Raw genomic sequence first — 72,089 nt, forward strand, 5'->3', positions numbered from 1 at the left:
CCCTCTGAACATACTTATCTGATCTTTATTATTTAAGTCCATCAAACAGAACTGTTAAGGCCAAGCAAAACTAAATCCTCCAAAAACCTGTTTGCCTGGCCTTTATAGTCACTTTCTTCCAGACATCCTCCAGCCTGGTCATCCAGCCTTTTCTTTCAGAAAAAATAAACAAGAATGAGCTTCGCTGATGAAAATTCAACAAACTTGTGTTAAAAAAGTTTGTTTGTTTGTTTTTTTCCTAACAAGAAATTTGTGCATTGTTGCCTGCTGCTGCATTTCTGTGGTGCACTGAAGCAATATAGATTGTTTGTCTTTAAAGCTGGGGAAAAGAGTTGGGTAGCCGGGGAGTGGAAGGAAGTTCAAGGGGAAGACTGATCAATGAGAGCTCCAGCAGTGGGTGGGCCCACGCAATTTTTTCAATCCGAAACTTCACAATAACTGAATGGGATCAACTCATGATATGACGTAGGCTCATATCATCCTAAAGAAAAAAGCTAACCACATGTCATGGGAAAGCCCAGGCACAAGCCCAGGCAGAGATAGTTACCAAGGTTTATAAAGTGGTATTTGGGTAGGTAATCACAGCTTTCCAGAGATGTGCTTGCTTACCTGTCTTCTACATGGGAAGGCCCCTCAGACATTAGGCAGCTGTCGTGGTTTAACCCCAGCCCGCAGCTAAGCACCACCCAGCCGCTCGCTCACTCCCCCCCGGTGGGATGGGGGAAAGAATCGGAAGGGTAAAAGGGAGAACACTCATGGTTTGAGCTAAGAACAATTTAATAATTGAAGTAAAATAAAATAGAACAGTTAAATAGGGAAAGCAAAAGCTGTGCACGCAAGCAAAGCAAAGCAAGGAACTCATTCACTGCTTCCCATGGGCAGGCAGGTGTTCAGCCATCCCCAGGAAAGCAGGGCTCCATCACGCCTATCGGTTACTTGGGAAGACAAACGCCATCACTCCGAATGTCCCCCTCTTCCTTCTTCTTCCCCCAGCTTATACACTGAGCATGACGTCATATGGTACGGAATAACCCTTCGGCCAGTCTGGGTCAGCCCCCCCCGGCTGTGCTCCCTCCCAGTCCCCCGGGCACCCGGCAGAGCATGGGAAGCTGAAAAGTCCTTGACCAGTGTAAGCACTACTTAGCAACTATTTAGCAACAGCTTAGCACTACTTAGCAAGAAACAAAACGTCAGTGTATCACCATTATTCTCATCCTAAACCCAAAACACAGCACTATTACAGCTACGAAGAAGAAAATTAACTCTATCCCAGCTGAAACCAGGACAGCAGCAAAAAGAAACTCAGTCTTATATGACAGTCCCTTGACCTCCGTAGGGGTCTGAAGAACAAAAACATGCTGGTGCTATGCCCATCTGTCCCACTCCTGTATGGTGAATGCATCTGTCCTTGGAGGAGAGGTACCTTGAAATGCTTCTCAAGTATGCTGCTTGTCTGCAAGGCTCTCATGCTACAGCTGTGTCTGGGGCAGCCTCACTTCTCAGAGTAGGAGCATGTCTCCCACTTGGCCTCAAAACAGTTGCCAATGTCTTCTGCCTTCTTGTGCACATAGGTTGAAGCATTTGCAGTAGACTGTGCTAATGCAGCTCTCAATATAATCTTTTATAGAATCGTTTAGGTTGGAAAAGACCCTTAAGATCATCAAGTCCAACTGTTAACCTAGTGCTGCCAAGTCCACCACTAAACCATGTCCTCAAGCACCACGTCTACCTGTCTCTTAAATACCTCCAGGGATGAGGACTCAACCACTTCCCTGGGCAGCCTGTTCCAATGCCTGACAACACTTTCAGTCAAGAAATTTTTCCTCATATCCAACCTAAACTTCCCCTGGCGCAGCTTGAGGCCTTTTCTTCTTGTCCTATCCCTTGTTACTTGGCAGAAGGGACTGACCCCCACCTCGCTACAACCTCCTTTCAGGCAGCTGTAGAGAGTGATAAGGTCTCCGCTCAGCCTCCTCTTCTCCAGGCTAAACAACCCCAGCTCCCTCAGCCGCTCCTCAGAAGACTTGTTCTCTAGACCCTTCACCAGCTTCATTGCCCTTCTCTGGACACGCTCCAGCACCTCGATGTCCTTCTTGTAGTGAGGGGCCCAAAACTGAACACAGTGCTCGAGGTGTGGCCTCACCAGCACCAAGTACAGGGGCACTATCACCTCCCTGGTCCTGCTCGCCACACTAGTCCTGATACAAGCCAGGATGCCATTGGCCCTCTTGGCCACCTGAGCACACTGCTGGCTCATGTTCAGCTGACTGAGTATATTTATATATTACATATTCCCACTGTAAGATGCAATAAGAAGCTGCACTTTTAGGGAACTTCCAGTGACCCCTTTCTGAACTGAGTCTTCTTACCAAAGAGGAGAGAAAACCAGGATCTCCTCTTGGGACCACCTGGTCCCAGTGGATAAAAGGCTGGACGAGCCCGGCATGCTCCTTCCTGAGGATTATCACCTCTTTCAGAAAGTGCTTAAAGCGTATGGGGGATGGAGGTACCGGAGCCTGTCATTTGGGTAATCCAAATAGAAGGGAAGATTTTGGGAATGATCTAAAAGCTGTTGAGGACTGATATCCACAGCTGTTTATGGTGGCAGCAGGAAAACACCTACTACTACCTCCTTTCTTTAGAGACAGAAACTGTTTTACTGGCTTCCAGTGAAGACTTCCTTGGATTTCCCATGGAGAACAGCAAGCAGGGCCTGAACATGTTTCTCTACAGGAGAGGAGACATTGGTATACATTCACTCCAGAGTGTTCAAGACAAGGAAAAGGCATGATCTACCTGAAACATGTAACGTAGGCCAGTGTAACTCTGGAGGACCAACCTGGCAACACAGCAAAGTTGAAAAGGCAGCTAGTCAAACATCCGACAGAAATTGATGGTGCTGCCTTTTATCAAAATTAAATACAAATTCCTGAACTTGCTGTTTCTACTTACCTAAAGGCATGAACATGTATAAATCCATTGAGTTTACTCTTGAAACATATCACCGCTTTTCCGCGTGTGGTGACTTGGGCATCAGGCACCCCCTGGCCACACCTGGGCCGTCTGCTGCCTGAACTGTACACCAGAATGACTCAGCACGAATTGTGGCCAGAATGGAAAACACTGACCAAAGCCAATCATCTCCATGATCAATCAATCAATCAGTTAGGTTAACAGGTTGGACTCGATGATCTCAGAGGTCCTTTCCAACCTTAACGATTCTATGATTCTATGATTCTATGATCTTGAGATCCTATAAATAGCAACCTTGCGAGCTCTCCGGGACCACAGCAGGCTGTGTGACTCAGTATCTCCCCCTGAGCTGGGACACCTCTCAGGGTAAATTTCACAAGGATTGAAAGGTCTCAAGGATCAGGACTCAAAGGCCCGATTTTTGTGAGGTTCATCGACCATCCGTTGATGAAGGCTGGCACATAAAAGTGAGTAATTAATGAAACTCATGAAAAGGGAAATTTTAATCACAGGTTAACCTCTGTATGTGTGTGTGTGCAATTCGATTCATAACTGTTTGCCTATCTGTGTGTGTGTGTGTGTGTGTGTGTGTGTAATTTGATTTAGAGCTGTTTGTTGGTCTGTCTCTGTGTGTGTGATTTGATTTGATTTGATTTAAACCCCATCTGTGTGTGCAACCCTGCTGTAAGTTTCGGGTGACCCTTGCCATTCTCGAATCTTTAAGTCGCTGTTTTGATTGTAACAAATTCCATTGAATCGCTCTGTTAAATTGGCTCATGCTTAAGTGCTGTTAAGAATTATACAACCTGATTTTGTGATTTATCTCAAAAATATTAATAAATCCTAAATTGCTGCTGAACTAAAGCCATGTAAAAAATCATATTGCCAACACTATGTTTTGAAAGTTCAGCCTTGAGAAAGGAATTTCTATTCATCTGCCTTTTATTCAGTGCTTATGTTGCTATAAGAACATGTAATGCATCTTTAGGATAGATTCTACGTTTGATGTAGAGAACATGACTGTATACCTGCCAGTAATTTTGCTTATTAGTTGAGATAGTAAAGGACTGTGAGAATACTGTCTCTCTATATACATTTTAGCATATGTGCCAAGCATTCTGGCAATGTATGACATTTGGTTAACAGGATGCAAAACAGATGATAGATGGGTAAACACAGTTCAGCATGGAATAATTGGCTAGTTAATCTATGTTTAAATTGTTGGGCTGCTTTTCCTTTATACCTGATCTGACTAAATGCTCTTTGCATGAGAAAAATGTCCTGCTACTGATTTGTACTATTTTGATGGCAGTGCCTCCCTAATTATCTTCAGTGATAATATGTGTCCAGGAAAGCACTGGAATTTTATTAGTTTGTTCCCATGAGATACAAGTAAATCATAGCTTTGCTATGTGACCTTGCCTCCCACCTTGTTTTTCTTTTATCAAGGCAGGATGGTTTACACTGTGCTTTGAGAGAACTCAGTTAAGGATGAATTGTGTTAGTTGGCTTTTGATGAACTGCTTATATTCTAGCAAAAGCAGAGCTATTCACTCATTAGAAATCACAGCCAAGACCATGGCTATCTCTAGCACTACAGGAGACATGAGCTCAGAAAAACAGGCCACCTCTGACCCAGAGCGGTCCCACCGGACCCTCGGAGCCCTGTCTTTCCCCAGCAGATCATCAAATCTTATGTGTAGGGCTTTTGCATGTGACTAAGAGCCACAAGTACACTCAAGAGAGTGCAAAAATGACACTGGTTTGGGGAAATTAGTTCAAATGGTGCCTATACATTTGGGATCTCCAAGGTCCTGGGTAGCAAGCGCACAGGCTTAAGGTACAAATTCCCAGTGAGACACACAAATCACAACAGTCAAATTCAGAATCTTATTTGACAGAAAATAAAATACAGGAACATGAATGTACAGTTTGCTACAGGGCTCCTTAAAAATCGTTGCTGGTAAAATAGGATTTCTACTACAAACAAAGCAGCATACCTTTAGTCAGTTCTTTGTCAATTTAGCAACTTGCAATTCCATCAAACAGGGGCTACATCCTCAGGAATTCCTCTGACAAAGGGGTCCACCAGAAGCTGCGAGGTTACTCAGTTTCAATCTAAAGAAACTTACAGCAAAGGACAAGTGACTGAAGACAGAAGTCTCTGAGTGTTAGGAAGAGAGAAAGAAAGTGAGAGAGAACGAGAGCGGGCCAGCTTCACTTTCTCATATGAATAAAGCGAGAAGAATTTATACCTGTCCTTAAGTTTGTGGTGAGTGGAGTCAGGGTCCCTGGTGTGGGATTCAGACCTGCCTCCTCTCCCTCTTTCCTTCTGCTGTTTACATTGATTCTTATGGAGTCTTTTCAGATTTACATGTGTTAACAGACGAGGCTCTTCACTTGGAAGCGGTGTTTGGGGCAGCACTGGCAGGGAATCAGGGTTGCTGAGAGTCCTGGGCTGAGTCAGGGAGTGGTAGATGGCAGCTTCTCCTGGGAACAGAAGGGAGACACCAGAGAGCCATTACCTTGGAAAGGCCACCCAGGGCAGGGGCATCAGCAGCTAGCAGCTCTTGCAGCAGCTAACAGCTCTTCCTAGCTCGCTCCAGGCACTTGTCCCCGAAGGAGACTGTGGTACCGTGCCTGGAAGGGGAACTGCACCATGATGCGTCCCCAGCCCATGCCCATCACAGGTGCTGGGATCCCTCAGCTGCCACAGCAGAGGGTTCAATTGATTCAGAAGCACTTGAGCCTGACTGCCCATCCAGCCCATTTACTTTTCTTTATTGCCAAAGACTCCTGCCCGCTCACCCTCAGGTGTGGCTGGGCAACCCTTCCTGCTCAACCCTTGCTGCTTTGGATCTGACTTCATGGCTGTGAGTCAGTGGATTGCCCAGGAGCAAGCTGGAGCTCTGCGTTACACAGCAATTGCTTTCATCCAGGGGTTTTGTGGGAGAGTTCATTTCCCCTCCAGTAATGTGCCTCTCCAGAATAGTGTTGTCAGGATTTTCATAATTTCTCAGTTCTTTATTTATCGATAAACATTTATTGCCTGACCTGCAGGTGATAAATTCACTTACTTTTTATTCTGCATTACCTGGCTTGGCCCTAGAGAGATGCCTGTACTACTGTCAAGGGGCAGAAAGATTCACACAGCCAGTAAGATCTACAGAAATATATACTTCTGAAAAATATTCTCACAGTTTTTCACTCATGTAACTAATAAGCAAAACTACTGGCAGTTGTGAAGTCATGTTCCCTACACTACCAAATGAAGGACCTAGCCCAAAGATACACTATATATTCTTACAGCAAAATAAACCTAAAATAAAAGGTGATGATGAGTCGTTAAGATTGGCTCAGCCCTATCATGCGACTTTACCTTCTGGCTGTGGTTTCACAAGGAAATGAGTTGACGGCACAGGAGTAGGTCTCACTCCTCCAGACATCACGGTGCCTCCTGTCTATGCGGTACCAACCTCACCGCTGCACTGCTGCTTCTAGTTTCAGTGGGAGCTGATGAAAATAGCTATCTAACTTATGTTTGGCATGTTGTTTTTGTTGGTGTAAATACTCCCTTCTGTATTAAACCGATTTCCTACAGTGGATTTTAAAGTGGAAACTGCAATGTGCACGGGGACAATCAGTATACAGGGCTCCTGATGGTATGGAGCTGAGACACAGCTGAACCACAGCTGAAATGCACATCAAGGGGACAGGACTCACTGCAAAAGAAATGTGCCCCACAAGAAAGACAGTTTCCTACAGTGTCTAGAAAATTAGAGTAACGATGATGTTCAAGGGAGAGTGAGCTCAGAATTTATGCTGCTGCTTAGAAATTAATAGATTTATGAGAATGACGATACTTTCCTGGTAAAAATATTGTGGAAGTGAGACTCCTTGGATTTGTTTTTGATTCAACAGGAGTCAGGTTGAGATTCAACTGGGCTGCTGAGCCAGCAGGTCTGCAGAAGCAGTTGTTTCCAGCTGTTGACAAACAGCTGTGAGAGGAAGCTTTTTGGCTTGGACATCCAAGGTCCATCATGCTTTAGATGTGGACCACATCAGTTAGGTTTGTACTCATGAGGCTGTATTCCAGAGGGCCACAGATGGTAAAAAACACTTTCTGCTGCTTCAGCTGTGGCCAGGAAGGTTACATGCAAAAGCCAGTCTATACTGGAAATTTTATAGTATAAATCCAGTATAGCTATAGAGCTATTTATTGATTGAGTAACCAATGATAAAGGGTCGTGTGAACTGTATGGTTTAGTTGATATTATATACGAGTGTTTACGATGGCTCTAAACAGTTTAATTTAACATGAAACTCCTGTATTGCTTAGTGCCTGGGGCAAAAGTTGTATAACTTTATCTAACCTCATGTTTAGAGGAGAGAGGAGTCACTATGGATTCCAGGAGGTCCCTTTCAGACCATCATTAACATATGTTCATGTGACTCCAGAGCAAGGCATCTCTCATGCAAACTTCTTGTGTGGCAAGAGACATAAAACACCCTGCCATATCCTCCCCACACACCTCCGCTTGCTCATCTACTCAGAACTTTGTGCCTAGATCATTTGCAACTGCTGTAATTTGTTCAAGCTCTGTGGTTAAAGTAGGTGCTTTGTGGTTATGTTTGCCTGTCACAATCACCATAAGATTAGTCAAATGATATAAAAGAACTCATCATAAATGTGCTATATGACGTAATGTATGCGTAGATAAGCGATCATTTTAAAACCCCACAGAAGTACAGGAAATTTGCAGAAGCAACAGTACTCCCTATACAAAAGCAGGAAGCCAGTTGTACTGGTGAGAAAGCATTCTGTATTGCAGGCAGGCTTTAATCCAATAATCCTGAAAATCCTCCAAGCAAGCACTGAATACCTATGCTCAGAAAAAAATGAAGATACTTCAATGCTCCAAGGCTTGATTAATCAGATAAGCCACAGCCTTAATGAGTCAAAAAGGAATAAAGATTCATCTTCAGTACCACAAGAACCATGGTCATCACCATGACATTTGCTTCACTTATGCAGGGTTCCTGCAAACTACAGCGAGGGGAAATAACTATTTAATTGTCTTTGTTGATATCATTAACCAACTTGATTGAAACTCTCTTCTAGAAAAGGATAGCAGAGAGGTTTATGCACTTCTGTACCTGACAGAATACGTGATTTCCAGAGAAGGCACTTTCAGTGTTGTAAAACCCAATCATACTTCACAGAAGAATTAGTTCAACTGATTTGTAAATAACAGGTTATAAAACACACTTTCATCCCCAAGCTGATGGAAATGCAGAGAAATCAAATCAAACCATTACAAAACCCTGAAGGAAAACGGTAACTGCAACATTTAAATTACCACAAATCCCAAAGGCCAAGCCTCTACAAATGCTTCAGCCAAGCTTAGCCTATTTGAATCAATGACTAAGTGGCAAATGTACCCTTCAGAGCTGGGGTACTCCAGACAACCTCAGACTCTTCTCGAGAGAGGCCAATTTGCAAGTAAACTAGGCTACAAGATGACCGATGTAAGACAGCATGCTGTTTACCATTTAAGTAAAAATCAAGTATGTTAAAGAGGGTTTGTATGCAGCAAAGGAGCAGATCTATATGTTACCTCTGAACCTAGCCCTGCACAGGCAAGGCATCACCACCCTAGCTTAGGGATGAAGTATTTCCATCAGACTATATTGTGACTGGGATGTTTCCATGTGAAAATTATGGAAACCCAAGAGAGGAGCTGAACAACTGGTGACTGGAACTGTTGTAGCTGTTAGTCACTGGCTTGGTTTTGCTCTTGTTTTGTCACAAAACATTCTGTAAGCTTTTAAGTTCTCTGCAATGTTGTGAACAACACACATGTTCTTCGCAGGGGTAAGCCAAGAAAATTGTAGGCCTACTTTTAGGGCATTTCATAAGCTTCAACAGGAACAGGAAGACCCATCTCATTAACACATGGCTCAGAGGCTGGTAATTCTGGGTTTTTCAATCATGGGGCAGTTTACATGGCACCAGGCCTGCTGGAGACAGATGGGGTTCACCTCTCTCAAAGGGGGAAAAGGATTCTGGCTCAGGAGCTAGCAGGCCTCATTGAGACAGCTTTAAACGAGATGCGAAGGGGGAAGGGGATAAAACCAGGCTTGCTAGGGATGAGCCTAGAGGTGGCATGCCTGTGTTGGAGAAGAGATCAGTAGCCCAACTGAAGTGCATTTACACCAATGCACGCAGCATGGGCAATAAACAGGAGGAGCTGGAAGCCAGTGCGCGGCAGGAGAACTAGGATGTGGTTGCCATCATGGAAACATGGTGGGATGACTCACAGAACTGGAGAGCTGCAATGGATGGCTACAAGCTCTTTAGAAGGGATAGGCAAGGAAGGAGAGGTGGTGGCGTAGCCTTGTACGTCAGAGAATGTTTTGACGGTCTAGAGCTCAATGAAGGTAATGATAAGGTTGAGTGCTTACGGGTAAAGATCAGAGGGAAGGCTAATAAGGCAGATATCGTGGTGGGAGTCTGTTACAGACCACCCAACCAGGAGGAGGAAACAGACGAAGTATTCTACAAGCGGTTGGCTGAAGTCTCCCAATCCTTGTTCTTGTGGGAGACTTCAACTTACCAGATCTCTGCTGGAAATACAACACAGCAGAGAGGACACAGTCTCGGAGGTTCCTGGAGTGTGTGGGAGATGAGAACTTCCTGATGCAGCTGGTAAGCGAGCCGACCCGGGGAGGTGCCCCGCTGGACCAGAGAGCGCCTGGTGGGTGATGTGGGAGCTGGGGTTGTTTAGTCTGGAGAAGAGGAGGCTGAAGGGAGACCTTATCACTCTCTACAACTACCTGAAAGGAGGTCGTAGTGAGGGAGGGGTCAGGCTCTTCTGCCAAGTAACAAGCGATAGGAAATGGCCTAGGGAAATGGCCTCAAGCCGTGCCAGGGGAAGTTTAGGTTGGATATTAGGAAAAAACTTCTTCACTGAAAGGATAGTCAGGCACTGGCACAGGCTGCCCAGGGAAGTGGTTGAGTCTCCATCCCTGGAGGTATTTAAAAGACAGGTAGACATGGTGCTTGAGGACATGGTTTAGTGGTGGACTTGGCAGCGCTAGGTTAATGGTTGGACTCAATGATCTTAAGGGTCTTTTCCAACCTTAATGATTCTATGATTCTAACTCTTAAGACACTACATGATCCTAGGTTGATAGCTCCACAGATACTGAATTTGCTTTAGCAAGCTTTATGTCAGTATATTAGCCTATACTGAAAGCATTCTTACTAAGAAGATACAGAAGAACTGGAAAGCATAACAGACAAAACACATCAGAAGCAAAGAGCTTTCCTACAGTGAGTCCAGCTAGAACTTGTTTAACAACAGAACAGACAAATAAAACTAGCAATTTAACTTATATATGTTATGTTAGTGATTGATAACATACAAAAAGAATGCAACTGGAAATCCTAATCTGCAAATGAACTCCAAACTTTTGTTTGGAACTTATGCGGACTTTGTGTCATAAATACTCAGGTTGTTCTGAATGGAGAGTGGAAATGTGCTTGGGCAAGTAGAAACCTGAGAAGAAACAGAAGAACAAGGACTAAAATAATGGCATATATTGTTACCTAAGGTCGGCAGTTCACCTGGATCACAGCACAACCTACACATGGTTTCACTCAATAACCAGATAGCAAGAAAATGAAACCATAAGATAAGATGACAGAAGATAAAGGAACTGCCCTGGAGCCAGAAGATAACTAGATAGGGAAAACAAAAGCAGAGCATTGACTCAGCAGTGTTGCCTAAGACTCACCTGGTGTGAAACTAGATAGGGAGGCAAAAGATCACAGTAACTGTTGACTCTTAAAGGCTATATAAGGGCTATCCAAAAGTAGTTTGTTCTCAGCAATGAAGAGGATCTTAGGACATGTAGAGAGGACTCAGTACTGGCATGTCTTGTCCTACATGTCATGCACAAGTTGTCCTGGCAAGATTACTTGAACACACACATACTGATACTTCTGTTGGTGACAATATGAGTAAACAGAGTCAGCTGATTACAAAGTTTAATAAAAATTGCTTTCCCTATCTGTATGGTCTTGTAGTGAGTTTTGTTTCATTAACCGCTGCATTGGTTGGCAGAGAATCCAAGGTGGGAAAGCAAAAGAAAATCTTTCCACGATTGCCTCTTCATTGTAAAAGGAAGTGGTTGGATCCATTCATTGGAAAAGAAAAAAGGTAGAAATGACACACAGTGACTGATAGTTTAGATAGAGGAAAAAAAAGCCAATTTCTATATAGTGGTTGTGTCTGTTGATGCAGAGATTTGTAATAGAAGCATTAAGGTTGGTAAACACACATATCTGTCTGAAAGCACCAGCAGAAACAGTAACAGAAAGGTTAAAAGAATGATGAGTGTTGGTGGCATAGAGACCAGATTGTTACCAAGATCCCAGAACACCAGTGAGCATACTGGGAAAATGAAGGACAGAACTGACGATTTGAAGAGAAGAATGGCAGGAAGATAAAGAACAGTATTTGATCCATAAAATATCTGGAGAGGGAGACACAAAGAGGAGTAAATCAGCACAGTTAGTTCAGGAAGGTTGGACAGGCTGAAAAGACAAAAGATTACAATCACTGTCAACTCCAGAAATGCCTTGAAGAGTGAAAGGCACATTCAAAAACCATTTCATTTTACCCTGTCAAGAGAGATATGATGACCACTCTCCAGCTGGTATCCCTCACCCTCCTTGTCATACGCAAGTAATCTTGGCCAGACCACAGACTCTCTTAGTGGTCTGGCCAAGATGACTTAAATATGACAGGTACTCTCAGTGTTTGTGAGTTTGATGGTGTAAAGGCATGAGTGTGAGTGAAATCAGTATTGTTTAAAACAAAAAGCACCTTCCCTTTCTCATTTTGCTACATGAGCAGCAACATAGACTGAAGGGTGGCTTATTGGATAAGGAAAATGAGAGCTCTGGGCAGACCAGCTCTATGTGCTGGCTGATAATAAACAGGTTTAGAAATAAAGAAAATAGAAGCTACGTGGTGGAGCACCCATCCATTCTCCTGAAGATAGTTCAAGAGCAGGGGCCTAGTCATTGGACTGATAAAATGAGACCAGACAGTTCAGCCCTACCTGACACTGAGAAGAGTTTTGATAGATATCATATTTTATACAAAATAAGTGAAAAGAAGCAAATAGCATCTGCTTTATGCCATCCAAAAGGGTATCCCCTCTCAGAGGAAAAGAACATGTACTTACTCTCAGAGATGGAATAGTCAAATAGGAAATACAACAACATAATAATTACACTCTGCAGGTACCAAACCAGGGAATAAAAGATGAAGTTATAGACCTGCAGTTATAGACCTGCATTTAACTGGTATTGCGCAGATAACTGAGTTGCAAGAGTATCAGAAGCAGGTGGCAAGTCTGCAAGTTTTGATTTAAAAGTTGACCATAGAAACCTGAGATGATAGTACTACAACAGATAAAGCACAATGAATTTTTGCTAAATGAATTATATTCTTGTGTCTGAGTAAAGCAAGACATAAGCTCTAAGGAAGCTGATACCTTACGCCAGTTTCACCCAGACCAAATGAGTCATTAGTCAGGTGCTGGACTTTCTGTAGGGAAGGGCAGTTTCACAATAAATGCTTCTTCTCTTTCTTTTCCCTCTTCAGGGATTACCTTCTTTTATGTTAGTGCGTTATCACATATGCATTAACTCCTTTTGGTACCTCACTGCATGAATATTCTTCTCTGTCAAGACAGTGCCATCCTACTTTCATGCTAGTTTCATATGTAAGTTTTCACATCGATAGCAGTTTCTTCTAAAAAGCTAATGACTATTTTGTATGAGGAGGTGTCGGTTCTTTTTGGTTCCCAAAAAATAGTTATTTTATTAATGTCCCAGAAAAGCTGATAGCAAGTTATAAAATCTTACATCCCTTCTGCTGCTGGGAACCCTGAGATGGCGCAGCATCAGATGGACCTCTGGTGATGGCACAGCATCGGATGGACCTCTGGTGATGGCACGGCACGCTGTGCAGATCTCATCCATGGTGAGGCTGGCCAGCTCTGTGCTCACCTGCAATCTTACAGAGCTTTGCTCACAATACAGATTCATCAGCCCTGATAGCGATCAGGTTTGGGATGCGGACTTAGCTTTGAAAAGTCCCTTGGCAATACACCCTAATATCCTTATCACATTAATAAACTTACAGTTCCTAGGATCAATATATGCAGTTGGTGATCAAAGGCACACAGTATTTCAAGTGGACAGAACAATATACTACCCATGTGCTTATGATTAAACACATTGATTAATTACACAATGATTAAATACACATCTGTTAGGGTTGAGCAACAGTCACATGGTATTCATGACACAGGGGCAAACACCTGGATTAGATATTATGTGGATCACTAACTCCTCTCACAACAGTCTTACAGGCTGCCCACTGCAAATGACATACATAGAAATCCTATACATCAGCAAAAGATTCTCTACAACCTTAACTGTAAGCTTAAAAAGTTAATGGGGCACATGGGAGACTGGAGAGGGCACCTATCACAAGCCTATGCTAAGGCACAGGCCTGTGCAGGCAAAGGCAAGGCTTTAGCAGAGTTAGAGCTACAGGAGATACAAAGCAAGAAACGTCAACAAGAACTAGCAGGGTGTTAGAACTCATCAAACAGAGCAAATTCAAAATTAATTGAAGTAAAGCCCGGTTAGTGCAGAGGGATGTCAGATGATTGGAAATACCATTGTTACATTAAGAACGTCAAACAGCAAAAACGAAACAAACCAAAACCAAAACTAAACACTTTTTGCTTGAAATGGCAGCCCCTGTAGGGGATTGCTAGGAATGGTACTGGGAGAACTGCACCACCAGTTTGCACCTGCAGACTTTTAAATATACAGAAATAGCACATCTGCTAACACGGTTGCTAAAGAAGGAAACAGAGTGGGAATGGAGCCCAAGGCAGGAAGAGGCTGTAAGACAATTAAAATTGGTAACTTTTCAAGCTGCAAGGCTAAAAATGCCAGATTCAACACATCGTTCTTAGCTACCATGCCAACAGCACAGGCACTATTCTTGCCATGAGAAACATCAGAAAGGCAAGCTGGTCCCAGCTATAAATCCAAAAAAACAATCAGCACTGAATCAGATGATACAGTCCATGTTTGGAAATGTCTGGACAAAACAAATACTCCAGGTATATATGGGCAAAGATCCTAAAATCCCCTTTAAGGCACAGCTTATCGGGATCATTGGCAGGAAATAGAGTTTTTTAGACTTGTATCGCCTGAACCAGCAAGTACTCCTGAAATCTCAGCTCTCAGCCCATTGTTGCATCCGTGTTACAACAGGCTTCAAGTGGAAGTAATCAGAGGCAACACAAGCATCAGAGGTATATTTGCCCTTAATAAGACAAAACTGAAATATATAGCACTGCAGAATGGCAGGGATTGATTCTGCACACCTGATTCTGAGGCAATGGTGCCTGCACCACTTGTAGTTATTATTATATTGGAATTATAACCATTAGCCAGCTAGTGGTGTGTGGTTTTGTTTTTGTCATTGCAGTCATAGGTGCACATCTAAAGATGCTTCCAGTTCTGATATGTTAAACGCATCCTCAACAGATTCTACACATAGCCAAGTTACATGTCCCTTATGCAATGTCTGAATCACAGGTTTTTGGTTTGCTTCAATATTGGGCTGCAACATGTACCATTTGTGTGGACTGAAGAAATACACTTTACTAGCACAAACAATTTATTGTTTGCATAACTAAAATCTTAACAGCAAAGCATTGTTATCCATCTGGTGACAATGGTACCAACATTAATAGTCCATTTCATACAATTATTACAGAAAAAAACCACATTAATTAGCAGTTAAAACAGTTGTACAGAACCTTCCTAGTATCTGCCCCTGTTCTCTGGTGTTAGTCTTGCCCTTCCACCACCCCTCTGGCCCCGAAGGGTGACAGTGACAACTCTTACTTGAAAAGGAGAGTTATGGTGATTCGTTGGTGTCCCTTGTTCCTCACTGGGAGGAATCTGATGGTGATGGTGGGGACTTCCTCCTCACTCTAGGCTCTGTGCTTGGATTGACTTTTATATATTTTGTAACATGCACCACATCTTCCTCTTTTTTTATTGCTTCACAATTCCTCATTATAACAAAATTCACTATTTGTGGTTTAGTTTATATTATGTTGGATACTTGCTCTTTGTTCTCTTTGTTACCCTTAAAACTGGTTTTATCCAGCTCCCAAGGCTGCATTCCTTTAGTGACCAGTAATTGACCACCGGTGATTTGTTTATAACCCTGAGGCCTCTGGTATCATCTGGTGCCTGTACCTTCAAGGCATCTGCTATCATCCTGCACTTGTACTCCTCTGCACTTCTAGGTCACAGACAGTTCCCTCCACACAGAATAATGACCTATTTTCACTAACTATAGTTACAGAAATACATCAAAACTACTATAACAGTATAGCACACAATTGCACAAAGCTAACTAAAGTTAAAACAAGTTAGGTAGGTAATATTACAGATAATCTGATTGTTAGGCGACTGCTATTACAGCTAAACAAGCTAAGGCAAAGCCCCAGGCACGCCAAGACAAGCCCAGACAAAGCAACTGTTGACAAATCCCAGCCTTGAAGCAGCACAAAACTCAATCACAGCCTCTGGCCTCGGTACCAGCAATGGCAACACCCCTTCACCTGGCCTACAAGGCTACACGATACACAAGATATAGTTTGCTGACAGCATTTCCATTTGTGACTCCATGAGTTTTACATCTATCAAGATATAATTCCTTGGTAGCATAGCTCATGTTTTCTCTGATGTAGCTTAACATACTTTAACATATGGTATCTTGACAGTGTTATCTGGGCGAAGAGCCCTAATAGTCTCAGCATATTCCAATATGGTCCTCTTCTAGGGTTAATGACTAGATACTTTCCTGTTCTAGCAACCTCCAAAATTCGCTTTATACATTAATGGTAAAATAATACATGCATACAACACTTCTGTCAACTTCTTGCCCTTAATATCTATCTAATTATGGCATATTACTGGTATGAGTTTAAATCTGATTCTCTTCAGGTTATGATACCATGCCCTTAGTAATGAAGGGCCAAAACATGAAGGCCCAAACACTGTAAAAGAATACCCTATGGGTAGAAGGCTTTGAAGCATGAATGCATCATTTCAGCTCAAGCAAAATTTGGTTCACTGTTGGAAGTTCTATGTTAAGTGGAAGACGGTGCATTGGATATGCGGCCCTGAACATCCATGGGGACAAACTTCTGGGCAGGTAATCCCAGCATGCAGGCCTGCAAGTGATTCTAGAGATCATGAGGTGATAAAAGGATGGGGGGTTTGAGATTCAGATTATTGTCTGCAGGGAATACGATTCTGGATATTTGCTTGAGCCAAAAGGTGGTGGAAGTCAGGAAATGAGAAGATTATTTCAAATAAGGATCCATGTAAAGACATTGATAAATGGGTGAGTCAGTCTGGGAACCATTTGTGGATCAGACATGTGAAAGCTCATCAGAGGAACAGGATTAGGAAACTGAATGAAAGAATGGTAGATATGCCTGTTAGAGAAATTGCCAGCCTGAGGCATGTGATACAATCAGTAACAGCAAATATCAGTGCCCAACAGAAACATGAAGATCAAGAAAACAGGAAAGGGAAAGGAAGTCAGAGGAATAAATAAACATATATTACACGATAACTGGCAATATAGCCCACACGTGCAACTCCACAAGTCACTGACTCAGCTGGAGGTCTTTGCTTCAAGGGTTTAGTGACCACGACTAGCCTCCAAGGTCTGAAGATGAAGCACAGGTTACAAGTGCATGAAAACCAAACTGTTACAGAGGCATTACGGAAGATAGTGAATAGGAGCGGGAAGGACTGAGATTACCAGTTATCCCTGGTTCTGACAGTTTTAAGAAGCTCCAGTTGATTGGCATCTGGGATTATAGTTCTTCCAAACCCTTTTTTGGAATGAAGATGCTGTTCATTATGCCCTTAACTTCACTAGAAACTCCTTCAGGGGGAGATATGTTAACCTGGGTAACCGAGATGCATCAGGAATGGTCAGAGATACAAGAGAAAACAAAGTAGAAGATGGAAAGAGTAGGAATGATTCATAGAAGTGAAGGTGCCCCTTTGAGTATGTATATATGCAGAGGTTGGGGGGACAGTTTTTTGTTTGAAGTTGTTGACAGAACACAATTTGCAGGATAAAGGTGAAGGTCCATCTGTGACTATAAATAGGATGGGTCCTCTGTCATATCAAACCAATGAAATGCCATAATGAAAAATGAGTATGTGCATCACAGTTCAAACGTATGGACTACTAAGAATATTCTGCTGTTTTATATCCCTTAGATAGCAGTATTATTCATTGCAAGGCGAGGACTTGGAAGACTGGCAAGGAGTCAAGGACACGGCTTGGTGTGCATGATCTAGTCCCAGTTCGCAAAGCGAACATCCTGCCCTGGCTGATAATCATCAATTCACAGTGACCCCAGCTTCTAATTACTGCAACATTGAATTGTTTGATGTGCAACCATGCGAGCATGATAATACATAATCTGCTGTCAAAAAGAAAAGAGTATATAAGTGGAGGCAGGGACATCCCTGAGCTGAGCCTCAACTGGACGCCTGCCCCGACTTGTCTGCTTTTCCCACAGGCAGCAGGGCAGCGTTGGCAGCTGGGGCCGTCCCACTGCCCCAGCTGGGGAGCAGGGCAGCCGGGAGCAGCTCCAGCCCCCAGCATCAGGCACCGCTGGGACATCAGCCCATGGATGGGGGTCAGGGTCAGGCCCAGTGAGGGGAACCAGGGTCAGAGACAGCCCCAGGATGGCCGAGCAGGGCCACGGCTGGGTCAGGACATTGACCTGTGCGTTGGCGCAGCTCAGTGGGGTTCATGGCCGGGCAGAGCAGGGCTGTGGGGAGCTGGAGACCAGCACTGCTGTAGTGTCACTGGGGCAGGGACTGACAGCCCTGGGAGGGCACTGAAATGGGGTCCTAGGCCATGGGCAGGTTAGGGGGAGCCCCTGGGGAGCTGGGCAGGGACTCTCAGGGCTGCTGGTGCCCTCAGGTCCATGACACGCATCTAGGTAATAACAGAAAATGGATCTAGTTTGAAAGCATCTCCATCACAAGAGAAACCCTGTTTCTTTTGGTGAAAATAGATTTTCCACCTATTATTGGTGATGACCATGGAAATAACGAGTGCATCTGCCTTCTTCACTACTCTGAGAATTATGAAAAGTCAGTGCAATGGTTCAATAATCTTGTTTGTGTTTCAAGATGCTGGGAACAACACTGTTACTGAGGGACATTTTTGATTGGAGGAAAATGAACTCTGTGTGGACTAAAAATGATAGTAACCTGACCTGGAGAGTTTATTCAGACTCAATCTTGTTAAAAATCAATATAACATAAAGCAATTATAATGGAATCTGGACATCTAGATGAGCTGAAACACATGAACAAAACATGCCATGGACTGGACTGAGATTAAAAGGAGTGTGAGACCCCAGAACAGAGTGGAAATTGAAACCAGGATGTGTTTAGTCCATGGTACCTCCATTTTTTAACACCCCTATTGATAAGCACTCGCAGTCCTAGTGCCAACCCATCTTCTCCTTCCCTGAGCCCACCTTTTCACTGTTCCTACACATACCTGCTTGCCCAGATGCCTCCCAAAAAAAACCCAACATTCCCCGTATTACTTCTTCATTGGCCTTAATTCTGCTACTCCTTCTTCTCGACCTGGTGTTTCCAACGCTGTTACCTAGACAATTTTGGGCCAATGCAGTGTAACTGATATAATTACTGGATTGTATCAGCCTTCAAGTAGAGCAGGCTTGCATCCTGACACTACCTTCCAACACTTATTTCATGGTAGTTACGTTTCATTTATGTTATATGCTTTCTGAAGAGAATGATTTCACTTTATCCTTGACTCCCTTACTTTTTCAGAGTGCTCTCCTGTCCGTAGTTCAGCCATGGCACACACCAAGGCTCATTCATTACACCCAGTTCCTGTTTGCATCATCCTGCTGGTCACACCTCATTATACGCAGCTCCTGTTTGCATAGTATACTCAGCTCTTGACCAAGGAGAGGCCATGCCCAAGAGTGGAGGAAGGGGGCAGGGATGCCACACAAACAGCACTAGGTTGGGAGGCATGCTCTGGTAGCTTGGAATCTGGAGAAGGCAAAGGTCAAGGATCCCCAAAAGGTTAAGCATTGAGTGGCAAAGAAACCATAAAGCCTTGGACAACAAGAAAACCAATACGTGATAAGCACCCCAAGCCCATCTGCTGCAACAGACTCCTGATCTCTCTGCTGTAATGGGAAGTTGTGAAGTGCGTGTGAGTGTGTGTGTATGTGTGCAAGGGTAATTAGAAAGACAGCATGATACTGAGCTTGTCTTAATAAAGAACCAAGTTTGAATTCCTCATTTGCATTACATCTGTTGGGCTCATGAAACCTGCTTGGCATGTTGAGGTGGCCTGGAGAAGGATATTCACCTCTGTAGCAACTGATTTTCAGATCACAGAATCATATAATCATAGAATATCTCAAGTCGGAAGGTACCCATAAGGATCATCGTGTCCAACTCCCTGCTCCTCACGGGACTATCTAAAACTAAATCATATGACTAAGATGCTACTTGAACTCTGACAGGTTTCATGCTGTGACCACTTCCCTGGGGAGCCTGTTCCAGTGACTGACCACCCTCTCAGTGAAGAACTAATGTCTAATCTGAACTTCCCCTGTTGCAGCTTCATTCCATTTCTTCATGTCCTATCGCTGGTCACCAGAGAGAGGAGACCAGCACCTCCCCCTCTGCTGCCCCCCTTGAGGAATTTGTAGACTGCGATGAGGTCACCCCTCAGCCTTCTCTTCTCCAAGCTGAACAAACCAAGTGACCTCAGCCGCTCCTCAGAAGTCTTGCCCTCAAAGCCTTCTACCATCTTGGTCACCCTCCTCTGGGCACACTAATAGTCTGACGTCCTTCTTTTATGGAGGCGCCCAAAGCTGCGCACAGTACTCGAGGTGGGGCTGCACCAGTGCAGTGTAGAGTGGGACAATCACCTCCCTCGACCGGCTAGCTATGCTGGGCTGGATGCACCCCAGGACACAGTTGGCCCTTTTGGCTGCCAGGGCACACTGTTGACTCATATTCAACTTGCCATCAACCCAAACCCCCAGATCTCTTTCCATGGGGCTGCTCTCCAGCCTCTCATCCCCCAATTTGTACATATAACCAGGATTACCACATCCCAGGTGGAGAATTCAGCACTTGCTCTTGTTAAATTTCATACAGTTGGTGATTGCCCAAGCTCTCCTGTCTATTCAGATCTCTCTGTAAGGCCTCTCTACCCTCAAGGGAGTCCACAGCTTCTCCTAATTTAGTATCAGCAGAAAACTTACTTCATGTACATTCGACTCCTGTGTCCAGATCATTTATAAAAAGATTGAAGAGCACTGGCCCTAAAACTGAGCCCTTGGGAACCCCACTGGTGACTGGCCGCCAGCCTGATGTAACCCCATTTACTATAACTCTTTGAGCCCGACCCGTCAGCCAATTGCTCATCCAATGTATTACGGACTTGTCTGCTGTATGCTGGACATTTTGTCCAAAAGGATACTGTGAGACGGTGGGGCCTTCAGCGCTGATTCTCTCTTGCTGGTGTCACCTCAGTCTCTGAGTAGCCTTGTAACGCTTTTTTTTTTAGTTTCTGTGATCTGTGGCCCCTTGTACTTCCTTATATCCTTTAGATTAACTGCTAATCGTCCCTGGCAAATCACAATTTGTATAACCAGCCCAGAGATAATCAGAGATAATTGGTCACTGTGACCTTATCCTGCAGCTTTCTTAAGTGCAGCATTATTACATTGCTTACCCTGTTGCCTTCCAGACGTTAAATCAGCAATCTTCTAAATGTGCTAAACCAGCAAGTTGGTCTTTGTCTCACCACAAGAAATGCTAAATGTGTTTGCGTTGTGCTGGGGATTTGGTTACTGCCCTGCTGTAGCACATGGTCTCATTTCCCCTACTGTGGGTCTGTTGCCTCTGGCTATTCTTAGATTTCCTCTTACATGTAGGACCACAGAAATTTGTAAGAGAAATTTTGAGGTTCTTTTGAATAAAAAGGGGATAACGCATTGTTACCTAAGGTCAGCGGTTCACCTGGATCACAGCACAAGCTACACATGGTTTCATGCAATAACCAGATCATAGCAAGAAAATGAAGCCATGTGACTGGTATCCCCCACTCCTGACAGCTGGTACAGGATCGTGCCAGGACACGGTGACACCCATCACGGAACAGCGAAGCGTAACAGTATGTGAGATATTCTGGATGGCAAAACCCGTGATCCCCTGGTGGTCAGAGATGCCTCCTGTGACTGCTCACTCAACTCTTGCTCAGATTTTGTCTAACAGACGGCTCATGCTAAGGCCTGATGCATGCTGGGAGCAGCACCATTAGGTCAAAGCCAGAGCAACACCAGGTAGGCAGGATGCACCGGACAAGAAGAGATGAAGATCATTATGCAGCCATTACCACCCACAGCTTGCTGTCTCCTGCAGCTGAAATTCTTGCATATTGATTTTCTGGCAGCCTCTTCAGAATCCAGAACTTTATGGAAGTGGTAAAGACCAAACTCCCAAACTGAGAGGTATAAATACATCAGCTTATCCAAAAGGTTTTTGAAGTGGATTAAACAGCAGCTGGACTCCTAAGGCCTTCGTGTTTCCCAATGTGATACAGGCACAGGGAATGCCGGCACTCTCACCGTTGGCTGGAGTACCGGGCTCCATCGTTCTTCTTCCTCTGACGGTTGAGGGGGTGAGTCATGTACTTTTAAAAGTCAGAGTCTAGATTATGATTATTGTATCATGCACTGATTATTAAGAATTTGACCCGATCTGCAGAGGGTCTAGGTGACAAAAAGTCTAGTTAACTTAAATTTTAGGTAATAGGAAAGCTATGCTAATTGCTAGAAATTCTGTGTAACAATAAGCTACACTGATTGCTAAAATCTTTATATAACAATAAAGCTCTAACTATAACTACAACCATGTGGCCAGTTCTCATTCTACCAAGGATCCTTAAAAGAACCTGCCTGTCACTGTAGGGTCAGGTGGCAACTGGCCTGGAGCCAGAAGGTAGCTAGAAAAGGAAAACAAAAGCACAGCATTGACTCAGCAACATTTCCAAAGACTCACATGGAGGCAAAAGATCACAGTAACTGTTGACTCTAAAAGGTTATGTATGTATAAGGCCTATCCAAAAGCAGTTTGTTCTCAGCAATGAAGAGGAACTTGGGACAGAGAGGATTCGGTAGCTGCCATGTCTTCTGTCACATGCCAGTCCCTTACCCTGCATGTCACACCAGCCTGCTTGGAGACACGCAACACCACTGGTGTGAGTGAGCAGAGTCGGCTCATTTGTAACGCTTAATAAAAATGACTTTCCCTGACTATACAGTTATAATGAGCTTTCTTCCTGTAAGCGCTACTCAGGATACACAACTTACGATCTATTCAATATAGGCCCTTCACCTGTTTAAAACTTAAACTTAGACCTTTTAAACAGATCATATCCTTCTGGCAATTTTGTGATATGAAATTTATCTGTAAGTACTGTACTGCTTACATGTATTTTCTTCACACGTTAAATATCTAACTTTTTTTTCCCCATCTACCTGGTTTTTACTACGGAGCCTTTATATTTATCAGACCCCAGTTCCTCTAATTGCAGGCTCCCCTCGAAGTCCCAGCTGGTCCTCAGCTCACAGTGGGGGGCTGTGGCGGATGCGCTGGGCCGCGTGGCCAGACTGGCAGCGGCTTGGTGCAGGCTCCGGAAGAGAGAAAGGCCTGAGCCGTGGCCAGGCTGTGAATTCCTCTAGTTTCCATCTGTTCTCTGAAAGCCCACAAAGGAGCAGAGCGACTCATTTATCAAGGAACAAAGAAAATTGTGGGTACAAGGAGTCTCCTGCATACCTTTTCTATCGCATGTAATTTGACTACAAGCCAACCACTTTATCCTATAAATATGACAGCCTGAGTGAGCCTTCTCAGAGCTCTCCCTGCCAGGCAGCGTGGCTGCATGGCGGTGATCTCCCTGTCAGCTGGGACACCTCTCAAGGTTGCTCCTCGAGGCAGGGAGACCTTTTACCAACGACAGATCTTTGGTAAGTGTCCAATATTTGCGCATAACCTTGTAGTATCGTAACTCTATTTTGTCTTGGTAACTTTGATTGCATGCTGAATTGATGCTAATGAAACATTATATAAACTTTGCACGTACAATCCCTTAGACATAAACCGTTGTCCAAGTCCGAGGCTAAGACTGGGCCTAGCCGCACCTAAGCTCCGTCAGGAGTTTAGAAAGCAAGGAGGTCTGCTGTGAGCCTCGTGACTCAACGGCAGGGTCTTCCTTACTCTTTGTGAACCACTCTAACTCGAGTGTAACTCTGTTTTCCTTTGTACGATTCTTCCACTCAGTAATTTATAGAGTGAACCTTGCCATTGAACTTTGTTAAAGTCGCACTTTTACAACATCATATTAAACCCACTTTTGCTAATACCTTTGTCGGTGATTCCTTAAGCGGTATAAATCACCCATTTGCGACAGGGGGGAAAGAACCACTGTATTTTTCACATAAATTGTGATGCGCCTGAAGCGGGGAGCGGTGGGAGTTCTCTGGGGACGGCAGGCAGGGCTCAGTCTGGAGGGATCTGAGAAGCCGAAAGGCGAATTCGATCGTGCTGCACAGCTCCCTGTCAGTGGCCCGGGGAACCCTCAGGCAAACTTCTGCTCCCGCCCGCCCAACTCGTCCCCCTCCGCGGCACGGCCCGACCGCAGCGGCTGAACTGCGCACCGCGGCCTTCGTGCCGGTCCCCGGCCGGGCTGGCGCGGCCTGCCCGCCCCGGGCCCTCCGCCCCCGGCCCCGCAACGCCCGGCCGGGGCCGGGCAGAGCGGCGGGGATCGGTGGCGGCCCCACCCGCGGAGGGCCCCGCCTCGGGGCGGGCCTTGGCGCCTGCCCCGCTGCCCCTGGCCGCCGGCGGTAACGGCAGGGCCGGCGGTAACGGCAGGGCCGCCGGTCGCCGTCTCCTTCCGCCTCTCACCGGAGCCAGCGGCGGCTGGCTCCGCCTCTGCCTGCGGAGCGACTCGCCGGCCGGCCGCGCCGGGCTCGGTGAGGACGGGCGGCGGCGGGGAGAGGAAGGGAGCGGGGCGGGCGGCAGTGGGGGACCCGCGGCGGGGGCCGAGCCTTCCTCCGCCCGCGGGGCCGGGGACCCGGCGGCTGCGGAGAGCCGCTCCCGGGCCGGCCGGCGGGCGGGCGGGGAGGGAGCTGCCGGCCCGCCCGTAGGGGCCGCGCCGCTTGGGGCGAGCGGCGGAGCCGGCGGTGCCGTCTCCTCGGGCTGGGCCGGTGAGGCCGTGCCAGGCTCCTCCCCGGGGTAACGGGAGAGGCCGCGGCCGGAGCCGTGCGGGGCCACCGGCAGGCGAGGGCCCTGCAGGCCCGCGGCGCTCTGCTGGGGCGGCTGCGGGCCCGTCCTGGCGGGCGCGGGCGGCGCTGGGCCGGGGTGCCCGCTGCCGAGCGGGCCGGCGCCGTGAGGCGCGGTGGCCGCAGGTAGGCGGTGAGCTGCTCGTCTCGCAGAACCGGTTCACTTCGGTTGAGCGTCCTGCCAGCGGCTCCGCAAGCACCGAGAGGTCCGCAGGCGCGCTTTTCGGCCGGGCTGTTTGCCTCCAGAAACATCCCTCCCCCGGTCACCTTCAGCAGAAGTTTATTTACTGTCTCTCCGTAGGGCATAGCAATCCAGGGAGACAGGACTGGAAGACAGTATTAAAATAATAACAATAAAAAAAGAAGTAATAGATTTCAGGGTTGTGGGCTCGCAATGTGGGGAAGACCAGGGGTTTGGAGTCCCCCGTGTTTAAGCTCTGCAAGGGAGGTCCAGTGTTTGCCCGTGATTTTTTGCTCAGCCTTTCAGGTAGGCATCAGGAGGTATGCGGTAGGGAGCCGATGCTCGACCTTGTGTAAGAGGGACACCTGCAGTCGAGTATTGTGGATGAACTAACAGACCTGTACATATAACTAAAGAAAAAATTGGTTTTAAAGAGGTGTAGGATGCTGTTCTGCTTTGGGTTGTCTCAGTAGCGTAGTTGAAAGAATTGCCTAGCTTATTCCATCTGCAAAGGCAGATGGAAATGTGAGAAAAAAGGCCAAGTACCCCATCAACACTTCTTCATCAACTTCATCAACTTTCTTCATATGCTCTGGGAAATATGCTGCATATGCGTTTGGTATCAGTGAAAGCTAGAGGCGTTGGCTAGAACTTGAGTAGGTTTTTCCCAGCGCTGGATGTGGTTCAGAAGCCCATAGGAATGCTGGAGGTTGTTTTCCTAGAAGTTGTTATGAGGTTGACTCAACTCTTTCTAGGAGCTCTGTGGTAATGTCGGGCCTTTCCCTGCTCTTAACTAGCCTCCTGGGATGACTTAAAAATAGAACAAAACAAACCCAGCTCATCGTGACTCCTGGTAAATATTTTCTAGCTCTTGTATCTGAGAATGATGGGAGTAAAACTTTTCACTAACATCAAAAGCTCCTTCACTGGTCTCTTATCACCTGATTTCCTTGAATTAACCAGCCAGCGTTCCAGAACATTTAGATAGACGTTCCTGGCAGAGAAAGCAGACTTGTGTTAATGATCACTTTTATATTACTGTCCACAAAATTAAATCCTTTACTCTCGATAGCTGTGCCAGTATAAAAGTTCCCCTGAGTCTCAAAGAAAAGCCTTAGCCAGTGTGCTGGGGTGGTTCTGAAGGTGTTCACCAGGAGCCGTTAGTGGACTGTCTTCGTGTGGCTCATTGCACTGAGTCAGGTGGCACTTCAAAGTTAAAGGATGAACCCCTCTTTGTAGTTCAAGCTTAAACAGTATTTTTGTTTCAGGACGTACTATGTTGTCTGATGTTTTGGCAGAAAAAAAACATTACAGCGCGCTTCGTATCAAGTCTGTTATGGGGTGTTTTGGTTTCTTGCTTAATAGTAGCTAAAACTGTTTCTCCGGTTCTCTATTGGTCTGCCAGGTTTTTAGAAGAACTTTTATTTTGTCATTTTGGTTCTGTTTTCTACTTAAAGCACAGATGCTTTTTTGCTCCTCCCCCTTCCTACCACTCTTCAACAAAAATAATTGTAGATCAGTAAAATACTTTGGTCTGCAGGAGGCTGTCCTTCAAACTAGCTTTTTAAAAGCCAGCAAGTTACTGACTTAAGTGTTTTCTGCAGGCAAAAATTACATAAAACAATGTTTCCCAGCTCTTTTGTTTGCCTTTTTTTGTGAGGAAAACTGATCGAAAGGGGGGGCCTGTTGTGTTTGCTTAGTCACCTCTGATGGAATAGAGGTGTGATGGTGCACCTGGCCAGGTGAGTGGGGGTGTGTGCTCCTCAGGCAGTCCTTCTTGCCAGGCCTTTTGCCCATAATGGACCAGCTGAGCTGCTTACTGCGACCTTCTGAGCCACCACCTGGGTCTATTGACTTTTGGCTGTGGGTTGCAAACAAGGGAAGTGGTTTCTTAAATCCTGTGTGTGCTGAGCTTGCTCAGTTTCATTTGCCGCAACAATGAGCGACGTATCAGTGAGTTGGAGATGTATGACTTTGTCACAGTGTTTGTAGTCTCTCCTTGTCCTAATCAATGCAATAATTAACCTAGTAGTTTGATGTTGAGCCTTTCTTCTCTTTGTTGATGACTAATCATCAACAAGTGGGCACAGGAGGGAGACCAATACTCCCCACGCCCTGATTTAAAAGGGGTCAGGAGGGAAGACTGAAGACACCAGAGAAAGACTAAAGGGAGCAGAAGGCCAAGAAGGTGCCATTCAGCTATCTTAATTCCTAGAGCAGCTCATGCTTTGCTAAGCCTGACTATGAAGGCTTGTGAGAAACTGTAGAGCCTGCTGGTGACTCTGAAGAGGAGGAAAGAGGGGAAAAAAAAAAAAGGACAAGAAAAAATGGTGAAAACACAAATTATGGTTGTTAGCGTTAGGTGATTGCTATTCTTTGCTTTCATGAACTGATACTGGGCACTAATAAAAAGAAGCTGTTGCTTCACAGCAAATTGGACTTCAAAACTTGCCAGGAGATCTTCTGGTGTGTTATTAGTGATCAGAGACACAGGAGACTGTCCAGTGATATTGTTGGTACAGGTCATTCCTACTTTGGTAAAAGTAGCACTTGAAGGTTAATAACTATTTTCCCTTCTAGGAGCAAAGACCAGTAAGGAGCGCCTGTTCTTCCAGTGGGTGCTACACATCTGTCTGAAGGAACACTCTAACAAGATTGCTGAAGTAAGTGATCTTGCTCTTTTTTTTAAAAATTGCAAGTATGGAAGCTATTTTATTATCTATAGTCTGGTTCATCCTGAAGCACTGCAAATAGCAGCATTGGTACAACTGAAGATGTAGAAAAGGGGAAGAAAATGGGGTTGGGGAAAATGTAAACTTCTTAACCTGTCACTGCCACTCAAAGTATTTCTAAGCTATGCTTAATACTGTTACAGCCACAGTTTTTCGAGGGATTCTAGAACTTTCCCATTGCTGATGGGGAGTGTATTTTTGCTTTTTCACACATTTGATTGCCAGATGCTCCTAGGATCTTTGTGACTGTTATTTGTGTTTCTGATAAACATGAGAGTTGAAAGTTCTCAGCAGTTTCAAAACTGCAAAGGGCAGTGAAAATGTAAACCAAAAGAGCTGTAGGATTTTATACTTGGAGGAATTGCAAGGAAGATCATTAAATGAGTGGAATCATTGGTAATGTAACTTACAGTATACATGAAACTTCACAAATCAGCAGAGAAGAAAGGCATTATCACAGCTATACTTTTTTTTTTTAAAACACTCCTGTGATCTTGAAGCTAGTAATATGCTTTATTGCTGGTATAAATGGTCTCCATAAAATGCAAAAGAGCTCTTCTAGTATGTGCTGGTGGAAGATTACTGTTATTCTCTGTGAATTAAATTTGGTTAACTTCTTAATTTGCACTTCAGCCGGTATTCCCTACATAGATTGCAAACTTTTCTCCAATTAGTAATCATTAGGCGTTGAATGATTTGAGAGCAATGCTTTTAAAAGGATGTACAACTACTGAAGATGTAAGACAGTTCTTTGAATGTGCCTTAAAACTTGGAGGGAACTTAGAAAGTCTTCAGAGATTGAAGTGCATTTCATGGTTGCTCTGTGTTTCACAGTAGTTTCCATAAAGTATGATAAGTAGAAATTTGTGGCTGTAGCATAGGACTGTAGGTATCTTCTAAAAAACGTCATTCCATCCAAGAAAAAGTATCTGGAATCTGCTTTATCGTTAGCTTCCATCATAGTAATACAACTAAAAAGCATGAGCTACAGATATTTCAATTATAAATGTGAACTATACTACCGAGGCAAGGATATTCACATATAAAGGAGTCTGAGGCTAGTATTAGAAAGGCTTTCATCTGTAGGTTTCTGAATAGAATATTAGGAGACGTTAATTTGTGTGATGAATCTGATCCCTGTTACTAATGCCTTTTTCCCTGCAAATCTTCTGATTTTGTGTTATAAATTGCTTTCTCACGCTTACAGTTATTAGTCAAAAGTGAACATAATTTTCCCCTGAGGAGTGTAAGCAGTAAATGCTTGGTTGATATCAATCAGATACAATCTTGAAGATTTTGTTTTGTTCTGAAGTGACATCTCTTTTGTTGATGTTGGTATGTTGCGTGATATCATGGAGAACTAGAATTTTAAAACTCCCTGTGAAGCATGGCTCTTCCAAATGCCTGAAGTCCATGGTGCTTTGCAGAAAATTAACTTTTTGTCTTTCAGAATAATCTCTTTGAGCTTGGTTTAGATGCTGCTTGTGACAAATTCAGATTTTTCTGTATGTAGCACTTCTGATTGTTGACATGTGGCATGGTGTTTATCTGTGTTATCTCATTCCTGGTGAGAAGAATGGCCTCTTCCCTGCTGCCCTTCTGGCTGTGACCGCAATTCCTGTGACTCTTGCAGCAGAGTTGCTGGGTGCGATTCTATAGCTGTAGGGCTGTGGATCAAGTCCATTGCCAAGTGCCACAGAGTGCTCTTTCCTTGTTTTTTTGACTGTTGTACTATCTCTGAATAAGTTTTAAAATTGAATTAATGATTGTAATTTCTCAAGTTGTTATTAACTGCCTGCTACAAGAAACACAATTTTAGTACAATCCGAAGGGTATTAAACAATTATGGGTAGTGTAGCGTGCAGAGGTCTGTGTAGCATAAGGCACCCATGAAACTTATCGACAGTTGTCTTATAAATCTTATATTTAGCATAAACTGGAGAAAATTGACCAAGATTTTTAACAGTTAATAATTTTATTCACTAATTTTGTGTACACAAGTGACACATGAGTTTGGGAATATTGGGTCATATACTTTGCTGCTGGTCTGTTGTTGGTTAAGTGTCTTGGGTTTTCTTCTTGCTCTGGCTAGTTCAGCTTGAAATTACACTTACACACCCACACCCATTGGCATAAACCCACTATGGGAAAATATAAACACACCGAGGTCCCTTTAATTACTGGCCCTTGGACCTCTTGCACACCCCCTGGTCGCTCCAGTTGCTGACTGCATATGTAGCCCTGTGACCTGCAGCTCCTTTTCCAGTTGCTGGCACCCAGACTTTCCCTGCACGGCAGTCTCTCCAGTTGCTGTCACTGTGACCTCCCAGCCCTGTGATCTCTTCTCCAGGTGCTGGCACCCTGGTCTTTTCAGTTGCTGACCTTAAACCTACGAGCCATGAGCCCCTGGTCCCGACTGGACCTTGCTTACATGTGACCAGCCCCTTTTATTCTCCCGCTCTATTTCCTCCTCTCATTGTTCTTACACATTCCCCTTTCCCCGACATTTGATCCTTTTCCTAAGCATTCCTTAAGTTTTTAATAGTCCTGCAGCCCTGCCTCAAATATCCCTATTGAAACATAATTTCAGATCTGTAACATAAATATTAAAATAATAATATATCAGTGGAAATGTATGAGAAAGCAACAGAAGAAATAGCAGACCAAGAGTTAAGAATGGCTTGTGTTGGCAGTGAAGGAGCACTGTTTCCAGGACATTGTTTCCAGCAATAAAATTGGGGAGTGTGTTGAGTGTAAGGGAATGTGAAGGGTGGTGAGAGCATCTGCTTTGTTAAGGTTACCTGCTCAAGGACCTTTTCAGTGCAAAAGGAGACAATAAGGGGGAAGGAATAAACCAAATGTTCGGAGGCACAAACCTGATGGACAAACAATACTGGGGATAACAACAAGAAGCAAACCTCTTCAGCTATGCTAATTCATAAGTGTGTGGGATGTGAGTGTTTTATTTCGGCAAGATTATCTGATCAAGCACCTTGTCAAATGGGATTATAGGGAAAAGAGGGAAGCGATAAAGAAAACTTGGAGAGATAAACCTGACAGGCAAATGTGAAGGAGACAGAAGAAACAAACCTAGTCAGTCTCGCTAATTGATGGGCCATTGAGAAACTGTAGGCAAACCTGGACTTTTAAATGGATTAGAGTGCAAACCTAGGAGTCCCAGGTGTGGGTGGGAGGAAGAGGCTGGTGGAACTATGCAGAAGGGGAACAGACAGAAGAGAGTATAAAAGGAGTCAGTTGTGTGTAAACTGTGGCTGGTTAGGTGGTCTGTCCGACCGAGCCCTGTGCCTGATCCCTGCAGCCAGTCCTGTCGTCTTCAGTCCTTTCTTAACTCTCTCTCTGCATAGTCTCACTCTTTATCCTCTGTGTGCGAGTGCTGCAAGGACTAGGTGCCAGCTACTGAGGAGACCAGTGTGAGTGGATAACTGGGCCAGCAAGTGGAGTCAGACTGGAGGTGTAGGCACCTCTGAGCCGTGGTGCCAGCAACTGGAGCGAGAGGGTATCTTAGCATCAGTAATTGGAAGGACTGTAGCTCTTGGGAGTGCTCCACAGGTCCCACAGATTTTCTGTCTGGATTGCCAGCTATGAGGGGGACAGATGTGAGTGGATTTGGTGCCAGCAGCTGGGGTCATACTGGGGGTGCAGGAACCCCTGGCCTGTGGTGCCAGCAATTGGAGTGAGTGGGAGCCTCACCAGGGCGAGTGGAGTGAGTGAGGGTCTCAGTGCTGCTGGCTGGAGTGGGACTGTGGGTCACAGCCCATGTGCCTGATGCTGGCTGCTGGTGAGGGTGTGTGGGGCCTATCTTCTGCAAATGGCGGGTGTGGGGTTTGCCTGTATAATTTGCTAGCAGACTTCAAGGTGGACTGGCTGGTGGGTAGGAGGCCCTGGGTCCAGGCAGGGGTGTTGGATGGGGAGAGGGTCCATGCTGGTATTTGGGGGGATCCGTGAGCATGGAATGCTTATGAAACAAGTACGTGCCTCTGTTTATTAGTGAGCACCAAGCTGGACCACCCAGCAAGTGGGAGATCCTTTGAAGTGGGTAAGAGGGCCTGGGATCCATGCAGGGGTATTGGATGGGCAGAGGGGCCATACTGGTACTTGAGGGATCTGTGAATGTGCGTGTGCTTGTCACTGTAAAGCGTGGGGGGGTGTGGGTTTTAGAGAGACGTTCAATCCTGACCAGTCAAAGAGGAGGAAAGGGACTTCTCTGTCTATACTTCTATTTTGTGAGTCATATGTGTAGGTGCTGTCGAAGGCAGCACCTTGTCTGTGGCTGTCTGTGTCAATGTCCTGCGTGTGTCTCTGGGATACATGCTCAGCCTTGCTACTGGTTGAACGTGCGAACAGGAAAGCAGCAGCAGCTCTGTCCATGGGCCTGCAATGGAGACACCTAGGTCTCCAGGCTGGGCTCCAGCCTCAGGGCAGGAGGAACCACCAGGCCACAGAGCTGCTGGAGGTGGTCACTTACATCCCTTAACAAGCACCAGGGCTGTGCTAATGAGATAATTTGAAGAGCATAATTTTGATGGGTTTTGTTTTAACGGCTGTTACTTGAGTGGAAAAATCTCTGCCCTGTTTCTTCATCTGTTCTGAAAAGGTCCTGTTTGTTCTGAGCGCTTTTCCCACTGTGCTAAATTTGGGCCCTGAGGACTTTGAGAATGAAGTGTGTTCACTTAAACAAACAAACAAAAAACAAGCCACCCCAAAACAAGCAAAAAAACCTGCTAATAAACTAAGTCAGAAATACTGTTGGATAATACTGAATAAAGTCACATTAAAAGACCTGGTGATTGGAGGAGACAATGCTAAGAACACAAAGGAAGGCTGGGAGGAAGAGCTGGATTCCACATGAAGTTCATGGGCGTAAAACTAAAACAGGCTCATCCAATAACCATTTTTGTAATGCTCATCTTTAGCAGCAGATGGCATTAGGACAGCAAAGCCAATAGGTGAAAGTGAGAAATACACAGTTGGAAATGGTGGGATGGCAATCTGCAAAGAGAAGTGACTAGTCTTCATATGCTTAAAGTTACTGTAACTACCCTGTGATTGACTGTCAATCTGAGATATAGGTAATTTCTAACAAATTATCTTCTACATAACTGCTAAGAATCCTTGTGGCAAGAAAATCCCTGTGTGCTGGTGCTACTGTGACATCTAAAATACGGTTATAAACTGAGGAAAATGAGAATTCTTGGTGTGTATGTACTCTTTCCTTTGGGCATGTTTGGTTGAGTCAGGCCATCTCGTGCCACGGGTGCAGGTCTGCCAAGCTGCTCTAATCTTTCTCTGATACCGTATGTCAAAAATACTAAATTAATTTTAATGCTTTCAGTTAACTGATGCTGGCTACTAGAAGTCCAGAAGCAGAACGGGGGAGCAAAGTTTTGCTGGCCTGCAGCTGAACTTTTGTACTTTCAGTTCTTGAAAGGTTGTGTTTGCTGAACTCCATGTCCTGGAGAAGTAGGAAACAACCAAGATCAGAGTGACTGGCGTTGAAATACATATGTTTGGTGTTTTGAGTTTTGGTCCAATTAAAGGAAGCTTTTAATAATGAGTATTTTGTAACTATCACGGGTGCCTAAGTTACACTTGTCACAGGAGAGATTTAGACTGCGTAAAGAACCACCACCGGAGGTAGCAGCAAAAGTGGTTTTCTTGAAGTAAGATGTTGCAACAGTGAGACTAAAGAAAGTCTGATGGCAAGGTTCAATCTATTCTTTACAGAAGATATAATAATTCAGAAATACCAATATAAGATCTCAGTGCCCTGTGATACAAGGTTATGCATGGTATCAGTCACTTACCAAAGGTCTGCAGTTGGTAAGGGGTCTCTCAGCCTCAAGGAGTAACCTTGAGAGGCATCCCAACTCAAGGGGAGATCAGTGCCATGCAGCCAGCTGCTTATCAGGGAGAGCTCAAAAAGGCTCACTCAGGCTGCCATATTTATGGAATAAAGTGGTTGGCTTGTAGTCAAATTACGTGTGGTGGAGAAGGTAAGCATGAAACTCCCTGTACCCACAACTTTGTTTGTTCCTTGACAAATTAGTCTTGGAAGAACCACCTGCTATTCATGAGTTAATCACATGATCGGTGTTCCGGTTTCCCAGCTCATATGCATCAAAGCTCACCATGTCACCTTGTTCCTGTGCGGATTTTCAAAGAACAGGTTGGAACTAGAGAAGTTCTTGACCCGGTCATGGCCTAGGCCTTTATTTCCTTGGGAGCCTGAACCAAACTATTGCTAGTTTGGTCAAGGAGTTGAGTGTATCTGTCACACTCTGACACATGACTACAGTCAATCCACTTTATTGGTTCATAGAGTAGTAGTACGGTTACCTGTTGTCTCTGTCATAAATATGCGGTGTATTGCAGATCAGTGGTAAGGGTACAATTATTTGATGAGTTGCTTAGCTTAAGCGTTACAATTAATGCTAATTATATAGCATTGCACATACAGAATCAGTTAATTGCATATGTTTTACACGTTGGATTAACATAATTTGTTTCATTATTTGCCCAGCTTTGATATACAGAATGATTATAAGCAATAAACACAATAAAGTCAAAACTAACAAAACTGCAGCTGGATGTAACCTCAAATTCAAAGCTCCAGTTGCTGTTAGTGAACATTCATGATCATAAATATACACAGCCATCGCTGACATAGACGAGTGCTGTCTCAGCGTGTTCGTTGGGGTGTACTGAGAAATGTCAGACTCCTCTCGGGGACTTAAGGCACATATTGGAGGTTCCAGAGGAATTCCGTTCACACATGAGCCCCATCCTAGATCAGGGATGCAAGCTTCAATGTCTACCTATTTTCATCCTTTATTTCTCTGTCAGGCCTGTTGTCGATTATACATGGGATGGATCACAGATCCGTCTTGGTGTAAAGCCAGAGATATGATAGGGTAGATTCGTTCAGTAGTAGCGTCTCCTACGGTCAATACATAGGCAACAGCTAAGTCTGCATTTGCATTATATGTAAAGTTTACCAAGAGCTGCCAGGCTTGCAGGTGTCATTTGGTTTCAGTGGTCTTATTCTGGACAACTTTTGTGAGTTTCAGCAGGTGGGAATCTGCTCTCACCTTCTCTTAAGATTACAGCTGCTGCAGCTTGGGCCCTTGGTTGGGCTTGAAGGCAGCTCAGAGCTGAGGAAATGTTCACTTGGGTTACCCCTAAAGGTGTAGTAATAACATGCAATCACTGTGTTTTGGACATTCCCATAAAGGCAAAGTGTTTGCGGTCAACCACTGCCCTAACCCCAATTTAAGTAACGATAACTGTAAGGGAAAGTGAAGATTTTGCAGTGAGGTAGTCATTGGGTGTAGCTTTTTGGCTGGGGCTTCAGTCACGATGGGGGATGGAGTTGAGGGTGAGTTAGGAAGAATAGTTGGAGGGTTGGTTGTGGTGAGCTCAGGAAGGGAAGTACCAGTGGGACTCAGACAAGAGAATAGTATTAAATTCAGTGATTAAAGCTTTAACCTAAAGGCACACAATGTCAACAGAGTGAGAAGGTGTAAGGGACATGCCACAAAAGGGTTGGTACAGGCACACGGCACACTGATTATTGGACCAGTATAATGTCTGCTAGTATTTCCATAGTGCTGGCTGTGGGTAGCGCATCGCTGAAAGAGACCAGTTCTTCCCCACTTGGGCCTGTGTAACACTTTGTGCCATGTCTGAGGGAAAACCTATTTCATAGCATGCTGCAACTCTGACTAAAGCTTTAGCAGCAGGATGACCCCAACACTTGTGCAACTAGAGAGCTGCCACAGTGGTTCTGTGGTCCAGGTTGAAGGTTTTGGCTAAAGTTGCCTCAGTTTCATCTGCTACTATTGGGCTGCGGTTGGCTTTATCATAGGTGCCAGTGTTTGCCACCACTGCCACCCCTCTGATCACAGCAGTGACATCTGCTTGGCCTTCCATACAGCCTTGGCCATGGGGCAAGCAGAATGGGAATCAACATGGCCGACAGCCAAAGCACATGAGTGTGCATAATCCTGTATTTATTCACAAAGAAGTCAGCCCCAAATTTCCCCAGTATGGGTGTGGAAGGTGCGTGCTTTCCAAGAGGGAAGCCAGTGGGTGCACCCAGCAAAAACAGCCCAGGAGTCGATGTAGACCTGGTCGTCAGAGGAGTGAATGACTAAGCAAAGGGCCAAGAGTTCAGCCATCTGGGCACTGTCATGGTGATCAGGTGTAACAGCTCGGTCATCTGCAGTATCAAAAGCAGTGGCATGCCCAAGCCAGGAATTACGGTGAAGGATTGTGGAGGCTTCTGTAAACCAGACATCCTTCTGTGGGGTGTTGAAAGGATAGGCTTCTGTAATAGGCGAGTCTGAGGGATCACCTGAAATTGGAGGAGAGGGAGGTGAGAATCATATGGTTGGGGCCTAAAGGCTGGATTCTGATGGCGGAGAACCCAACACTGAAAGGTAATGGATTCTGCATGTCCTTCAGGGAAAGGAACGTGTGAAGGACATTACAAAGAATAGATTATAAAACTGTTCAGCGTAAGGGGGTGATCCACAAGGAGTTTGTCTGTATCAGAAAGGACAAGGAAGGTGTCGTGTAAAGCATGCTCCCATTTCCTGTCTGAGGCTTGCACGTCTTGCCACCCCTTGCTGCCAAAAGGGATTGGTTTAGGGGTAGGGTCCTTGGGACCTATTTCCTGGAACAGTCACCACCGAGCAGTTTGCACTGTGCTGGACCCTGAGTTCTAGTCCACCAGAAGGAGTGAGGGGTCCCAGATACCAGTACTGTTGAATACTTGTAGGAGAAAGGTTGGGGCCTGTTCATTCCAGTCCCAGGTGGAGTGTGTGCACAGCAAGGAATAGAGGGGATGGCCTAGCTGACTAAAACCCATGCCTTGTCATAACAAAAGTTTAAAGAGCCTAGGAGGCTCCAATGTTTGCATTTGGAGGAAGGAGTAGGTTAGGAAAAAAAAAAAACCAACAAAAAAAAAAAACAGATTGCAAGACACTTTTAGGACACTTTGGTGATGGCATACAAGAAGACTTCTTTAAAAAGAACCCAAACACCTTACATTCTGGGAAGGACCCTGGCATTTACCAGGAGGAATATAAAGTTCCCAGTGTTCTTTGAGGGCTGAAATTGGGGATCATATCTTGTGCAACAGATTCCTGTCTGTCTGCCTAGGAAAATGTCATCAATATACAGGTGGTGAGAGACATCAGGAGTGAGAGAAATTTCAGCTAATGTTGATGCTAAGATACCATGAGCAATGGTAGGACTATAGCAATAGTCTTGAGGTAAATGAGTAAAGGTATAATGAATGCCATTCCGAGTACAAGCGAAGTGAGCTTGGTCATCCAGGTGAGTGGGACACTGGAAGAACATGTCTTTAATGTCCAAACCTTCTATGCATATGTAAGAGGAAAGGTAAATGGAATTGATTACTTCAGCAGCTATTGGGACTGCAGTATGAGGCAGAGAGGAGGCAGAATTTATGCCTTGGTAATCATTGGTCAGATGCCAAGACCCATTGGGTTTGTGCATTGATCAAATGGGGCTGTTAAGAGGAGTGGGTGTCAGTGAATACTCCTTATTTTTCCAGTTCTGTGAGAAGTTTTGTAATGAGTTTTGGGGCTTGCAAGTTCACAGGGTGTTAACAGCATGGGTCATCGCAGGTAGGGGAGGTACTTCTCAAAGTACCCAAACTAGGGGGAGTTTTGGTTCAGAAGTACCAGACGACTCTACCTTCCCTTGAGCATCGTGGAAGGTCTGGTCTCTGAGTAGTTCCATATGTGGAAGTAAAATGAGCTAATGCCTCATAGGCCTTTGCAGGCCTCTCTAGTTAGTTATGAAATATCTGCAATGTTACCTAATGGCCTCACTGAGTAAGTGTGACTCAATTATTGGAGTGAAATACTTGTAAAAGGATGTACTGTCTGGAGCTTATCTGAAGTAATCCCAATGTTACCGTTCTTTGTGGTAACTTACTACATCATGCTTATCTGACACGTAGCTGCAGTTCTGTGAAAAACAAGTCTTGTAACCCAGAGGTATATAAACTCTGTCACTGCCCCAGCTGGGCAGAGTGTGTATCAGCAGAGGCTGTCATGCTGTTGCTCTGTGTTGTACCCTGTAGCTACAGTAATAAACTGCTGCTGTTCTGACCTGACCAGAATTGCATTGGGTTACTCCACAATGGATGTTAGAACCTCCCAAAAACTGCAGATCCTCAGGCTTGTCTGTCTGTTAGGGACGTCGCACTTGACTGACTATGGGAAGGGCTGAAGGGGCTCCTGTGAACCCATGGGCTACTGCAGAGGGTGAGGGAAGTGGTCCCCTCCAGTGTGATCAACGGAAGGCAGAATTTTGAGTGCCCATGAGGACACACAAATAATGGTATTGTTGATGGTGGCATCTAGCTTTGGATGGGAAGTCCCTGTAAGCTGCACCTTCCATGCCACCTGAGAGGGATCAGCAGGTTTTGACTGGCTCCCCTGGGGTGCTAATTGTATGTCTGATAAGTCTGTCTGGTAACCAGGGGCTGGGGGTTTTCCAGCTTCCAGGTGATGAAGTGGTGGGAGGGGCACTGGGGCCCTTGCTAAGGCTCTGGTGGGAAAAGGTGTGGCATGGGGAGGGGGTTGTTGGCAAAAGCCAGTAAAACAGATGTTGGGATTCTGTGGGCTGCCTGTTTGGGGGCGCCCAGGGCCAAAGAGGCTTTCCATGCTGCAAGACCCTTTGGATCAGGGCTGTTTTGCACAGGCTTAGTGAGATTTTTAAGTGAACACGAGGGTGTTTAGTGGTAACTGTAGCTGTATCTTCAAGGAGGAGGGAGGATGACAGAATGAGCATAGCAGAAACTAACTTTAGAATCATAGAATTATTTAGCTTGGAAAAGACCTTCAAGATCATTGAGTCCAACCGTTAACCTAGTGCTGCCAAGTCCACCACTAAACCATATCCCTAAGCACCGCATTTACATGTCTCTCAAACACCTCCAGGCATGGGGACTCAACCACCTCCCTGGGCAGCCTGTGCCCGACTACCCTTTCGGTGAAGAAATTTTTCCTAATATCCAACCTAAACCTCCCCTGGTGCAACTTGAGGCCATTTTCTCTTGTCCTATTGCTTGTTATTCGGGAAAAGAGCCCGACCCCCACCTCGCTACAACCTCCTTTCAGGTAGTTGTAGAGAGTGATAAGGGTTCTTTACTCTTTTACTAATAGCTGGGACCATGTGGTGCTGGGCACTGTGCCTGTAAGGCTAGTGCCTGTTGACATTAATGGGCTCTGAGTGGACCAGGGCCCTTCTTGACTAGCGGGTGCTGCTGGGCCTCACAGGGATGACAACCCAGTTGGGCTTCATCTGCCACAGGGGCTACATCTAAAGTGTAATTGATAACCAGTCTACCTGTGCCTAATTCCAAATCTGTGGGACTGGGCCAGGGAAGAGTGGGGGGCCTCAGTCATCTCAAGGCATTTATCTTTGAGCATATGCCAGTGGTGCCTGATAGAGTCTATATTTCCCACTGGAGTTTGTAGTTGGATTCCAGACCCTAAAGGAGGGTGCAGGCTTCTGTTTCTGAGATTCAGATGGTATCCCCTGTCATGTGACATATTTGCAAGACAGGTTAAGTAACCCACAGTAACAGATTTGTGATAGTGCTCACTTAATTTGGCTAGGTCTATGCCTTTGAAAGAGCACACAGAGATGCAGTTGGGATGCCTCCGTTACCATCATACTCAATTTTAATAGTTGGTCTGATTCATAAGGCTGGTCAAGCTTCAGGAAGGGAGGAATTTGACATAATTGTCTGAAGTCAAGTGGGACTAAATATTTCTGTCCCAGTTGTCTTGATCAATATATAAAGCTTTATGTATTTTTGTTTCAGAAACTCCCTTTTAGGCAGCTTCCAGCTGCCTGTCAAGTTTTTCCCGGGCAGATACTGCCACCATGGGGACCATGTGGTGCGCTCATTTCTCCACAGTCACCTGAAGGCTTCTAACATAGGCAGTGGCAAGAGTCTTATCTGAGGCCAGGCACGATGCCGTGTACTGCATCCCTCTGCTGACATCGGAGTGGAGGGGCTTGAGGCAGTCTGGTAGGGTTACAGATTCAGGATATGGTAACAGACACCAGACCAACAGCTTTAGAGACAAACAGTTTATCTCAAAATAACAGTCCAGTAACAAATACTAATCAGTAGTACATTTATCTGGGTCAAAAGGGCAATAAATCCAGTAAATCACTAATACTGAGCTAAACTTAATTCAGTAAATCCAACTTAATCCAAAACTTAATACTGGGGTCTGCAAAGACTTACATGAGCATGGCTATCAGGCGGGCCAGCAGAAAGCAGGGTGGGGCTTCTTCAGATGAGCGACTTGACCAGCCAGTGTGTCTGGGAAGTACAAAATTTTCTGGTTGGACTGTCCTGCTTTTATGGTTGACTTGTGGAAGCACTATCTGGATTTGCTAGCCAGGCGTTGCATCCCACATCCTCTCCCTTTTGTGCCATTTCTTTTTGGAAATACCGTATAATACAATACTAATGCCACATTTTCACCCCTTCCTTTTGTGACTCAGTGGGGGAAAGTGTGGTGATTGTGTCCTGGCTGTGCAATACCAGGACTGATGTTTGTGCCGCACCCCCCCCAAGGGTGTCAGATGAGAGAAGAGTTCGGTCATGGAGTCTCTTTGTAGTTTCTCTTTGAAATGGAAATACTGTGTTCTTTTCAGAAGTTGTGAAATCTCAAATGACTGAAACTGAAAAAGCAGGGATGTGGAAGGAGGGCTAAAACTGGATGTTGCCCCAGAGAATTGATCTCTCTCCTGGTTGTGCTACAGAGTTCTGGTGGGAAGATAGGAAAGTGATGCAACTAAGTGCATTGTTGATGTTGTTAGTCTTGTATATTTTGTGGGGTTTTGTGCAGAGCTCCAGCTTGCTCCCAGGCAATCCACCGATGTACAGAAGGTCAGATCCAAAGCAGCAAGGGTTGAGCAGGAAGGGTTGCCCAGCCACACCTGAGGGTGAGCGGGCAGGAGTCTTTGGCAATAAAGAAAAGTAAATGGGCTGGATGGGCAGTCAGGCTCAAGTGCTTCTGAATCAATTGAACCCTCTGCTGTGGCAGCTGAGGGATCCCAGCACCTGTGATGGGCATGGGCTGGGGACGCATCATGGTGCAGTTCCCCTTCCAGGCACGGTACCACAGTCTCCTTCGGGGACAAGTGCCTGGAGCGAGCTAGGAAGAGCTGTTAGCTGCTGCAAGAGCTGCTAGCTGCTGATGCCCCTGCCCTGGGTGGCCTTTCCAAGGTGATGGCTCTCTGGTGTCTCCCTTCTGTTCCCAGGAGAAGCTGCCATCTACCACTCCCTGACTCAGCCCAGGACTCTCAGCAACCCTGATTCCCTGCCAGTGCTGCCCCAAACACCGCTTCCAAGTGAAGAGCCTCGTCTGTTAACACATGTAAATCTGAAAAGACTCCATAAGAATCAATGTAAACAGCAGAAGGAAAGAGGGAGAGGAGGCAGGTCTGAATCCCACACCAGGGACCCTGACTCCACTCACCACAAACTTAAGGACAGGTATAAATTCTTCTCGCTTTATTCATATGAGAAAGTGAAGCTGGCTCGCTCTCGCTCACTTTGGACCTTAAGCCTGCATGCTTGCTATGCAGGACCTTAGAGATCCCAAATGTGTAGGCACCTCTGAGGAGACGATCCAGACTGAGTAGGGCCCTGGGCCAGTCTGGCAACAGCGAAATGACGCTGCTAGGCAGTGACCACAGAAAGCACCCAGGAGAGGGGTGTGTAAACTGCTCCCCGAGAGCCCAATTGGAGTACTCCTGAGGAACGTCTGGCCTGCGCCTTGGTGATCTCCCCTTACTTGGGATGCCGGGTGAGGATACTTTCCTGGGAACTGAGTGATACCTATTAGGTAGATAATAAGGAATTTGGAATAGAAGCGATAGTCCTCACTTGCTGTGTGGTGTAATTGTTACCTACTTAATGAGTGCCTTATGCCAATAAACCTCACTTTGTGCCTTGAAACCTTATTCCTTCAACAGGTAGATAGTGGCAGAAGGTCTGACCATGACAGCACCATTTGAACTGATTTCCTCACACTGGTTTCATTTTTGCACTCTCTGAGTGCACTTGTGGCTCTTAGTCGCATGCACAAGCCCTACATGTAGGATTGCATGAGTAAACTAAGAAAAGTTAAGCCGAAGATACTCTCAGTTAAGTTGAAGATGCTTATTCTTAGTTTACATTCCTAGTTTTTTATATGTATATATAAATAAACTTTTATGTCCAGTTTGATTTAAGAAAAAAAGTGGGAGCTCAAAACATGGTTTTAACTTAAATTCCCACATGTAAATGAAATGCATAGCACCATTATCAGCAAAGCATATTGGCTTGAATGTGATGCCAGCTGCAATTACCTCCAGGCTCAAGCCAGATCTTCTTTGGCCAGCTAAAAACACAGAGCAGGTTTAGGTCAGTCTGTACATAGCCAAACAGACAAGGCTCAATACCTAAATGGAAATAAGTAGTATGTTTATTAGTTAACCCCTACATTTAAATCATCATCTTGCAAACTTGAGGCAGATGAACTACTTTTATTCTCATTGCTTTCTACGCCATGTACTACTTCCTGACTATTTGTGTCCCTGATTAATTTATTTATACTTGTGTGGTGTGGGGAGATTGTTGTAGGACGGCCTCAGTGCTGTGTTCTCCACCAGCTTGTCCCAGGGCAGCTGTGGTGCTGGAGCACAAGGATCAGTTTGTAGCAGTTGATACCTTTAATGCCTTCAGCACGCTGAATTTCATCATGGTGTGCTGGGAGAGTCGATTGATTAGCATGGAAGTGGTTATGCCAGGGAAAAAGATGAGCCCTTAATTCAAGTATCTGTTATCTAAAACTAATAAAACAGTAGTTCTAAATAAAGCGTATCAGCCATGAGCTTTACTGTTCAGGGCTGTTTGCAGCCCTGTACTGGGTGTGGCTGGGATGGAGTTAATTTTCTCTGCAGCAGCTGTATTGTGCTGGGGTTTGCATCTGTGGCTAAAACAGTGTTGGTAACTCACCAGTGTTTTGGTGATGGCTGAGCAGTGCTTGCACAGCATCAAGGCCTCCTCTTTTTCACTCTGTCCCCGCACCTAGTGGGGTGAGAGTGGGCAGGAGGCTGGGAGGGGACACGTGGGGAGCTAGCCAGGACAGGTGACCCACGTTGGTGAAAGATATTCCATGCAGTATAACATCATGCTCAGCAAAAAAAACAGCTGGAAGAAGAAGGGGCTTTGGCTTCCAAGGTTGCTGTTGCTCAGAGACCAGCTGGGCATTGGTCTGCTCGTGGGAGGTGGTGAGTGATTTCCTTTGTGTTGTTTGTTTCCACACCTGCCTCCACTTTCCTTTACCTGTTAAGCTCTCTTTATCTCAGCCTTCAGTTTTCTCACTTTTTATTCTTCCAATTTTTTCCCCTGTCCTGCTTGAGGGTGAGTGAGTGGCTGCATGAGTGCTTGGCTGCTGGCTGAGGTCAACCTACCACAAGCCCTACTACAGTTACACCAGAGGAGTCAAGCTCCTGTGGACCTATCCTGATATAGGGGGTGTGTGTGTGTGTGTGTGTGTGTATATATATATATATAAAAAATCTCCAACATAGGGCTACTATGTTGGCTGTCACACTGGTAAATACAGTTTTGCTAACCACAGTTCAACTCAGAGTACAATGCTAACTTCCTCCTTATCAGTGGACTTGGATGAAGTAAACTTCAATGGTTTTGAAAAGCAGTGAGGTCTACTGGTGGCTGTTTCTCCAGAGTGATCAAAGGATCTTTCACAGAGTTGGCTTTGTGTTGAATTTATATTACTAGTCTCCTGGTCTCAGTGTTAAATGGGTCACCTGATCAAATACTCTTTATATTTGTCATCATTCCTTTCATCTGCTGTTGCTGGTTACTTCCTCATGGTACTTTTGGGTTACTGATGTCACTAATGTCCAGGTGAACATTGTTTACTTCCTTCCAGTAATCCTGCTTAAGGTCAGTCTCTTAGCAGGAGCAAATGTATAGCAGTGTTACCTAGTGGAGGACAGAGACCATGACTATGCAAACATTTGGTTTGTTGTTTTTTTGTTTTTTTTTTAATAGTCCAGGCACTACAGTGTGCAATTGCAATAAAAAAAAAAGCACAAATACAGTAATGTATGGTTATGGTAAACTAGTAGAGAACTATTCTGTTCATGTAGTTTATTCAGGATTGAAGGAGTTTATTAAGAACATGTAATTAACTGGCAATCACTCAACTATATCTTCAGAATGAAAATTGGTAATATAACAAATAAACCACAAAATGTGACACTTCAAAAATGTTAAGCATCTACAGTTTCTGGGAGCACGTGCTGTTTCTAAAGACCTTTCTTTTAACCCAGAAAGTGCTAATCTCTCTCTTTGTGACATGCATCCCTCTATCTCCACCTTCCCCTGATGTATGGGTTACAAGCACAAGCCCTCTTTTACACACACTTTCTGTGGGAGATGGGGTTGCTCTGGCTTTATGTGAACATTTGCTGTTCCCTATAACCCACTGATCCCCATGCTGGTGCGAAAGCATCCCATGAGTTTGCATGCACACAGCTGAGGTGTGGGTCCCTGGTTGTTGCACCCTGCACTGTCAGTCCTCTAGCTGGATACAGGCTGGGCTCCTTGCAGCATCTGATGGAGAGGATACTCTATCTGGCACAGGTAGAGGTGGTGATGTTGGCAGGGTGACTTTGGGCAGTGTCACACAGGTCTTGACTACTGCTGTTTTGACTCCAAGGTGATTTCCTCTTGTTGAAAATTTCAAGCTTCTTTTATACTTCTATTGAATCCTTCTTTGTTTCAAAAGGGTCTGAACTTCCTAGTTACTGCTTAATCCAGGTGATGATTGTATTCCTCTTCAACCCCATCAGTTGATGCTTGATAACCATCTTCCCTTTTTACTTGATCAATTTTGGGCAGATGCCGTCCAGATAAACTGGTCTTTGGCACGTGCACACACACAGAATGCATGCTTGCATTCTGACCTTACCAGGTATTGTTATTCAGCCCATTTGTCAGGGGTTGACTATAGGAGCAAGCCCAGAATAAGTTCTCCCAGTCTTATGGTCCAGAAGATCCTTGTATTGGCTCTTAAGAGACCATGCTTATGGCATGGGGGCTCCAGGAACACCTATCCTTGTGTGTTGACATAGCCTGGAGAAGGATGTTTACCTCCATAACTGTTGATTTTTCAGGTGGTGGGGATTTTCAGTGTTGTGATCCTCTGCTGCTGGTCTTAGCCGACAGTTGGCGAGCTATCTTTTTATACCCTTTCATTTCAGCAACCTGTTGCCTTCTGCAGTTGCTCATTCCTTTTGAATGGTTGTCCGTGTTCCCTGGTGAATCACAGAAACTGATTGACAGGTGAGTACTTTACCTGATGATCACCATGCAGGTGTCTTACCTGCTCTATTGTTGCATTTACCATTTAATCAAAATGCTAAATATAGGAATGCTAAATTAGCAGTTTGGTTACTGCCAACCTGCTCTCTGCAGAAATGGTAAATGTTTGCTTGGGGTTGGCCATTCAGTTACTGTCCAGTCTCAGCGCAGTAGCTCCCACACCATGGTTCTGCGGCCTCCTGCTGCATTTGTCTTAACTTTCTCTTCCAGCAACGTGTAGGACAAGGGATGTAACCTCATGAGTCTTTACTGCATGTCCTACTATCCTCTTGCCTGGTGACAGTGAACTGGTTTTGGGTGTGCTTTCTATACCCTCTGGGAGTCAACTGCTAGTGTGATCTTGGTTTGCCTCTCACGAGTCCAGCACAACATTGCTGAGTCTCATGCTCTCCCTATGTTTTCCCTGTTCAGGTGTTTTCCGGCTCCAGTGTGCAGGTGTACAGACTTTAATGTTAAGTTACAGTGTTCAGTGAATGAAGTGTTAAATCTTTGCTGGAATGTTTTACCTAATCCAATAGATCAAAAGCCTGTTACAATTTATTCTGTGTTTTAGGCTTCATTTATTTTCCTCTCTATGTATTTCCTAGAGGAGGGCCTCTAAGAAGAAGTAATCCATAACAAACATTGCCAATAAAAACTGAGGTCTTTCCTATCAGAAATGAATTTAGATGTTTTGTGTAGATTAAGGCTTCAGAAAACTGAAGGAAGTGTAGCCTTCCACTGTTTGGATGTATCATTCCTTTTCCTCTAGACTAGAAACCCGTAACAGTTGAACTTACTGGTCTTTATATAGATGGCCCAAATTCCCCTCAAATCTCTGAGGTGAATGTGAGGTGTCTCCACAGAGTGATTCAGGGACATTACATAAGACAGAGGCCAGAGACATGCCTAAAACTATCTTATAGAGAAGTCTAGGTGTAGGCATTTTAGTTCCATGATAGATTTGTTGAAGAGCTGTGCCGTTACTCCTGCATTCAATGGGGGTGTCTCTCCCTTCCCTTTCTGTGCGTCATCAAAGAAGAATTGGCAGTTGCCTGTGTAGCAGTTGCTGATGATTTCTGCAGCTAGGACAGAACAAACACCTCACTTTGTGGGTTTGACCATACTTAGAGGAACTTACCGAGATGAAAACAGCATTCACGCTTGTAGGTTGTTGTCGGTTTTTTGCACATGAGGCGATCAAATGTGAATTAAAGGAGAAGAAATACGGAAAAAATATTTGCTGTCTCTTTTGCAGATTTTGTGCACTGAGCAAAATGTTTGTCACTTCAAAATATGTCCAGCAGAGAACCCTAAAACTGTACTTGTATACGTTGGGAAAGGATGTATATGTATAAGGACTTTATGCAATTTTTATAGTCACAGAGGATAGCACTGCTGAGATAAATAACCGCTCGAATATTTGTGTTTGTAACTTTACTAACACTATAGGATGTGATTTTAACTATTCAGCTCCTGTCACATCTTGTCAGCTTTTACAGTCCAATTATACTTTGGTCAAAAAACAATTACCTACTCCCATCGGGATGAATCTCACGCTAGTAAAGAAACTTTTACGCCAGTTGCTAGAACGTGCCTGAGACGAAGGACAAAAAAACCTTAATCACCGTCCATCCTGACACAGAAGAAATCCATTGTGTTAGATTGGGTGAGGAAAGATGGAGAGCATCAACGGTGGGAAGTTCTCTTTGGATGGTCACCCATGGCAACAGGCACTTTTAATCACATGCTACATCCCATGGTGGTTTTATTGTCACTAACATGTTTATGTTTGCTGCTTGTAATTATATTGTATTTTAAAGTTTGGTGCTTGATTAAGCAAGTAACCCTAATGAAATCACCCGAAATGTTCATGCTCATGACAAAAGGAGATAAATTTCTTAAGCCTGAAAGTCTCTTTCTGAAAAACAGAGAAGATGTCGAACTAGATTTATTAGCATGGGAAAACCCCGCAGAATTTGAGAAAAGGATAGAAGAACTATATTATGAAAAGTGAGTGAGACTTAAAGGATCTCAGGTGAGACTTTAAGTCTCAAAGAGGGGATTTGTTGGAGATATGCGAGAAATAAGGCAAAAGATGTTAAGGCAGAGGACGTTAATCAACCTCTGTAAGCAGTTAACAAGACCTGGCCTGAGAGAAGAAATGGGAGGACACCATAAAACAGTCAAGCAAGGAAATACCAAGATAAGCATGAGAAAACAAGGCCGCTGATAAAGCCCAAGTGCGAATCACTTGAACCATGAGTGAACTGTCCTAATTAACATAGTAAAACCCACACCTCCAGCAGTAGAGCCTCCGGCCTGAGCAAAGACCCCTACCTACTGGGCATGTGCTGTAAATTTAAAACACGCTGTACCTTTAAGTGGAGACGAGGTTTATGAGAACCAATAGAAGTAAGGATGAATAAATGGAATTGTAAAAACACTGATGACAGCTACTCAGAATGTATAAAATGTCACTGTATGTTAACCACGGTATGCTAGGTTTGTGGAACTGCTGATGACTAACTATTGCTTGTCTTAGGAATACTTGAAAATGGTTACTAACTGATAAGAGTCGTCATAGCCTGCTAAGAATCAAGGGTCGTTACAGACTGATGAGAGTCGTTATTCTAAATAAAAAGTACTAAGATAAAATTGGTGGGAGAATCAGCAAAAGGGATGAAAAGAAGAAGAAACAACTGATAAGCCTTAGGTTGTTGCATAAATGGGAAGTGTATAAATATGGACAACTGGTACACTGAGTTGTGCTAGCTTTGTGGACTTGCCCCCAGCACCCCTTTTTGCGCAAAATGGATAACAAACAAATACCTCGACTCAGTGTGTGAATTGGTCACTGCACACTGGATATTGGACCCCACTTTATCGGACAACAGAACTGCCACCTAGCACCCATCTTTGCGCAAATATGAAGGAAATAAAATACCTCTGCTCTGTGTGCTAATTGGCATCTGCACACCGGGCTAACGACCCTGCTTTTGGGGCAACAGGTTTGACTATACTGAGAGGAACTTACCGAGATGCAAACAGCATTCATGCTTGTAGGTTGTCATTTTTTTTGCACTTTCCCATTTTCGAAGACTGAAATACTGTTTGGCTTTGAAGATGTTGTCTCTAACAACTTTCCAGAGGTTAGTCAGAAGTAACATGCTCATCCAGTTGGGCTTGTTGGTAATCAGTGTAAATTCTGGGATATAACTCATGAAGAGTTAGAGATTTGTGACTTTGTCACCTCCTGGAGGTGTACTTACTGCAATAGCAGAGGTGATGATGTCATCTCCATGCTGAGTAAGTTAATGCTACCAAACAGAATTAGGAGTGGTTTGCTTGTAGCTACATATGTTAACTAGAGTCACAGACCCATGTTTCTCAAAAATTAGTAAGTGCCCACAGTGTCAGGGAAGGGCAAATGATATGTAAAATAAAAACAAGTGGGCCATGTTATTATGAGAGATCTTTACTGAATCCAGATTGATTTTTCTCCTTCTTTTTGTTGTATTTGAAGGTGTAATTGAAGTCCAGTTGTCTTGTATGAAAACTCTGACCTGTATTATATTCTGTAGGTGCATTTTAAGCTCAGCTCTTAAGCATTGCTCATTGTATCGTGTTATACAAATACATTGGGTTTTTTCCATCATTTTTGGACAAGAAGGTAAATATAGCAATCTATTGTTCAATTAAAAAGTTGAATGACAGTAGAATTAGCAGAATAATGTGAGGATTTTGTTATTCATTAGACAGTCAATAGAATTGTTAGTTGCTGCTCTGTCTTTTTGTACCTTAACTGTGTTCCAGGAAATAATTTATGCAACTTGACATTGACAACATCAATGTCCATGGGATATGCCAATGGAATTGCTCTTCTACCTAGCAATTTAAGTTCAACGGTTCTGTTCATAGTGCATTTAAATCACTTCTTGGTAAGTGAAATAGGTTTTGATCACAACATTAAGGTCTGATTTTTTTTTTTTATTTTTTTTTTTAGCATTTTGTGTTTTGGCTGAAGAAAAAGAAATCGACAAAAGATGGACTGGAATGCAAGACCAATCCAGAATACTGATGCAAAGAAGAACCTGCGAAGTGAAGAAGCATGTTACACTCCGTTGTTTTCTAATGCACGTGATTTTCCTCAGACAAATGCCTATTCCTCTAAAAATGCGTGCACTAATGCTGGAAAAAACCAAATGGTGTATCTACCAACTACCAATGTTGCTTTCCCTCCTGTAAATGCTGAAGGATTCAAAACTTCAGATCAGGCCTTACCAGGAGAATCTGTAGCTGGTAATGACTTTTTTATCTCGAAATATCCAGTTGATCGACACCCACCATCCTGTGTACTAATAGCTCCCAATCAGCCATCACGTTTGCAGGCAGAGATGAGTCAGACTTCTTGGCCAAACTCTAATGCCTATATTTATTCCTTTAGAAAGTTACCTCCCCCATCTTCTCAAATGAACGCTGGTAATAATGTGAGGAACATACTTCAGGAACCTCAGTATGTCACCACAAACGGTTACACTGTGCGGCCACAAATGCCGCAGCGTAATTCTATGAGAACTACAATGTTATATCAAAGTAACATTCATTGCCAGAATAATTCTATGTCTCTTGGTACATCTGGGCAACATGTCCAAAACCAAATATATCATCCCAACACTCAGTTTAAAGTTTTACACTCATTGAATCAAAATTCTGCAGCAAATGTACAGCTGCTACAATATCGACCAAATCAGATGGGATCAGAAGCTCCTAGCAGATGTTCTGCACCATCTTTTTTGCCTGCCAACTGTGATTCAAGAGCTGCAGCACAATCTTCAATAGGTGTACCACAGGCAGTTCAAAATGTGCCTGATGGATACACCCTTAGCCAACAGAGGCACCCATTGGATCAAAAAAATGCTTCTGGTTTTAACAGTGTTCAGCAACACTGTCAGAAACAGCAATCTGGAGAGGTCAGTCAATCAGTTAGGAATGTCTGTAACTCAAGTGGAAATGTGACAGCAAATCAGCCTTTTAATGAAATGTCTGTGCCATCCCCTGGCATTTCCAAAAAATTGTATGATGTGCAAGACATGGAAACTCTTTCTTCGGTGACTGCTTCAAAGCCACTGAGTGATCCTGCTTCAGTTCAAGAAAGCCAGACTAGTAGTTTAATGAATGGGCCTATTAATTCTCAAATTTCTTCAGCAGCAGCAGATAGACGAACAGTTACAAAGGACAGACTAGCTTGGGAAGCTGAAAGGCTGTTCACTATTAAAAAAAAATGTCTCCTGCTTGAAAAGATGCATCACTATAGAAGAAAACTCTTAGCAGTTTCAGAACATGGGAAAAGTACTCCCGCACTTACTCCAAGTTATCAAGATACTCTTGCTAATTGTCTTCCATGGGTGCCCAACCAAAATATACCACCTTCCCCATCTGAAACAGCAAGGACAGAGAGTCCAATACTTAACTCTTCACCTGAACAAAGAAATGACAAAAATGTAGCCAGTGCTGATAACAAAGGATTAGAGGTGACTCACAGTAACCCTCAGGTGGAGCAGGGAAGCCTTTCATCAAGCTCTGCTCCTGTTCTCTCTCAGAGCAAAGTTCCAGCTCAATTAAATAATCCTGAGAGCACTCCCGTCTTGGAACAAAGGGATGCATATGCCTTGGCCTCTTCTCAAAAACCTGTGACATCCTTGCACAATGCTTCATGTTTTAGTCAAGTGGATAGCTCTATCAAAATTGCATCAAAGAATGTGCCAGCTAGCCCCGAGAACTCATCATTTCTTCAGTTTGTATTGAGCAGCACAAATCTATTGAAAGAGAAGACAGCTGGTGCTACTGCTGATAAAATACTGACTAATCTCCTGTGTAGTGAAAAACCGTTGGTAGATACATCTGTCTCAGGTGGAAGCTTAATAAAAGACACTAGTGAGAAGAATGTAGGAAATTTGGAAGGTGAGCAGGCATTTATGATTCACGCAAACTCTCCTGTATCAGAAACGACCAAATCTGGTGAAGCTAAATTCCAGAGTGATGTAGCTCAGAAAAAAATGCCGTTTGCTGAAAATACATCTTTTAAACAGAGCAATTGTAGTTACTCTGTGGAAGAGCTAACTGCATGCCTGGGCTTGTGGAGAAAACATCCGTCGAACTCTGTAAGTGTGCAAAATAGCCAGTCAAATGAAAGCCCCACAGCAAATCAGATTTCACCTTACAGCCAAAACACAAAAAAGAGAGAACAAAGTAATGTTCTGGTTAGTACAGACGAAGCAATTTTGCCTGTAACAACTGCTCCTGTAGGACAAAAACTTGATACACTGAGTTGCAATTTGGTAAAAAGTTTTGAACTCCAAGTTGCAGTTGTCTCTCCTTTAGTACTTTCTGAACAGAGAACACAGAGTGAGCAGGCAGACAGATGTCTGACATCTGCAGGTAACACCTATCCAGTGATTGACTCAGGAAGCCCATGTAGCTTGCAAGAAGAGGGGAAGAATGAATTAAATGTGGTAAATACAGAGAAAGGAACAATAGCAACTGTTCGGTCATCACCCAGTGATTGTGTTCTGGTACAGAAAGTGGACTCACATTTGCAGCAGACAAAATTAGCTGATGGAAACACAGTAGTAAAAAACAGCGTGAGTGCAAATGATTCATATGATGAAAACCAAAGGAAAGTTAGTCAGTCTGCACAAGATGCCAGAGAAAATCTGCAGCTTGGATTACAAAACAAACCTCCTCTTCCTGAATTGGGCATAAATTTTTCTAGTCAAATCTTTCAAGAAGGTATAAGAGACCATAAAGGCAAGCAAGCTACGTTAGAGACAGGAGATACAGCCACAGCTGTGTTGGAAGAACAGATGTTTTGTATTTCTGGTGTATGTTCTCTTGTTGAAGGTGATACGTTTTATAATCCACAAATAGCAAGTATCTTCAGGTCAGTCCCTGGGACACATGCATTAAATGGTACCTCATCAGAAGGAAATGCATCTGACCCAAGGCAAAAGGAGCAACGGCTGGACTTGTATAAAAATGAGCTGAGCAATAACACTCCCCAAAGAGAGAGCTTGCTGCAAAAGATGTTGGAAGACTCATCAAGCTGCATGAGTGAAGCAGGTAAGATTTTGGATGGTATCACAACTAGTTATTTGGAGAAAGAAAGCAGTGGCAATCCTCTTAAAACAATTTCCACCTCAGAACAAAAAATGTCATTCAATGCATCTTTCAAGTATCCTGAAAATTACTTGGAAAATCTTGCTAGTATGAACCAGGAGTTACCTCAAAATTCGCTAGATTTCTCGATCAGTGTAACCGCTGAAACAAATACGTTCACTGTTCCAAGAGACAACAGTAAACAAAATTACATGTCCAGTAAAAATAGCACAGAAAAAGACGTGAACCTTTTTGGAGCAGAACCTATTAAATATCTAAACAATCAGCTGTCTGAACTAGTGAAAGAGTTTCCATATGGCATTGAGGGTGCCGATATGCTAACAAAAGAACCAGTACAAAATGATTCTGTGGCTGAGCAGATGGAGAATCGACCTGAAAAAGAGACTCAAATTTGTGACAAGAATTCTTGTTTGAAGGACGCAGTAGATGAGATAAAAATTGCAGTGTTAAGCTCTGATCAGATGCAAGAACTGTTTCCTGAACACAACCGGTGTTCCTCTAGTGACAGGAAGAGAGTAGCGAGCCAACAGTCAGAAAAGGCTTCAGCTGAGGAGGAGAACCTTGACGGCAGTATTCAGCCTAGTCAGAGTCTATACGAGAAGGAAAAAAACCCACAAAATACCTCCAACCCCAGGGAAAAAAAAAAAAAAGATTGTTCTGTAGTGGGTTGTCTCTCTGTAGCATGTAAAATGCCACAGTGTACTTCTAAAGTTGGAACGTCTGGTTCGGAGAAAAATGATGATCAACTTTCAAAAGCTGAAAATACTAGCTCTGCAAAATCTGATGCCGTAACAAAGAGCAACTGTGCAGTGGGAAACCTGCCAATTTCTGAAAAAATCCCAAACAGTGTTAGCAAAAATAAAAAAGACATTGGCAAATACACCTCTGTAATGAACAAAAAAGCTAGGCTAAAGGTGGATAATGAACACAAGCCGCTTACAACACAACAGGAAAAAATTGGACCGCTTAATTCCTCTGAAAACCAGGATGTTGATAAATCTAAAAGGAGCAGCTGGAAGGAAGAGCTGCAAATCAACAGAGGAACGCCATTGTTAGACAAAGAATGTCATTCTGACAAAAAAGAGCCTCACGCAGTCTCAGAAGAGTTGTCAGAGAAAGCCGGTCATGCAGATGCAGAGAACCTGACAAAGTCATCCAAAAAGAAAGAGGGAGTTTTCAAAGTGGAGTCCTTCTCAAAAGATAAAACCAAAACAGGTTTAGCCATGAAATCCAAAGCAGACGTTCACAAGTTTACAAAGTCAGAAACTGTTGAAATTAAGCATGCTGAAGTCAATCAAGGACAAAAAATTAAAACCTGTGAAGAGAACTCAGCTGAAGAACAGAACTGTAGGAAACAAAAGGAGATACTCAGGCAAGATGTAGAAATTAACATCAAAGAGAAAGCCAAATTATCAGCAGAAATAAAACATAAAAAGCCGAATAGTTATTGTGCTGATGCTATAAAGTTCCCAAATTTTGGCACTGTAGAGTTAAAGTCAAGAAGCCACAAGTATTCTCAGCATAAATCTATGAAAGTTCATCCTTCATCCTTCATCCAACAGGAGCAGTTGTACAAGCGGAAGAGGAAGGAAAATATGATTGGGAAGAGAGACCCTAAGAAAACAAAGGTGGAAGAGGAAAGACTGAAACAATCTGAAGCAAAAAATTCCAAGCAGCTTTCACATAATTGCGTGATAAATACTGACAAAGCTAAAAAATTGAATGGAGAAAATGGCTGGAAACCGAAGAGTTCATTAGCAGATCGCTCTGTGCTTAAACTACAGAGAAAAAGGGCTCGATCTTCTACCATCTCTAAAAACTACTTTTCTAACAAAGAAAGACGTCTCGATGGTCAAAACAAAGACAAGTGCTCTGAGAAAACATTTCCTGATAAAAGCCTGCTATACTTCAATAGAAGAAATAACAGATTAAAATTGCATCTTCAAAAGGAACCAAAAAAACACTACCTGAACAGAGTTGCGTTTAAACGTACAGCACAGGAAAGCATATATCTGACAAAATTAGAGACATCGCCTGTCAGACCCGTCTGGCATAGAAAGCCCAAAGTGACACAAAACAGCCCAGATGCGAAAAGAGATGCTCCTGTCTCAGAAGCTGAGAAATCATGCAAACCCAAAGTACTTGAATTTAAGCTGTGTCCAGAGATACTGTTCAGAAATCCAACCACTGATGAAGAAAGCTTAGCTGCAAAGAATTCCCGGGAAAGAGAGAAAGGCCCTGTGGCAGGTATGATGCTGTCTTCATTATTAATTTGTAAGTAAATTAATTGTAAGTAAAAAGTATGTACTCCTTTTTCCATTCATGTTACACAAACTACAGACAGTCAAAACATGGGACTCTAGAAGGTGAAGGTCGAAATAGCTTAGCTAGCTTTCTGACAGACTGCAGCTGTGTGTTAAGCTGAAAAAGAACATGAGATTTTTTCCTTCAATTTAATGTTTTATTCTTTTTCCTTAAGTTTTACAGAATACAGTTAGAGTAGTTTAGAGCATGGCAGTTTCAAGTAACTTCGTGAGAAGACTTTCTAACCTACTTGCAGAAGATAGCTTGGATTGTTTGTAGGAAGCAGATTCCTTTGGCATAGTTACCAACGGTGATGTGATTTGTATTCAGTGTTCAGCTGGTTGTGTATAAATCTGGCTGGGTAGACAGCGGAGGCAGAGATCTTTTGCAGCATTGAGGAAGAGAGAGGGCTTGGGCCAGACGTATCCTGCACGCAGTCTCTGTAACCTTTGCCATCTTTGCTTTAAGCTGCCTTTTTTCCTCCTCTTCTTTCCTATCCCCAATCTTTTGACATTTTATGTGGTGCGTTGTGAGGCATATTTGTGTCAAATGCTATATTTGATTTTAAATAAAATCAAATCTTAGGTTGTATATACCAGCCCTTGCAGTCATTCTCACACCCAAAGGAAATTTCCTTTTGCATGTGCTAGTATATGTGTTAAAACTTGATGCTGAATAGAGACCAAAACTTGTGATATAGGAACCTCAAAAACACTTTTTAAAATTTTCTCTTTAGGTGTCAAGAGTAAAAAAGAAGATTGGTTAAAATGTGATCCAGTGAAGCAAAAAAAGCTGGAAGAGATCTCTACAGGTGAAATGACTTCTGATTACCTGTTTTGAAATAGAAGCTAAATACTCTGCTTGGTTTTAAGTGTTCCTTTAGAGTAGCAAATCTTAATGAAGTATTGTAACTTATTCTTTACCAGCTCTGTGGCTGAAATGGATACTGTAGAGTAGACATATGAGTTTCAAAGATTTGTGGAGATTTTTATTGCCATAAGAATATGTTGTTGGAGATTATTGGAATTTTTCTGCATATGTGTGTGCAGTTGAATCAGAGGTAGCACTGGTGACAAGATTGAAGTACAGTTTTAAACTGTAGGTAAAGACCAAGCGAGCTCTTTCCCACTCTAAAATGTAGGAAGTGATGTAACAAAACCTAGCATGAGACTATAAAAACAGAAAGTGATTTTTTTTTTTTTTTAATTTTATTTGCCTTTCACAGTAAATTGATGCTGTCTGTACATATACTTGTGCTCACAAGTACTGGGACCTGTGTGTCCCAGTAGTCTGGACAGGATTAATTGTATGACACACATAGTGGTGCCACTACTATATCTTCCCTGTTTCTCTTGATTGGCAAATTACTTTTTGGATGGTCTTTTGTACCCTTTAGGAGTCAGCAGTTACAACAGTGGCATCTTTCCTCTCAGTATCTTGGTTGTTCCATCCCTTGTAAATCTTGGGCGAGGTTGCTCCCTGCTGTCTTTCTTGCTTTGCTTTAGGTATCTTTCTAGCTATAGTCTTGTTTTCCTACTGGTCTAACAGGAAGCAAAATGGTGCATTCAGCATGCTGTAACCTTGTTGTCATCCTCTTCTTATCAGAGTGCAAGTCCTGTGCTGACAAGTTATCTGTGTTGTGGGCTTGATGCAAGCAACACATTTTGCAATGTTTACATCTTTTACTGCTGTTGAATGTGTCCTTGGCTATTGGCGTCTGCCATTCTTTTAGCCCTTCCTCTTGTTTCTTCTCTTACTTTTGCAAATGCACATTTTCATTCACACCTTTCTTGATACTCCTTAGAAATCTCTCTTATGAAGACACCCAAATGACCGTTTCGTGCTTAAACATGCATTGGAGCCTGATTTAAATCTGGGGTGCCTGGTGCTTTAGGAAGGAAGTTTGTGGCATCTGTTTTGACAGTGGGTGGCCTTAAGTACCACATGCATAAGGAGTAGAGTCATTTGAGACTCTTAGGCTTTTGCTTTAACTTGCTTGTCTGTCTGTCTTTCAGCTGAGGACAGTATTCCACTTGATACCGCTATACAGATCCTGGATGGAGATCGCGAGGCTCTTCACATTCCAATCAAAGACTCAAAAGAGATGTTTCAGACCTACAGGAAACTGTATCTGGAAAAGAAGATGCAAAAGCCTTGATAGCACTCCTGTATCATAGGTCTTATTCAGTATCACTGGGAAAAATATGCCAACACTAAAATGCTTTTTCCTGTTTACTTCATATTTCTGAATAATTGTGTAAAAAAATTTTTTTTGCGTGTTGGCAATTTTTTCCCCTATTTGCCTCATTTGTGAATGATTGAGATCTTATTCTGTATTTATTGCACAAATATGCTTTGGTGCTGAAAATGCCATTGTCAAATGTGTTGTTTCTTTTTGGCATGTTTGAATCCTTTTTTCTTTTTTTTTTTTTTTAAAGATACAGGAGTTAGTTGAATCTTGACCAAGAAAAACTCAAACTCATTTAAATTGTCATAGTCTGTTTTCTTTTCTGATTCTGGAGAACTTCTACTTGTGGTACTTTCCATTGCTGTCAGTAGAAAAATATTCCTACTGGAAAGGGATTGCAGTGGATTCCCAAGCATTACACCTTTATTTTCTACTTATGCTAGTCTGATTCTTGTGCTTCTAACAAGGCTTTCTATTTTTGTAGAAACTTTTTTTTTAAACTGGGAACACAAAGATAAAACCCTCAAATCAAACATACGGATCAGGGGATACCATGAAGTATTTATGCTGCTACCCAGTTTTCTTACATTTCTTTTTGTGGATTTTGTACAAATTGAACTCTGAGTTCTTCATCTGAACATAATGCTGTAAACTGATAGTTGACTGAAGACTTCTCTTGGTTTTCTTTCTCTCTGCTTTCTTTACACTTGAAAGAAAAGTGCGATTGTTGAAGTGCAGGGAGTTTGAATTCACTCTTGTCTGGACTATGTTGCTCACTTTAACCAGACTGTAATCAATTTCTTTGTTTATAAAGTGTTAGATAATGTTTGACTACACATTCACTGTGACATAAGAGTTATATTTGTTGCTGGATATCTTTTGTTTAAGTGCCTCTTCATTATTGTTCAGAATTTTGAATTGAATCATATTTTTTCAGAAATTTAGTACTTGATTCTTTCTATCTGCTTAAACCTTTATACTGAAAGTAAAAACTGTAGATATTTCATTGAACAACTTTTATACTTGAAATAAACTTTTGAAGGCTATGCCTTGTCTTTTTTTTTTTTTAACTTAAAAGTATAAAGTTGTGTTTGTTACAGTTAGTTAAAAGGCATCAAAGATATTCCTGTAGATGAAAAAGAGGTTTAAAATAAGTGCCAGATCTTCCTTCTTAAAAGGTTTCATAGTTGCAAGTGAGAACTGGACTTGAGTCCAAGCTTTTTCTAGTGAACTCCTAACAGCATGTACTTACACTTCAGAAAACACACCGGGAATATTTTTCTCTTCAGCATCTTTTTTTTTTTTTTTTTTTTTCCTCCTGCTCTGACTTGGAGTTGGGAATTTGTTGGCATGAGTACTTAAAAAGCCTTCAGTATTACTCCATTCCTGAAGATGTATGCTTGTAGGCATCTTGGATATAATTACCCGGTGGAGCATAACATTATAATTTCCTAGCTCTATCTGTATGCTGAATTAAAAATTGGCTTTTTTGGGGAGTCAGAAGTCCTCCCCTTCCATCATGTGTACATTTCTTCTCTCAAACTAGGGAACTATTTGGGAGGTTTTTAACAGCTGTCCTAATAACTTAGATTATCTATTTTTTTTTCTGGCTGGATGCCCAACTATTAGTCTGTGGGGAATGTTGCCACTGGAGAACTTTGTAATAATGTTTGCAACTGAGTAGGTTTTGTTTTCTATTTTCTTGGGAGTTTAGCACCTGTATTACACTGTCTGCATTAAGGAAGATTGATTGTAACCTTAAGTGTACCCAGTACAAACAACACATAGTTCCTGTCAAGAATATATTTTGGGTTTTGTTCTGCATAGTGATACATGAAGCTGACTTAAATGCTTGAGTGAATTCTTTTCAATAGGAAATTATTCAATCCATTGACCCATGACAATTATATTCTAAATATTTGGGTAAGTTTGCTCACTGACCCTGTGCACCCAGTAAGTGAGAATGCCAGTGGATACAGCTATGTCTTCTTCCTCTCTCATACCAAGGAGTGAATCTTGGCTTTGTGACCACGTTTACATGGTGATTTGTACCTACACTGTTTTGGTAGGGCTAGGATCTTCAGGATAGACCGGCCACATCCTTTCTGCTTGGTTCACATGTTGGCTCAGTAGCTATCCTGTAAGCCTTTGCACTTAAAGTACTTTGCACTTATGGCTGGCCTCTAGCCTGTGCTATGCTAACTGCATAATTGTTGCAGGCACCTGCATACTAAGAGGACTGTGCCAGTTGCTGTTATTGAGTTGCCATTTCTCCTGCTCTTTATGGTGCTGATTGAAGCCACGATACTACAGCAAGCCCTTGGCCTTGGACAGGCAAGATGCTGACATCCACCTAGGTGTGGTTACTGTGAAAGAACTAGTGCTATGTTGTTTGAAGTGAACTGACAAATATGAGCATGAGGGCATTCGCTAGCGCTGAAGGTACCTATCATGAATGTGATGTGTGCCCGTTGTCTTGCATGTTTGCCTGTATGTGAAAGGACTTGTAAAATAAATGTCACCAGTGGCGTTACTTTGTGCAAACCATGGATCCTGTCATGGCTCTGAGAGTGCTAATAGGTCTTAATGGTCCTGATCATCCATATGTGGGACCTCCACCCACACCCCCTGCTCCTGGGCTCAGGAACTCAATATTTAGGATCAAGCTAGGGCTTCAGTCCCTGCCTGAGCAACGTTCAAGGTCTACCTGTCTCTAGCTCTGTTACAGTCATGCCTGTGTGCGGGCATGGAAATTGCCCTTTGATCCAGACCCTGACCCAGGGACAGTCTTACTGCCTGGACTCAGATGTGTGTTATTACTGTGAAGCTGCCTGTCAGTGATTATGTCTGACCCTGGTTCCCATCACTGGATCTGATCCTGGCCTGTGGATTGACTTCCCGACTTCACACTGGCCCTCCTTCATCACTACAAGCTTGCCTGGTGATCTGGACTCTGGCTTGACTCTGGTTACTGTCCCTGTCCTGCTTGCCTTGCTTGGGTGCTGTGGGGATGAGGCCTTGGCTAGTGAGGCCCCTGCCTTTCCACTTGTGGTATCTCCCTCAGCTTCTACCCCCTGGCCCTTAGGGAGCCGCTGGTCCTTGCTGAGCCCTGACAGATACAGAACTATAGGATGTGGTGTGCAATATCCTGTCCTGCTGGTGTCAGTCTTCTCCCTTCTTCTCATTCCCGTCTAGGAAACTTTCTGTGTCGGTAGGAAGAGCTACGACTTCTCTCATTCTTGCCTTCGTGCCGCAAGAGAGTCATGGATGAGGTTCCTGATAAGTGTAAAAAGGTAAATGTCATTTGCCACCCATTTTCAAAGACAAGAATATGACCCATGGAACTAAGGAGACTGGTCAGCCAGCCTGACCCCTTTCTTTGGGACGATTATAGAACAATCCTCCTTGAAGCCATGACTACCCAAGTACAGTAAGGATAAGGTGATTTGGAACAGTCAGCGTGGCTTTACAAAGCGTAGATCACACCTGACCAACCTGATGGCCTTTTATGATGAGATGACAGATTCTGTGGACAAGAGGACTGTAGAAAATGTTGTTTACCTTTAACAAGGCTCTTGACGTGGTTTCTCATAGTATTCTTGTAGCCAAATTGGAGAGAGATGGTTTGGATAAGTGACCTACACAGTGGGTGGAAAATTAGCTGACCAGCTGGGCTTGGAGGGATACCGTCTGTGATCAGTGGTACAAAGTCCAGCTGGCATCTGATTACTACTGCATTCTTCAGCAATTGATACTGGGGCTGTCATCGGTCACCGTCTTCATTAATGAACTGGAGAATGGGATGTAGTAACCTTTGTAGGTTTGCATGGAGAAATGGGGTCCTCAGGAAACTGAAGAGTAACTTTCTGTGGAGGTTCAGGAAAGGCACACAGGGTGTCTCCCAAAAACACTTGCTTCCTCTCGCTCACTTCCAACAGGTGAAACTAGAGATACTCGCAAGGGCTGTTTTCTAATGGTGTGATGAGGCTGTGGCCCCAAAGGATGGCCTGTCCAGCAGATGCCTATCTTTGGCTTCAGGCAGCAATGCCTGTGTAGAAACTGGGCTCACATCTGCTCCAGGACCTGATAAGGAGCCCCTGCCCTAACCATCTAGAGAAGTGATGTTCGAGAAGGTCAATAGGGTGATGTTACACATTGTCTATGTAACAGCAAGATAACAAATCTGACATGGTTAACCACAACACTGATTTCCTTTGACCAGATGTGAATGCAGATACCATAAATTCAGTGGCTGTTTACTTCACATAATTGTCATGACATGTTATAAATCACACCCACTGTCTTGCCATGTTGTCATGGTTTAACCCCAGCCAGCAGCTAAGCACCACCCAGGCGCTCACTCACTCCCCCCCGGTGGGGTGGGGGAGAGAATCGGAAGAGGAAAAGTCAGAAAACTTGTAGGCTGAGATAAAGACAGTTTAGTAGGTAAAGCAAAAGCCGCATGCACAAGCAAAGCAAAGCAAGGAATTCATTCACTACTTCCCATGGGCAGGCAGGTGTTCAGCCATCCTCAGGAAAGCAGGGCTCCATCACACGTAATGGTTACTTGGGAAGACAAAACACCATCACTCCAAATGTCCCTCCTTCCTTCTTCTTCCCCCAGCTTATATACTGAGCATGACGTCATACGGTGTGGCATAGCCCTGTGGCCAGTCTGGGTCAGCACTCCCCTGGCTGTGCTCCCTCCCAACTTGTTGTGCACCTGGCAGAGCATGGGAAGCTGAAAAGTCCTTGACTAGTGTAAGCACTACTTAGCAACAACTAGAACATCAGTGTGTTATCAACATTATTCTCATCCTAAATCCAAAACACAGCACTATACCAGCTACTAAGAAGAAAATTTACTCTATCCCAGCTGAAACCAGGACACATGTGTCCAGTCATACAGTGACCTGGTCCTTGTAAACCAAGAGTAGAGCCAGTCATCAAGAAAAAAAAAAAAAAAAAAGCAGGAATACATGCATTAAAAAGTGCTGGGCTTCAGAACTTGGCAAAATGTTACCACCATATTTGGTGTTGACAGTACTTTCCTTCCCAGGTGTTATAAGTAACCTTTTTCCCTGCTGATGCCTCATTAGCTGAGTGCTAGACAGGTGTGTGCTCTGCTTTCCAATCAAGAGTGATTTTCTTGGTGGCAGACAGGTGGGTTGTAATCTAGAATACAGCCTTTATTCCAGAAACCTGGTCCTTTAAGCTAAATCTTCCTTTAAACTTGGCTGTAGTGGCTACAGTTACTACCTCCTTGTCTCAGTCCTTGTCTTTCTGCCTTCCTAGACCTAAATATTTTGTCCTTCCTTTTGGAAACCTTGTCTTCATCCTCACTTTTTTTCCCTCCTGGGACTTCTTGTTGAATTTGCAAGGTTGCCAGTGCAACCTTGTTTTTAAAATCTTTTTCTCTTCTCATCTTCCTGGGCTCCAACTTGTCTTCCTCTGCTTGCAGGCCCCCTGCCTGTTTTTATCCCAGCAAATCTCAGAGTCTCAAAACTTTTTGTGGGCTCTAGCTCTAGTGCTACCAGCTCAACCATGCAAAGCTTACATCATATTTAGACTTCTGTATTTAAGTCAGGGAGCTTTTTTTTTTTATTATTATTTTGTTTGCTGTCTGTTCATCAGTATTAAGACTACAAGGGGAAAATGATTCCCTGCTTCCAGCTCTTGTGCTTGTTACTAGAACATCTTGCAGCTGACAAGCAAAGCAACTGAGAATGTTTGCTTCCTCCCTGCAGGCTGGGGCTGGAGCATGCCTGTGGTAGTGGGAGCTTTGGAGCACTTAGCTCTGAGTCTCAGCAAGTCCCCTTGGGCACATGAAAACAGATTATCCAGGTTAGTGTGCTCTGATTTTGTTTGCTTGCCCCTTTTTTTAAGGGGGGTGGTGGTTCTGGGGGAGATCAAAAGGCACACAGCCACACCAGGAACCTACGGTCCAGGTTTCCAGCCCTTCATCATCGATAGAAAGATGCTGAAATATCCCAGTGAATGTAGCACCAATTTTCTAGCATTTTCTTTGAAATGACTAAGCTATTTCTGAAGAAACTTTAAAAATAACCTAAAGCTAAGTTCCATTCATATGGCATTTCAGATAAGGCAGTTAAAGTTTAGTAGTCTGTGGTGGGTTGACCCTAGCTAGCAACTATGTACCCGCTAGCCGCTCATTTACTCCCCACCTCACCCCCAGCAGGATAAGGGGGAGAACAGGAGGAACAAAAGCAAGAAAACTCATGAGTTGAGATAAAGACAGCTTAATAAGTGAAGAAAAGGGGGGAAAAAAACAACAAGTGATGCAAAGGCAATCACTCACCACCTCCTACCCACAGACCGATGACCAGCCAGTCTCTGAGCAACAGCTACAGAAAGACTATCCTCCAGTTTTATTGCTGAGCATGGCATCATATGGTATGGAATATCCCTTTGGCCAGTTTGGGTCACCTGTGCTGGCTGTGTCCCTTCCCAGCTTCTTGCCCACCGCCACCCATGTGCTGTGGGGGCAGAGTGGGAAACAGAGAAAGCTTTGAGGCTGTGCAAGCACTGCTCAGCAATTGCCAAAACACTGGTGTGTTAGCAACGCTGTTTTAGTCACATATGTGAAACCTGGCACCATATGAAGAAAATTAACTCCACCTCAATGAGGTACAGTACATAGTCAAAGATGGGTTGAAGTATTTAGTCCAAAGCTATGACACTTGTTACGGGAAAATGAAGATCCGTGTGGCTCTCCGCAAGCACCTCAGTCCCAGTGCTGAGACTTTGTGAGGAGGACACCTTCTTATCACTAAGGCTGTGATGGTGGAAACCGGTGTCTGTTCAAATGAATGCGGGCCTTGCAGTCTTCAATATTAAAGGTAAAACTCACCTCAGTGTTTTCATTTAATGAACAGTAGGAAGAGAAAGATTCCTACCTTTAAGGTTATGTCATGGCATAAAGTGAAAGGTATTCATACAGTGTAATGGTGGACTTTGCCAAGGTATCTGTTTTCTGTAATGTTGCTTTCTACGGCTACATGCATAAGCGTTTTGCAGTACTGACTAGTTCATATTCTCCATGCAGTACTAACTGATAAGCATTGCTTGTTTCATCTTATAAAGGTGGATTAGATTATTCATAAAATTGTTTCAGTCTTAAAATATAAAATTTTACACCTCAGTGTAAACTTCTGTTTCAGTTTTACGTTGCTATGGCACTAATAATTCAAGCACATGGGAAACAAACCCATGTCTGAAAGGGTGTTAGGACTAGAAAACTGAGCCTGCACTATCGTGCATCTCAAGCCCTCCTGTGTCCCCCAGGGGACTATCCTCTTTCCTCCAATCATCAGTGCTATTAAAAAAGTGAAAAACAGCATTCTTCTTAAAAATAAAATTAAAAAATAAAGTCCCTCTGCCATAGCAACACATGTTCAATAGACTACAAACTGAAAGCCAGAAACTATAATCTTTGCAACAAAATAATCCTGCAGTAAATCACCACAAAAGAGGGTTTTCAGACCAAAATGTGGAGCTATAGCTAATAAAGAGTAAAAAACCCCCTCTATATGCTAATTGGCTCATTGTGCCTTTCCCTTACACCCCTATTAGATATTTTTCAGAAAGAAATTAGCCTGCCACTGTGCTCTCAACCAGTAACTTTAGACTCTGTTGACCAGTATCAAGCAAAAACCATAGAAGATAACACTGATGGCTGGTTTGAGATGAGAAAAATGACAAGTCCTTCCTTCCCCCAACACTGTGGTAAAGGCAAGGAGAACTCAGCCCTCAGGTTAGCCCGCAAATTAGCATATGCGTGGTTCCCAGCTAGCCACAAGAGATGCTGACTTCTAGTCTACCAGGAAACAATGTGGGATGAAGTTAGGGTGCTGTATTTGGGCCAGGGAAAATATGGGTCCAAACAAGGGATACTGTAGAGAGGATACTGATTGCAGCACTGGGGGAGCATCTCTTTGGAGATGCTGGATGCACTTTGTTAATCTCACTGCTTACAGTACTCCTCTGCGTGTCTGGTTCTTTAACGATTTAACTACATTGATTAAAAAAAAAAAAAAAAATGTCTCTTGTGCTTTAGAAGTACAGAGACTGTCCTGAACCTCAGGCACTGCCGAAACAAGATGCAGTGTTGGCAGAAGCACTAGAAGAAGCCTAGGCAAGGAGAATTTATTTCAGGATTCACCTTTACATGGAACCAAAATTAAGTTTGGCATAGAGAGCTGTTTGTTCATGCTCAAAGACATAAGGAACTAGAAAGGGCAGCACCAACACAAACCTGAAAGATGTTGTTTAGTCCATAGTGTTCTCTCAGGAGGACTTCGAGGAACAGACAAAACAATATAGATTGAAAATAACAGGCTATAAATACAACGGATATGAATGAAGACTTAGATAAATGCTCTACCTGTGCATGCAATCATTCTGCAAGTAGCAAGAAAAAAGAATGATCTTCTTAGAGCCCAGCAGGAGACAGATTGTGGCCCACCATGCAAATTCATCTTCTAGGGCATTTAGTCAGGACCAAAGAAAGGTCAATAATAATTGGTAGGTATAGCAGACATATTCTGTGGGTGGATGGAAGTTTTCCTCATACAAACCATCAGGACCATGACAACAGCTTGTGAGCTAGTGGAACAGGTGTTTTCCTTTAAAGAGTTATCTGCAGAATCCTAACTGGATCTGGCAGTACGCTTTATAGGAAACTTCTGCAAAACTGTCTATAAATATAAAGTGTAAGAGATTCATGTTCCTTGCCATACCCAATTCTTAGCGCAGGAGGAAAAGACAAATGGAATCATCATTCCAATATTAAGAATCCCCGTGTCAGTAAAACAGCAAAGATCATCTATTTCCAAATATGAGCAAATATCAACACACTAAGAAAAAGACAACAGTAAGACAAAATTATATAGGTAGAAAAAAAGGCTTTTTTTTTTCTGTTCATTATCACAACTGGCTTGCTGAGGCATATTGACAAAGGGAAAATTGTCTGATCTTATCAACATGGAATAATTAGTTCAGCGGCAGTTGCCCTTGAGATATGTCAGGGGTTGTTATACATTTGTAATTTGTCAAGCTCCGTAAGCAAATGTCCTTTAATGTAATTTGCAGTTTGGGTTCAGTGATGCCATATTCAGCAGGTTGCTGTTATTTTAAACCACTCCATGCAGTTTCAATCTCCAGTGTAATAACTTCATAGCGATTTTGCCAATATTGGAATCTCTTTGATAAATTGCCGTGACTGATAAATTGGCCACTGTCCATTCAGACAGCTGCTCAGAGGAAAATACCTGCAAGGAGCAGCATTATGGCTACAAGGAGTATCTACAGGGAGCGGCATAAAAAGCCTGAAGACCATCTGCTCCGTAGAAGCAGCAGTCTGGATATGTGCATAAGTGTCACATTTAACATCAAACCTCTTATTGTGGTCGTGCTGTTTTGGCACAGACCTGCATAGCAGAGGACCAAACACAACTGTCTTTGGTACTGTCTGCTTCACCTGTGGGCATCTCCAGCAACTGCAATATAAATGGGCAGCTTGGCAGAAGAGCCAACAAGAAAAGCTTTCCGTAGGGAAACCTGATGTTGCTCCTCAGCATTTCTGCTCTGCATCTCATGCAGCTAACTATGGTTGAACCTGTTCTGATATACAAGTACATCCAAAGCAAATTTCTTCTCTGATAAGACCTTAAACAGCTACAGACATGACTTAAACATGCATGAGTCCCTAAACCTTAAATTTAAAATGTTGTTATGACAAAAAGATACTCTTTATAGAAAGAGTATGGGAAAGAAAGCGCGAATAAAGCACAAAATTATCACATGCTTTAATATTTGGAGGCAACTATATATATAAATAAGATTAATTCTAAGGGTTTAATGGTTCTGTAAACTTTGTTGATTTTGATGTTTATTAAATTAATGTTGAAAGACATTAATGTTGATTAATGTTGAAAGACATCTTTATACTCTGCTATAAAAATATATGTTCTGGGTAAGTCACTGCTGTCTCTCACATAGACATATTTTGAAGAAGGTTCACCCTGATATAATGAGCAAGATGAAAGAGATGTTTAGTAATGACTGTATCCTGAGGATACTTGTACTGGATTTATTTGTGAACACTAGTCCCAGAATGCTTTTGACTTATATTAATTTGGTACTGGGATGATAGGTTTCCATACACAGCATAAAGAAAAGCTCTCGGGGAAAATAATGGAGTAAGATGAGAAGTCCCACTGCTGTCTGGTGGGGATGCACTCTGTGCTGGGTTAGTGCAAGTGGCTTGAAGCTTTTCTGTGCTTCTGGGATGTTTTGTTGCAAGGGAGATAAGAAACTGCAGAGAGTTGTTCTGCAATGTTTTGACAAGAACCTCGCTTTCTCCATTGGTCTGTGTGCTGGGAACAGGAGAAGGGTCAAATGCATAGTCAATGATGACTAGATGTATGGATGCTATAGCTGCATGTGCTGTTTCCTATATGCTGCTGGTCAGAGGTCATTCTGGGATTTCAGCAGAAGAAATCCCTGCTGTCTGTCTGTTGCCCTGTCTGCTTTGTAACTCTTTCTTGGTTGTTATGCACATTGATGATTAATTCTGATGTGGATACAATTTGCAGAAAGCACAAAGTGGATTGAAAATGTGCCATTTTACTTCTTGAAGCTTCTCTTCTGAAAGATCAGCAGTGACTGAGAGGTCAACTCTTGATGAATAATCTTGAAATTAGCAAATAGGTATGTTTTTGGAGGGCTCCTTGGTTTAGTAAGCCTGAGATGTCCCTTTGGTTCTGACTCTAAGCAATGTCTTAATGAGAGAGAGTCTGGGAAGAAATCTGGAGGGTAAAACATCGTAATAGCATGCTAGTTGTTTCTTATTTCATTAATAAGATGCACATGTGATTTTTTTTTTTTTCTGATAATAGGTATATAATTTTGTATTGGGTGTCAGTGGCAAGGTTTTGGCAGAGGGGAGGCTGCAGGGGAGGCCTCTGTGGGAGGAGGCCAGGGGACGCCCTGGCTCCAGCTGGGTCCACAGTGCACCCATTGCAGGACACAGCTGAGCCCACCACCCAAATTGGTGGTGCCTCTGGGAAAACATATTTCAGAAAGGGCAGAAAACACCAAAGAGGGAGAGGAGGAGGAAACAAAAGAGTGAGAAACAGCAGAAGGAACATCAAAGTTGGAGGAGGAGGTGCTCCATGGTGGAGCAGATATTCCCGAAGTAACTGCTGCCCATGGAGGACCCACACTGGAGCAGATACTTCCTCAGAGGGACTGCAGCCCGTGGATGAGCCAATGCTGAAGTAGATACACCCCCAAAGAGACTGCAGCCCACGGAGGACCCACGCTGGAGCAGATACTCCCTCAGAGGGACTGCAGCCCATGGATGAGCCAATGCTGAAGCAGATACACCCCCAAAGAGACTGCAGCCCACGGAGGACCCATGCTGGAGTTTAGGAAAGAGCAGCAGAGAGAAACTGCTATGTCCTGACCCCAAACCCGTGCACTGCCTGTTGCCTCGATGAAGGGACTGAGTGTACCCTGCAGTGGTAACAAGGTGGGAGGAGAGGCGCCTGGAGTGATAGAGTGAGGCTGAGCCTGGGAATGGGGGAGGAAAAGTGTTCTCCCTGTGTATAAATGTTTGTTTCTTTTTTTTTGAAAGGAAATCCAAATCACTACTCAGATATTTATATCAATTAGCAATTAATTAAGTTAAATTCCCTGAGGCAAGTCTGTTTTGCCCGTGACAGTAATTGGTAAGTGATCTTGCTGCCTTTATCTCAACCCGAGTTTTCCCTTTCTTTTTTGCTGTTTCCTCCCCCATCCCGCTGACGGATGAATGAGGGATGAATGAGCAGGTGGTGGCCCACCACAAGTTTTAAGGAGAAAATCACTACACCTTGAGGGACCAGTAAACTTTTCTGAGATTAGTGCACAAGGAGGTGAAGAACATAAAACCCACTCCTTGCCCATGGCCAGGATGGGCTACATTACTGTATAGCCCATGTCCTGCAATCCTATGCATGCATGAGCTCTCAAGATACCTAGAAGCTGTGACACCAGTGCTCAATGTGTAACATTACCTATAACCATAGCAAAGGGGCTGCTTATTCCCCAAAAAGGAAACAACAGCAGAAGCACAGCACGAAAAATCATCATGTGACTGTATCTGTTCAAGGGTTGTTGAACTTGTTTTACAAGCTCGGGAAGTCCCTAGTAAGGCCTACTGTAGTTCCCACACTGTGAGCTCGTGTTTTCACACCCTTGAGGGTTTCTTTGTCATGTAGCAATAGGGAAACATCTAGCTGTGGGAGGGGATGGCAGCTTCTATTCCCGCAGTTGACTGTCCATTTTTCCAGCAAGCAAAGAGCCCAAACGAAGTATCATGTCTTGGTTTCCTCTCAAGGCTGTGTTGTTCACCACTTCTCATCTTTCTCAGCGATTTCATTCTCCTATCCCTGTGTGAAAAGCATTTAAGGGTTGGTTTTTTTTTTTTTTTAGCATGCCTAAAATAGAGAGGTTCTCTTTTTGTTTTGTCTTTGTGGTATATGCAAAGCCTGTGAAACTTAATCCTTTTACAACAGAGTGAGTTAGACACTTAGAACTCTACTATTGTGATTTTTACTAATGATAATTTATAGAGGTGACACATCTACTAAATTAGACCAAATCATACCAGTTGGAAATAGCACAGTGGGACAGAGCTCAGAAATGAGACACGTCAGAATTGAGAAATGGACCAAGACTTCCCCCCAAAAATGAGCTTAACTGCAAGTAACAAAGTAAGTATATCCACTTGCCTTGCTTGGGACACTTGGTCTATGTATTCATGATAAGATTATAGAAGGAGATCTCTGCTCTGAAATAATTTTTCTCCTGACCTGAATTCTGTTACTCCAGTGGTCCTTTCAACAGGGACAGCTTTCTATTAAGAGCTCAGTGGTGGGGCAGGTTGGCCATCGTGTCCAGGAGAGCAGCCACTTGCTAGCAAGGGCTAACACAGACTTAATTTCCAGCTTAAGTCATATCTAGTACATACACTAATTTCTGAACTCTTTATGTCCTTTGTGCATCATATCCTGCTTAATTTACTTATTATCATTAAAGTCAATCTAAATTCTTGACAATTAATTGCTGAAGAAGCCAGGTTTCTCTAGAGGAGGTTGTCTGAATTCTGCACTCCCAGCTTTTGTCTGAGTCAGCCATGAATGTGGCAATGGGCCTCTTTCCCAGCTTAGATCAATACCGTAGCCTGTGGAACAGACTTTGTCTCAAGAGTTTTTGGCAGAGGGTCATTAAACTGGTTATTAAACTGGAGATTTCTATTAAAAATAACCTCAGAATGCACTCATGCAAAAGGTTCACTCTGATGTGAATGCAGAAGCACAGTTTTAGAGAAGAAAAGCTGGTCTGGACAATTAGCTTGTGGTTTGTAAACTGTTAGACTAAACAACATTTAAAGTCTCACTCCCCTTTCGGTTGCATGTCAATGGCCTCATATTCCTCCTCTGTAACTTCTGACAAGTCATTTTCCCTCTCTCAGTTTTTGTAAGAGAAAAGCTGGAGGCAGTGGCAGGGGGTCACAGACCCTTGGTACAGGAAAGGGATCACTGAGCCGAGATGGGCCAGTGACAAAATTGCCAAACCAGCACAAACATATTTAGCATTTCTTCTGATAGGACAGAGACTGGCCAAATCACTGACTTAGTATAACTGTAAAGCAGTAACAGAATTGCTGACCTGGCATTAATATATTTAGCTAATTGCTGATTTAACATCTGGTAGACCATAGGGTAGATGTTGTAAAATCACTGTGGTTAAAACAGCTGCAGAGCGAGGGCGAAGTGATGGGTTGTCTCTGGGTCAGCCTGGGGAGCTGACTCCTCAGGAAGGCAGCTGCGGGATGCGGATGGAGTGACGGGTTGCCTTTGGGATGGATTCAGAGCTCACTCCCCAGGGATGAGGAGCAACCTGGCTGCATAAATGAGGCAGTACAGAAGGTCACAGGTCACTGAAACTGCAAGGATAAAAGGGAAAATCAAAGACCAAGAGATAGATTCAGCAGAATAGAATCAGCATCAAAGATCCCACTATCTGGGAATCCACAGCTACAAAGGCAAATATCTTCTCCTGGCCACCTTGATGCATAAGGTGGGACACCTTTGGAGCCACTGTGTCATGAGCATGGACCCAAAGGCCAACAGCTGCATCTTGCAGACCTTCTTGAACTCAAGAACTCGGGATTTTGGGAGTTCTCGTCATGCTAATAACACCACTTTGCTAATATTTATCATATCTGCTAAGTTTATTGTAGTTACATACTTGTTAGGTTTAGGCAAACACAACTGGCATAATTTTATGTTATAATTTCCGTACCCCTGCAGTACTTGAGTTTATTGGGCAATTTCATAGAGCAGGAGACTGCAAACAGTGTGGGCTGGAGCCCGGAGAGGCAGGGAAGCCATATGAAGAGACAGACAGACACCCAGTGTGTTCAGCCTGTAGAGCTGTCTTTGAAAACTGGAAGGATGTCAAATGGCACCTACACCACTTACAGTAAATCCATAAGGGCAGTTATTCTGTCTTTCACAGACAAGAAATTTATTTCTACCTTACTGTAAGGAAAAGAGATACTTTCCTAAAAGAAAGGAAAGAAGACGTTCTGCAGTCACTATTTGGCAGTGGGGAACTAGCCTGCCTGGGAATTACAGTAACCCAAAGAAAAAGGCATTGTTGTACAAAAGGATTAAAATAGAGATAATAAAATTATTGTAAAAAGCAGATTCAGAAAGGAGAAATCCCAAGAGAACTGGGTGAGAAAAGGCAGAAACTGCACAGTAAAGAAAAAAAAAAAGTGTTTTAGCTGCAGTGTGTCCAGTGTTATTACAGTGTAGTACTAAACTGAGCTCTGGATATCACTACTAAATCCACTAGATGACAGTGTGGAGACTGCATTCAGCCTGACAGCAACATCTGTCTGGTCTTTAGAGCCCTGTTGGCATTGTCTCACTGCTCTGCTAGAAAATCAAAGTTTGCAATATGCCCCTGCTCATACCCAAGGGCTTCACGTGTGTCCATGGAGAGAAGGTGGTCTCGGTTGGTACTAACAATAAAGGTAATGCTGGCATAAAAGAATTGACTGTCACTTCTCCAGCACTGGCTGGTTTTTCCTAAGCCTAGAAGTCTGGGGGCTTGGATTAAACTGGGGAGTGATGATGGAAAGTGAGCTAAAGGATGAAGGGACAGCCACCATTTCTCTGCTGTGTCTTGCAGACAGTCATGCAGGGGGACACACTTTTTAGTAGGGCCTGTTGTGGTAGGACAAGGGCTAATGGTTTTAAACTAAAAGAGGGTAGATCAGACTAGCTATAAGGAAGAAATTTTTTACGATGAGGGTGGTAAAACAATGGCACAGGTTGCCCAGAGAGGCGGTAGATGCCCCATCCCTGGAAACATTCAAGATCAGGTGGGACAGGGCTCTGAGCAACCTGATCTAGTTGA

General features: G+C 43.6%; 1 protein-coding gene across 2 annotated transcripts; it reads left to right on the forward strand.

Moving 5' to 3' along the window:
- The first annotated feature begins 24,110 nt into the window (after nt 1–24,110).
- Nucleotides 24,111–57,564, forward strand: RESF1 (retroelement silencing factor 1). 2 transcript variants are annotated; one of them, XM_082309686.1, is made up of 6 exons: nt 24,111–24,234; nt 27,305–27,387; nt 44,821–44,902; nt 48,927–54,346; nt 55,140–55,214; nt 56,419–57,564. In XM_082309686.1, exons 4-6 carry the CDS (start codon nt 48,967–48,969, stop codon nt 56,559–56,561), a joined length of 5,598 nt encoding a protein of 1,865 aa, XP_082165812.1. In that variant the 5' UTR covers nt 24,111–24,234; nt 27,305–27,387; nt 44,821–44,902; nt 48,927–48,966; the 3' UTR covers nt 56,562–57,564. The 2 variants fall into 2 exon arrangements, with proteins under 2 accessions (XP_082165812.1, XP_082165813.1); XM_082309687.1 differs by lacking the exon at nt 55,140–55,214.
- Nucleotides 57,565–72,089: the final 14,525 nt, after the last annotated feature.

Source organism: Platalea leucorodia (genome assembly GCF_965183815.1).
Source record: "Platalea leucorodia genome assembly, chromosome: 4".
NCBI classification, from domain to species: Eukaryota; Metazoa; Chordata; class Aves; order Pelecaniformes; family Threskiornithidae; genus Platalea; species Platalea leucorodia.

Coding starts and splice junctions, on each gene's coding strand:
- RESF1 (XM_082309686.1), top strand. CDS start 48,967: ATGGACTGGAATGCAAGACCAATCCAGAATACTGATGCAAAGAAGAAC. Junction 54,347..55,139: donor AGAGAAAGGCCCTGTGGCAG/GTATGATGCTGT, acceptor TTTTCTCTTTAG/GTGTCAAGAGTAAAAAAGAA. Junction 55,215..56,418: donor GCTGGAAGAGATCTCTACAG/GTGAAATGACTT, acceptor TCTGTCTTTCAG/CTGAGGACAGTATTCCACTT.